Genomic DNA, 60,948 nt, shown 5'->3' on the forward strand with positions numbered 1-60,948 from the left:
TCTCCTGCACATCTCAGAGGACAACTCAAGAAGCTTCCAGTACATACTTCCATTCCCTAAAGAATGTCTCACCAGGGCTCGAATCTTCTAAACACCTTAAAGGACAACCTGAGAAGCTCCTAGTACATATTTTATTCCCCCCCCCCCCCAGAACAGGTCTTTCCAGGGTTTGAATCCTCTGAACATCTCAGAGGACAACATGAGAAGCTTCCAGTACGTACTTCCATTCCCTAAAGAATGTCTCACCAGGGCTCGAATCTTCCAAACACCCTAGAGGACAACCTGAGAAGCTCCTAGTACATATTATATCCCCCCCCCCCCCCGAACAGGACTTTCCAGGGTTTGAATCTTCTGAACATCTCAGAGGACAACTCAAGAAGCTTCCAGTACATATTATCCCCCCCCCCCAAACAGGTCTCTATAGAGCTGAAATCTTCCAAACACCTGAGAGTACATGCATCTATTCCCCCAGAACAGGTCTCTCTAGGGCTCCAATCTTCTGAACACCTCAGAGGACAACCTAAGAAGCTCCCAGTACATACCTCAATGCCCTAGAACAGGTCTCTCCAGGGTCTGAATCTCCTGCACATCTCAGAGGACAACTCAAGAAGCTTCCAGTACATACTTCCATTCCTTAAAGAATGTCTCACCAGGGCTCGAATCTTCTAAACACCTTAGAGGACAACCTGAGAAGCTCCTAGTACATATTTTATCCCCCCCCCCCCCCCAGAACAGGTCTTTCCAGGGTTTGAATCTTCTGAACATCTCAGAGGACAACATGAGAAGCTTCCAGTACGTACTTCCATTCCCTAAAGAATGTCTCACCAGGGCTCGAATCTTCCAAACACCCTAAAGGACAACCTGAGAAGCTCCTAGTACATATTATATCCCCCCCCCCCCCCGAACAGGACTCTCCAGGGTTTGAATCTTCTGAACATCTCAGAGGAAAACTCAAGAAGCTTCCAGTACATACTTCCATTCCCTAAAGAATGTCTCACCGGGGCTCAAATCTTCTAAACACCCTAGAGGACAACCTGAGAAGCTCTTAGTACATATTATATCCCCCCCCCCCCCCCCAGAACACGACTCTCCAGGGTTTGAATCTTCTGAACATCTCAGAGGATAACCTGAGAAGCTTCCAGTACATATTATCCCCCCCCCCCAAACAGGTCTCTATAGAGCTGAAATCTTCCAAACACCTGAGAGTACATGCATCTATTCCCCCAGAACAGGTCTCTCTAGGGCTCCAATCTTCTGAACACCTCAGAGGACAACCTAAGAAGCTCCCAGTACATACCTCAATGCCCTAGAACAGGTCTCTCCAGGGTCTGAATCTCCTGCACATCTCAGAGGACAACATGAGAAGCTTCCAGTACATACTTCCATTCCTTAAAGAATGTCTCACCAGGGCTCGAATCTTCTAAACACCCTAGAGGACAACCTGAGAAGCTCCTAGTATATATTATATCCCCGCTCCCAGAACACGACTCTCCTGGGTTTGAATCTTCTGAACATCTCAAATTTCAATCCGTATACGGTTTGAAAAATGGTGTCCGGTTGCATCTGTTTTTTAAGAAAACAACTTATATGTTTTTAACTTTTCACTCCATTTTGAATAAAGTTTCACTTGTTTGATTGAAATTCCAAGAAAAAAAAACTGTGCAAAGTCAGAAACCGTATGGTGCAAACCAGATGGAACCGTACGCACATAAGTATGTGTACTGTTCCCATTGACTCCCATATAAAAAAAATTAAAAAAACGTATACGATTTAATAGGGTTTTTCACCCAGACCAAAAAACATGGTAGACTACGGTTTTGGGTACGGGCAAAATGGACTAAACCGGATGATGCTTTGACATCCGTATGGATTTTAACTTGAACCCGTATACGGGAACTGTATAGCATGCACCCTTAGAACAGGTCTCCCCAGGGCTCGAATCTTCTAAACAACCCAGAGGACAACATAGAAACTCACAGTACATATTCCATTCTCTAGAACAGGTCTCTCTAGGGCAGTGGTCTCCAACCTGCGGACCTCCAGATATTGCAAAACTACAACTCCCAGCACGCCCGGACAGCCACCGGCTGTCCGGGCATGCTGGGAGTTGCAGTTTTGCAAAATCTGGAGGTCTGCAGGTTGAAGACCACTGCTCTAGGGCTTAAAGGGGTTATCTAGGAATTTTTATATATATATATATATATATATATATATATTTATCACCTGGCCCCAGAAAGTTAAACAGATTTGTAAATTACTTCTATTAAAAAATCTTAATCCTTTCAGTACTTATGAGAAGCTAAAGTAGAGTTGTTCTTTTCTGTCTAAGTGCTCTCTGATGACACCTGCCTCGGGAACTGTCCAGAGTAGAAGCAAATCCCCATAGCAAACCTCTTCCACTCTATGCAGTTCCCGAGACAAGCAGAGATATCAGCAGAGAGCACTGTTGCCAGACAGAAAAGAACAACTCAACTTCAGCAGCTGATAATTATTGCAAGGTTTAAGATTTTTTAATAGAAGTAATTTACAAATTATTTTAACTTTCTGGATCCAGGTGATATATATACATATATATATATATATATATATATATATATATATAAAAGTTTTTTCCTGGAATACCCCTTTAAATCTTCTGAACACCTCAGAGGACAATGCAAGAAGCTTCCAGTACATACTTCCATGCCCTAAAACAGGTCTCTCCAGGGCTCGAATCTTCTGAACACCTTAGAACAGTGTTTCTCAAGCGCGGTCCTCAAGTCCCCCCAACAGGTCATGTTTTCCGGATTTACTTGGTCCAGGTAATATAACTGGTGATGCCGGATTCACTGACCGTAATTATATCCCCTGAGGAAGACTAAGGAAATCCAGAAAACATGACCTGTTGGGGGGACTTGAGGACTGCGCTTGAGAAACACTGTCTAAGGCCGCATTCACATCTCGTTTTTGCAATACGGGTCCTGTATCCCGTTTCTGTACAAAAAACGTATGTCTCCAAACCGAACCGAAACGTATGAAACCGTATATGGTTTGAAAACGGATGTCCATTTGCATATGTTTTAATACGTTTTCCTTGAAAAAAACGGATACGGTTTTATGTTTGTCAACATTTTAAATAAAGTTTTTTTTTTTTTATTGAATTTCCCCAAAAAATTCCAAAAAATAAAAATGAAAAACAGCATTGTGGAAACTGGATGTAACTGTACACACATACGGTTCATTACGGTTACCTTAGAACGCCATTTTAAAATAACCGTATACAGGCTGGATACGGTTTTTGACCGGGACACAAAACCGTAGTAGACTACAGTTTGATGTTTAACTTTCTGGAGCCAGTTGATATGAAAAAAATGTATTGTTTTTCACTGTAATACCCCTTTAAGGACCTTCAGACACCAGGGTAAAGGGTGCAGCTGCTACTTCTGCACCCCTATAGCTAATAGATGATGTTGTTTCTAAGTCATTTGAAGCTGCTATTTGCAATAATGAGCAGTAGGGGGCAGCAGAGCTCCATCATCTATCTCTGTAGATCACATTACCGATCCCTAATGCTATTATAATAAACCCCCATGTCGTCTTCCCTCTTAAGCAGAAAATACACATACTTTATATTTTGCTTCAAATGAAATGAGTTTTGGCTCAGGACTCCAGAGGCCCCGGTGAAAGTTACTTCTGTATTCTATTTTTCAGGATTCTTAAGGCCCCGGACTTCACGTCTCTGATGATTTCATCTACCTGATCATGTATAATAGATTGTATTTAGTAATAGGATTTGTTATCTCTCCATTCGCACAGCAAAATTACATTTTGCAGGTATTGTGGATCGTGTCAATCTTGCCTGCAGCGCCCCTGCAGGATAGGAAAGGCATAGCGAGTCCAATCATGTACTAGAACAGTGGTCTCCAAACTGTGAGTGTCCATATGTTGCAAAACTACAACTCCCAGCATGCCCGGACAGCCAACTGCCTGGCCTCGCACGCCGGTCCTGCCGTCCGGCCTAAATTTCTTTTCGGTCCCAGATCTCGGCGGTGTAGAATAGCACGGTAGGTCCGGCGATCTTCCTATACTCCTCCTCCCTGGATAACACATGCACTTCTAAACAGGGAGGGGGAGACCCCGGAGTAGCCTGCCGTGCTATTAGCCGCTCATCTATGCGCGCTCCCGACGGGAGCACAGATAGATGAGGTAAGGGTGGAAGTCGGACCACAGCAGGCATCAGTGATGTTGTGCCTGCTGGGAAAGTCTGTTTGATGAGTGAGCACAATACCAGGTAGGCAAAAAGTAATTTCTAAGTTAGTAAGAAAAAAAATGTAAAAGCATTGAGAGGGTTAGGGATAGATAGGCAATAGGTGGGGACAGAAAAAAATTAGACGGTGGGAGCTACACTTTAAAGGAAATCTGCAGCAAAAACAACTTATCCCACAGGATAGGGAATAAGTGTTTGATCGTTTGATACCAGGGTGGGGGTAGGGAGGATCATACTGGGGAGGGGGTAGTGGAGATCATACCGGGGAGGGGGTAGAGAAGATCATACTGGGGAGATCATACCGGGGAGGGGGTAGTGGAGATCATACCGGCGAGGGGGGAGAGGGGGGATCATACCGGGGAGGGGGTAGGGAGGATCATACTAGGAAAGGGGTAGGGGGGATCATACTGGGGAGAAGGTAGGGGGATTATACCAGGGAGGGAAAAGGGGGGATCATGATACCGTGGTCGGGGTAGGAGGATCATACTGGGAAGGGGGTAGGGAGGATCATACCAGCGAGGGGGTAGGGGAGATCATACTGGGGAGGGGGAGAGGGGATCATGCCGGGGAGATTATGCCGGGGAGGGAGTAGTGGAGATCATACTGGGGAGGGGGAGATCATGCCGGGGAGGGGGTAGAGGAGATCATACTGGGGAGGTTGTAGGGGAGATCATATTGGGGAGGGGGTAGGAAGGATCATACCGGGGAGATTATGCCAGGAAGGAGGTAGTGGAGATCATCCTGGGGGGGGGGATCATACCGGGGAGGGGGGTAGGGGGGATCATACTGGGGAGGGGGGTAGGGGGGATCATCCCGGGGAGGGGAGAGAGGGGGATCATACTACGGAGCAAACATGAAGCTGATGAATCATTGTGAACATGAAACAATCTCCCAATTATTTATGCAAATTGAACCATAGTTCATAAAAAAATGTGAACTTTGCAAAGCGAATGACAGGCGAAGGGCGCTTTGAATTGCGGAGCCTTTCGAGGCTGCGGGGGTTGGGGCTGTTTGATGCCTCCTTGAGGCTTTTCCCGCCTGTGACGCCGCCGTCATACTCCATGAATGAGATTTTACCTTTATATCTCAGATGAGAACATTAGACGTGACCTCCGAATCACCTACAATTACACGACTTTAATAAATATCACTGTCGGAAGGTTCTGACAAGTGTCTTCTGCTCCGGAGTCCCCGCTGAGCTGAGGGGGAGGGGGACATGAACCTGTCTCATCAGTCTCAGGCTTCTTATTACTAAATATTGGGATAACTGTCTGAATAGTCGCCCCTGTGAAATATAGAGATTTAAAGGGCTTTGCTGCTTTTTAGTTACAATGAAAACAACCAAAACAAGGGTGCGGGGCGACCAAAGGTGCCTCTGCTCAGTATGATGTATGTCATTGACCTTGTAATGTTCACTCTTAACCCCTTCCAGACATAACACCTTTTTGGCGACAGCTCTCTGGGTCAGTATAATGATAGTGTTCCCAAACTTACTGTATATAGTTGTTGATATATTTTACTATTAAGGGTAGGGTCACACACGCCGTATTTTCCTGCGTATTTGCTGCTGCATATTTTCTACCCATTAAAGTCAATGTGTGGCAAAATAGGCAGCTGATTTTGCTACACGTTGACTTCAATAGGTAGGAAAATATGCAGCAAAATACGGCATGTGTGACCCTACTCTGAGGTCATGTTCACATGTCAGAATTTCCGTGCCAGATTCCGCATTGGAACTCTGCATGTAGATTTTGCTGCAGCAGAGTCCCGTTGAAGTCAGTGGGATTCTGCTGCGCTGTGTACATGGCAGAATTTCTGTGTCACATGGTTCTGGCACAGAAATTCTGTTTTCTGTGTCCACAGAAACAATGAACATGTTCATTCTTTCTGCGGACACCACACGCAATGCATGGCTGTCCTAGATATGTCCTATTTAATGCGGGGAAACTGCCGCTTATCTAATGTGGGGAAACTGCTGCCTATGTAATGTTAGGAAACTGCTGCCTATCTAATGTGGGGAAACTGCCGCCTATCTAATGTGGGGAAACTGCCGCCTATCTAATGTGGGGAAACTGCCGCCTATCTAATGTGGGGAAACTGCCGCCTATCTAATGTGGGGAAACTGCCGCCTATCTAATATGGGGGAAACTGCCGCCCTATCTAATGTGGGGAAACTGCCGCCTATCTAATATGGGGAAACTGCCGCCTATCTAATGTGGGGAAACTGCCGCCTATCTAATATGGGGAAACTGCCGCCTATCTAATATGGGGGAAACTGCCGCCCTATCTAATGTGGGGAAACTGCCGCCTATCTAATGTGGGGAAACTGCCGCCTATCTAATGTGGGGAAACTGCCACCTATCTAATGTGGGGAAACTGCCGCCTATCTAATGTGGGGAAACTGCTGCCTATCTAATGTGGGGAAACTGACGCCTATCTAATATGGGGAAACTGCCGCCTATCTAATGTGGGGAAACTGCCGCCTATCTAATGTGGGGAAACTGCCGCCTATCTAATATGGGGGAACTGCCGCCCTATCTAATGTGGGGAAACTGCCGCCTATCTAATGTGGGGAAACTGCTGCCTATCTAATGTGGGGAAACTGCCACCTATCTAATGTGGGGAAACTGACGCCTATCTAATGTGGGGAAACTGCTGCCTATCTAATGTGGGGAAACTGACGCCTATCTAATGTGGGGAAACTGCTGCCTATCTAATGTGGGGGGGGGGGCTGCCACCTATCTAATGTGGGGACCTGCTGCCTATCTAATGTGGGGAAACTGCTGCCTATCTAATGTGGGGGCTGCCGCCTATCTAATGAGGGGGAACAGACGCCTATCTAATGTGGGGAAACTGCTTCCTATCTAATGGGGGAGGGGCTGCCGCCTATCTAATGTGGGGGACCTGCTGCCTTTCTAATGGGGGGGGACTGCCACCTATCTAATGTGGTGGAACTACCGCCTACTACGTTCCTGCCCAGCTAATATGGGTACTAACTGCCAAGCTAATATGGGGGATATTTACATAGGTTATATAGGGGTTTTCATACAGTGGACGGCTATTTGGTGGATTTACCTACAGGGTCAACTCTCTCCGGAGGGGCCTTACGTACTCTGGTTACCTATTATTACGGTTTGGGGTAATTAAAGGTCTTGGAAAAATGAGGAGCCTGAAATATTTTTTCCGACAGGTTCTGTAGAGAGGAGTCGTAGCCAGAAGAAATCATCATGACGCAAGAAAAAGGAAAGTTACCGGTTCCAGTCAGAGAAGACGTCACCTGATGTAACTATAAGTAATCCCATTTATGGTCTATTGTGGTAATGATGGGGGTTGTTGTCAGTCACCTGATATAACTGTATGTAATCTCCTATATGGTCTGTAGTGTAATGATGGGGGTTGTTGTCAGTCACCTGATATAACTGTATGTAATCTCTTATATGGTCTATAGTGGTAATGATGGGGGTTGTTGTCTGATATAACTGTATGTAATCTCCTATATGGTCTGTAGTGGTAATGATGGGGGTTGTTGTCTGATGTAACTATAAGTAATCCCATTTATGGTCTATTGTGATAATGATGGGGGTTGTTGTCAGTCACCTGATATAACTGTATGTAATCTCTTATATGGTCTGTAGTGGTAATGATGGGGGTTGTTGGTCTCCTGATATAACTGTATGTAATCTCTTATATGGTCTGTAGTGTTAACAATGGGGGTTGTTGTCAGTCACCTGATATAACTGTATGTAATCTCTTATATGGTCTGTAGTGGTAATGATGGGGGTTGTTGTCTGATATAACTGTATGTAATCTCCTATATGGTCTGTAATGGTAATGATGGGGGTTGTTGTCTGATATAACTGTATGTAATCTGGTCTGTATGGTTCTAACTTTTAAATTTTTTTGACTTTTTTTAAAATCTTTTTGTATTCTACAGCAAAATTAGGGACAGGCCTTATATCTGTAAGCCATGACGGGGGCTTCATACACAGCGCCGCCGCATGTTTCTCCATCACAACTGAACGTAGAAAAGAAGGAAGACAATGAAGATGCATGAGTGTGATCTGCACCTGTCACATCACATCAGGGGCCCGAAACACAATGTGACTGATAGAATGAAGAGTAAAGGGGGAGGGGGGGTCCCATGTGCCAGACGGAGGGGCGCGAATGCTGAGCGCGGGTCAGGATGGAATAGAATAATAGAATAAACACATGGAGGGGAAGTTATCAAAATCTGTGTAAGGTAGAGCTGTATATACCCCTTATTGCGGCTATCCCCCATGTTGCTACGCTCAATTTACTAAGCGTGCGCCCCCTTAGAGATCACCTCATCTCTTCTATGTTGCGTGCTAAAGAGGAACACACGTTTACAATTCTCTGATTCTTTCTGGCACTTAGGCACTTGTCCTCCGCGGTGGTGTATATTTGCGCTAGAAAAGGGCTTTTGCGCATTTTTTTGTGTGGTAAAAATCAAAAGGACGCAGTTAATAAATCCAAGTCTACAGGAGGAATTGCTCTACGGTGAACATGAACGTAGACATCGCTATGAAGAATTCTATCAAACTCGGCGCACGAAAAAAGCTCAAGGAGATGCATTGCAAAACATTGTGCGCACAAATGTACTCCGAAAAAAACTCCATATCCTATGATAAATCTCCCCCATGCTGCCTAACAGTGGACCGGCCCATTGCGCACAGCAGAGTCTATAGAGCAGTGTTTCCATAGCAGGGTCCCTCCAGACTGTGGCTGTCTGTGCATGCTGGGAGTTGTAGTTTTGCAACAACCGGAGACACTGCTATAGAGGTATATAGAACTATATAGCCATCTGGTTCTCAGAGATTTTACAACTAACAGGTTGTAATGGGCAACTTTTCCTCTGGACAGGTTTTGATGAATCTCCCCCACAGGTGTGAACACCGCCTTATTCCCTGGGTGTCTTGTCACCATTGTTGTGATGTCCGTCTCTTGGTTTATTCTTATACTCTTGTGGAATCGGCCTAAAGCTGCTTCTGTATTATAGGACTCCAGGTCACGTGACCGGGTACAGCGCCATTAGCCCTAATGTTGGCATCGTATATAGGAGTTCTGTAGTGAAACATATCCTACTGAAAGGATAGAAAATATAGTTCGGGGGTGGGGGTCCGACCACTAGGACCCCCCGCGCGCGTAGTGTTGCTCGCGAATATTCGCAATGCAAATTTTTTTTTGCAAATTCTTTTTTTTTTTTTTTTCCCAGTACCCATCACAGTGATCATCCCTTTCTGCTTCCAGCTTGTGTGGTGTAAAGAGGACTCTAATACTACTGTGCGAGACTGGTGTGCGAATTTTCGCTTATGCTAATTTTGTATATGCTAATTTTCGCATACGCGTATTTTCGCATATGCAAAAATTAAGAGAATATTACGAATATGCGAATATTCGCGAATATATGACGAATATTTGTACATATATTCGCGAATTCGAATATGGCCTATGTGTTGAGCGGCATAGGCCAAATTCGAATTCGCGATATTTCGCGTATATACGGACAAATATTCGTCATATATTCGCAAAATTCGCATATTCGTAATATTCGCGTTATATGTTCGCATATGCCGGGGAAGAAAAAAAATCTACGTATGCGAAAATTTATATATGCGAAAATTAGCATATGCGAAAATTCGCGCACCAGTCTCACACAGTAGTATTAGAGCCTTCTTTACACCACACAAGCTGGAAGCAGAGAGGGATGATCACTGTGATGTGTACTGTGAAAAAAAAAAATACATTAAAAAAATACAAATATTCGTAATTACGAATATATAGTGCTATATTCGCGAATATTCGCTAATTCGGGAATATGTGATATTTGCGAATAAAATTCGCATTGCGAATATTCGCGAGCAACACTACGCGCGCGATCTCCTGAAGGAGCCCCGGCAGTCTACTGGAAGGGGGTGTGCCGACCCCACACAGAGCGGCAGCCGACACACCCTCTCCATGTATCCGATAGATATACATGGAGGGGGCGTTTTGGCTGTGGCTTCCTGTGAGGGTCGGTGAACCCCCTTCTAGCAAAATGCCGGGGCCCCGGAGATCGCGGGGGGTCCCAGCAGTTAGACCCCCTGCGATCTATAACTTATCCCCTATCCTTTGGCTAGGGGATAAGTTAGGTTTCACTATACTACTCCTTTAAAGGGTTACTCCCAGGGCTCAAGTCCTGCAGGAACTCATCCCATTATCAGGAGTCCAGGAGACCAGCCCTTAAAGGGGTACTCCGCCCCTAGACATCTTATCCCCTATTCAAAGTATAGGGGATAAGATATCAGATCGGGGGGATCCCCGCAATCTCGGCTGTGGCACCCCAGACATCCGGAGCACGGAGCGAGGATGACTGGTGATGCGGGGCAAAGGCTTGTGATGTCACGGTCATGGCCCCTCAATGCAAGTCTATGGGAGGGGGCGTCACGCCCCCTCCCATAGACTTGCATTGAGGGGTCATGACCGTGACGTCACGAGCCTCCGGTGCTGCACCCAATGCTCTAAACGAATGCCGGGTGCAGCAGGGAGAACATGGGAGTCCCCAGCATCGGGACCCCCGGGATCAGACATCTTATCCCCTATGCTTTGGATAGGGTATAAGATGTCTAGTACCCCTTTAACTGGAAATTTTGGGTGAGTTCCCAGACTTTTTTTTCCAGGACTTGACCCCTGGTTACTCCGCTCCCCAGCGTCCGGAACATTGAGTTCTGAACACTGTGTGCAGGCTTCCGCATTCACGCCCGCCCCCTCATGACATCACACCCTGTCATGTGACGTCACGTCCCGCCCCCTCAATGCAAGTCTATGGGAGGGGGTGTGACGGCCGTTGCGCCCCCTTCCCATAGACTTTCATTGAGGGGGCATGGCCGTGACGTCACTAGGGGGCGGGCGTGAACACGGAAGCCCGCACACAGCATTCGGAACTCAATGCTCCGGACGCTGGGGAGCGGAGTAACCATTAACCCATTGATGTACAAAGTACTGCGCCCATTGTCAGTAAACCAAAGACTCTAAGGCAGTGGTCTCAAACTGTGGCCCTCCAGATGTTGCAAAACTTCAACTCCCAGCATGCCCGGACAGCCAACGGCTGTCCGGGCATGCTAGGAGTTGAAGTTTTGCAACATCTGGAGGGCCACAGTTTGAGACCACTGCTTTAGATCAGTGGTCTCCAAACTGTGGACCTCCAAGATGTTGCTGTTGGCTGTCCGAGCATGCTGGGAATTGTAGTTTTGCAACATCTGGAGGGCCACATTTTGAGACCACTGCTCTGAGAGGATCTAGTTAATGTGGCCCCATCTCCCCTCTATGCAGCTTTTCTATATCCGCTTTCAGATGACTCACATCCCCCTGCGGCTCTGCATGTGTAACCCCCTTTGAGACAGAGGATCGGGGCTTGGGTATAAACCAATATAGCAAAAATAACACACAAACAAACCAAGAAAATGCGTCTGTAAATGCCATTAGCTTTGACTCCACTTGGCCGCGCATCAAGAACTGGTGACAGAAATCTAATGGGAATTTCCGGATACAGAGGTGAAGCTCCACAGGACCAAAAATAGATACAAGTTATGAACGCAACGATGCAACTCCGTCCTCAGGCGAAACACTGTCACCGGGTCCGATCATGGAGTCTAATCCTCATCATCAGCAAACCTGGAGTAACCCTGAAGGAAAGAAAGGATCGGGGGGAAAAAGACATAAACAATATAAATACATAAAGTATAACGTAAAGTTATAAAGCGCAGGAAAAGATTATTTTTCTCAATTATTTTTGCAATTTTTGGAACATGGAAAATTTTATTTGTCCCAATTCTTTTTGCTATTTTTGCAACATGGAAAAAATAATTTTTTACAAATATTTTTGCAATTTTTGGAACATGGAAAATTTTATTTTTCCCAATTATTTTTGGAACATGGAAAATATTGTTTTTCCCAATTATCTTAGCAATTTTTGTAAAATGGAAAAAATTAGTGTTCAATTTTTGTACCTTGGAAAATATTATTTTTCAGAATTATTTTGGCAATTTTTGCAACATGGAAAATATTATTTTTCACAATAATTTTGGCAATTTTGGTAACATGGAAAATATTATTATTCGCAATTATTTTTGCAATTTTTGGAATATGGAAAAATATAATTTTTTACGATTATTTTTACATTTTTGTAGCATGGAAAATATTATTTTTCACAATTATTTTTGCAATTTTTGAACATGGAACATATTATTTTTTTACGATTATTTTGTAAATTTTTGGAACATGCTAAATATTATTTTTCACAATTATTTTGGCAATTTTTGGAATATGGAAAATCTTATTTCTCATGATTATTTTTGCAATTTTGTAATTATTCACAATGATTTTGGCAATATTAATGAAAATACTATTTTCCACAATTATTTTGACAATTTCATAACATTAAAATCACAGGTCACAACTGTTTGCAACTTTGTTCCTTTGGCAACATACAGAGCTGTAGGAGGGCTCATTTTTTTTTTGCTGGATACTATCTACTTGGTGGCATACTTTAAAGGGTACTCCAAAAATCATACTGATAAGTAAATTTAAATTGTGAGCCCCAATTGGGACAGAAAACCAATTTAAGTGTACAGTGTACACCGCTGTGCAAAGGTTAACAAGTGCTGACAAGATGGGACCAGAGCTGTTTGCTAGTAGTACACACATAGTTTCTTCCTCCCTTACTTCTCTGGCCTTACTTCTCCCTTACTTCTTCTTCCTCCCTTACTTCACAACACATACGCCTCCCTGCTATGCCATGACATAGTGCTGGAGAAAGTGCATTACATAGGCTGGCACTGTGGACTGATGATGAAAGGGAAGGAACAGCACAGCAAAGAAATGGATACACAAGCTGAGATGCTATTCCTCATTCTTTTGGTAGAGTCTGGGGTCCGGAATTTCCACAGAGGAATGTCCGCTGCACAAAATTCTATAGTGTGAATGGTGCAGCAGAATCCCATTGAGAACAAGCAGTATTGTATAGCAGAATTCCACTTAAAATCTGCAGTATGAATGGGCCCTATAAAATACAGAAACAAATGCAGTTGCAGATTTAAGTGGAGTCGAATAAGATCAGATGCCACCATTGAGGGCACAACAACCTATGTGCAGGGAGTTTACTTAAGAAACCTTTGTGATGTGTGTAGCCATGCAGCTTTAACTGTGACTGTAAGTTCACAAAGAGACTAGAGTTCACAGAAGGGCCCTTGCACAGCTGGTTCCTCACCTCTGACCAAGAGTTTCTTCTTCTTGGAGCTGGAAACAGGACACTTGATGAACGATGCCCTCACAGCACGGACTGTAGACAACCCTTGGGCGGAATCCTTCCAAACTTCGCACAGTGCTATAACTTATATCTGTCATTGTTTTCCAACCTGGGGCTCTATAGATTTGGAAAAGCTACAACTCTCATCATGTCGTGACAACCTGCAGTTCTATACACCTGTGCACCCCAATCCAAGTCTCTCCTGGTGTTCCAAAACTACATCTCCTATCATTCCCTGATAGTCTGTGATTCTATACTCTGGCATTCCCCAACCTATGGCTGTCCAGCTGTTCCACAACTACAACTCTCATCATACCCTGACAGCCTGTGGTTCTATACCCCAGTGTTCCCTATATCTCAAAGCTCTCTTGGTTTTCCAAAACTACAATTCCAATCATACCCTGATAGTCTGTGGTTTTATACACCAGTGTTCCCCAACCTATGGTTCTCCAGCTAAACTACAACTACAAAACTACAACTCTCATCATGGCCTGACAGCCTGGTGATCTATACGCCTTCAGCTGTCAGGGCATGATGGGAGTTGGATCCATACACAGAAAGCCACAGATTGGGGAACACTGTTGTATGCAAACTAGTATATCGGTTTATGAGAGTGTTTCTCGACCAGTGTGCCTCCAGCTGTTGCAAAACTACAACTTCCAGCATGCCTGGACAGCCAACGGCTGTCCAGGCATGCTGGAAGTTATAGTTTTGCAACAGCTGGAGGCACACTGGTTGAGAAACACTGTTTGTGGGGTTCTGTTCAGTACAAGTTACTACAGATGCTCCCCGCTATTTAAAGGGACAGTGACCAAACAAGTGCAGATCATTCTCATCTTCATTATGGTAGGATGACTTTGTAGATCCGCACAGACACAGGGAACAGAAGGGGGAAACCATCTGGTCGAAAGCAAAAAAATACATCTGCCGTCTAAGGGACAAATATCTATAAATATCAGCGCGGAGAAGAAGTGTCTGGATTGACTGGTAGACTCCAAATGTTTCATCCCTTCCCTGTCAGTGAGCACAAGTGAGGTCTTGCGTAGTGTTGAGCGGCATAGGCCATATTCGAATTCGCAAATATTCGCGAATATATGGGCGAATATTCGTCATATATTCGCGAATATTTGCATATTCGTAATATGCTCGTTTTATTTTCGCATAAGCGAAAATTCGCGAATGCGAAAATTAACAAATGCGAAAATTTGCATATACAAAATTAGCATATGCGAAAATTCGCACACCAGTCTCACACAGTAGTATTAGAGCCTTCTTTACACCACACAAGCTGGAAGCAGAGAGGGGTGATCACTGTGATGTGTACTGTGAAAAAAAACAAAAAATGAATATTCGTAATTACGAATATATAGTGCTATATTCGCGAATATTCACGAATTTGCGATATTCGCGAATAAAATTCGCATTGCGAATATTCGCGAGCAACACTAGTCTTGCGTAGAAGCGACATTTAAAGCGACACTCTCCCTTTTTTCCCCATATAATGAAAAGTTCTCCACCTTCCTTATAGATGTTGATTCCTTAAAGGGATTTTTTTTTTTTTAAATCAACTGGTGCCAGAAAGTTAAACAGATTTGTAAATTACTTCTATTAAAAAATCTTAATCCTTCCAGTACTTATCAGCTGCTGTGTGCTCCACAGGAAGTTGTGTAGTTCTTTCCAGTCTGACCACAGTGCTCTCTGCTGACACCTCTGTCCGTGTCAGGAACTGTCCAGAGCAGGAGAGGTTTGCTATGGGGATTTGCTCCTGCTCTGGACAGTTCCTGACACAGACGGAGGTGGCAGCAGAGAGAACTGTGGTCAGGCTGGAAAGAACTACACAACTTCCTCTGTATACAGCTATACAGCAGCTGATAAGTACTGGAAGGATTAAGAATTTTGATTAGAAGTAATTTACAAATCTGTTTAACTTTCTGGCACCACTTAATAAAAAATATTTAAAAAATCACTGGAGTACCCCTTTAACACAATTGTTCTGGCCTCAGCATGTTTTTGTGTAACTCACCCATGACAGGAAGTTATGTAGTCCTCTCATTGTCAGTGTGGCATTACCTCGGCATCTCGACGGCTCTTCCCTCTCTCCTGACAGGAAGTTGCATAGTCCTCTCATTGTCAGTGTGTCGTTGTCTCGGCAGATCCCCAGCTCCTTCCCCTCTTCTGACTGAAAGTTGTGTAGTCCTCTAATTGTCAGTGTGATGTTGTCTCAGCAGATTCCCAGCTCCTTTCTCTTTTCCAAGACAATGCATCATCTTCTGCTGTCTCAGGGGGCGTGGTTGTATCTTGTCTCTGGGTTCAAGCCCCACCCTCTGGATGATGTCATCACCTCTGACCAGCTCCTACAGCTTCAACAACATCTCCCTGTCTTATACAATATATATATTTTATGGGACATTTAGGCTGTGTTCACACATTGCAGTTCTTAACACATTTTGCCACTTTTTTCTGAATCAGTTGGAAAATAGCGCTATTTTACACACATTGTTAGTGCGGTTCGCAAAATCACAGTAAAATAGCGCCATCTTTTTGTGCAATTTTAGATTTTTTTTTTAAATACGGTAAACTCTTAAAGGTAGCATAAACATAGAAATGAATGGTAAAATAATCAAATCAGCATCCATGACCTGAGCTGCTGAGATAAATGGTATTAATCTATGCCCTGTTATACTGATGTAAGTGGTAATAATCCTTATCTTAAAGTACTGTGGTAAATGATAATTAAAGAGGTACTCCGCTGCTCAGTCTTTGGAAAAAACTGTTCACAACGCTGGAGCCGGCACCGGGAGCTCATGACGTCATAGCCCCACCCCCTCATGATTTCACGCCCCGTCCCCTCAATGCAAGTCTATGGGAGGGTGTGTGACAGCTGTCACGCCCCCTCCCATAGACTTGCATTGAGGGGACGGTGTGTGACGTCATGCGGGGGTGGGGCTATGACGTCACAAGCTCCCTGCGCTGGCTCCAGCGTTCAGAACAGTTTGTAAAGGTAAGTGGCAGTACACAGTGCCCTAACATACTGAGGTAAATGAAAAAAAGCAGAGCTCTAATATTCTGAGGTAAATGATAATAATTCATGTCCTGATATACTGAAGCTTATGGTAATAATTCATGCCCTGGGACACTTAGGTAAGTGGTAATAATCCATACTATCATTTATACAGAGGTAACTAATACAATACAGAGGTAAATAATAATAATAATTAGTGCTCTGAGACACTGAGGTAAAGGGTAACGTATAATGTACTAATATACTGAGGTATATGGTAATAATCCATGCCCTGGAATACTAACATTAGTGATAATAATTCTTACTATCAGTTATATGTAATTGACAGTAATCAGTATCTTAAAATATAGAAGAAACTTATAATAAACAGTGCTCTGATATAATGAGGTAAATGATAATTTATGTCATTATATACTGAGGTAAATGATAATAATTCACACCCTGGGATATACTAAGATACGTGATAATAATCCATACTATAATTTATAGGTAAATGACAGTAATCAGTGCCCTAAAATGCAGAGGTAAATGATAATAGGCAGTGTACTAAGATACTGGTACTAATTAATTAGTAGTATAGTGAAGTAAATGGTAACAATTTATGCAGTGGTATATTGCAGTATATGGTAATAATCCACGTAAAGTACTTAGATATGTGATAATAATCCTTGCTACAATTTATAGGTGTCAGTAATCAGGGCTGTAAAATACAGAGGTAAATGATAATAAGCAGTGCTCTGAGATACTGAGGTAAATGTTAACAATTCACGTAGCGGTAAACTGAGGTACATTATAATAATCCATGCCCTTGGATACTTAGAGAAGTGATAATAATCCATATTATCCTTTATAGTGTCAGTAATCAGTGCCCTAAAATACAGAGGTAAATGATAATAAGCAGTGCTTTGACATACTAATTTCAAGTGGTAATAAACCATGCCCTGAGAAACTGAGGTAATAATTTGTGCCTTATTGTACTGAGCTAAATGGATACAATCATGACCCGAGATACTGAGGTAAATGGTGATAAATCCTATCCTGTGATACTAACATAAAGAGAAGAAATCTATGCCTCCACATAAAGAGGCAAATTATAGTAACCTGTGCTGTTATACTGATATAACTGATAATAATCCATGCCCTGAGATACTGAGGTAAATTGTAAAAAATGTCTTGATATTACAATATAACTAGCAATCAGATATGATATAACTAGCAATAATAGATGTCCTGAGTTAATAATGTAAGTACAGTGATCCCTTAACTTACAATGGCCTCAACATACAATAGTTTCAGCTTACAGTGGTCTTTTCTGGACCATTATAACTTGAAACCAGACTCAACATACAATGTACAGACAGTCCAGATCTGTGATACCTGTCAACAGCTGGAAGAACCGACCAATCAGAATGGCCATTCACTACTAAAACCCCTGTATTACTGAAGTGTATGCACTGACTGCTGTCTGGTAGCGCCCCCTACAGTACAGGGGGGTATTACATGTTCTGTACTACTCTTTACCTGTATTACTGAAGTGTATGCACTGACTGTTGTCTGGTAGCGCCCCCTACAGTACAGGGAGGTATTACATGTTCTGTACTCTTTACCTGTATTACTGAAGTGCATGTACTGACTGGTGTCTGGTAGCGCCCCCTACAGTACAGGGAGGTATTACATGTTCTGTACTCTTTACCTGTATTACTGAAGTGTATGCGCTGACTGGTGTCTGGTAGCACCCCCTACAGTACAGGGAGGTATTACATGTTCTGCACTCTTTACCTGTATTACTGAAGTGTAAGCACTGACTGGTGTCTGGTAGTTCCCCCTACAGTACAGGGAGGTATTACATGTTCTGTACTCTTTACCTGTATTACTGAAGTGTATGCACTGACTGGTGTCTGGTAGCGCCCCCTACAGTACAGGGAGGTATTACATGTTCTGTACTCTTTACCTGTACCAGGGTTAGCTGCTCCTTTGGACACCAGGTGAGGGCGGCTCCATGTTACTTTTTTAGGACATTGCGTGTACTGTACAGGACCCCGAAGAAGCTCCTGTCCTCTACATAGACAGTGATTACAGCTCCCAGCAGATCTTTCTTACTTTTATATGTAAGGATTTGCTTTATCTATATTAGTTATCTACTTATTTTTCTTTAATCCTCACTTTTTCCTATTTTTGGATGACATTTTGGGGCTTCAGAACCAATTCCCAGGTTTCCATAGAGTTATGGTCTCAACATACAATGGTCTCAACATACAATGGTCGTCCTGGAACCGATTAATATTGTAACTTGAGGGATCACTGTAGTAATAATCCATGCTGTGTTATGCTGAGGTAAGTGACAATCAGCCTCATCCTGAGAAACCATAATCAGAGATAAAGAACCTCATGCACTGTTGTGTTCCCATTTTTTTGGTGGTCGGGGGAAATACATTCCACTCTATTTATTCACGGCATGCGCCACAGTTTAGCTATTTTTCCAAATCTGTCAGTTTCTGCTTACTTTCCAAAATGTGGGTGTGTTTAACTCTTTTTTTTTCCTTTTTCATCATTTTTGGCGTCTTTTCAGGCTGTGATTTTTCCCTTTGGACAGGGAGGTCAAAAACTTTGGCGCATTTTGGCTTATTTACAATGTACCCATTTTGTGTTTTATTTCACATTTCCTAAAATATCAATACATTTCTAGACGCGTAACTCCTCCCCCAGCGCCATCACCTGGCGCCTACCATATGCATCATGCATTGGAAAGGAGATTTCTTTTAATGGCTAATAAACCCCAGATCTATTTGGTACATGCCAGAAAGCATTGCACTTAAAGTACAGATAGAAACATTCATATCAATGGGAGGAAATATAAGAAAGAGAGAGAGAAAAAAAAAATAACGTAATTGTGTCAGAATTTCTGTCTGCGGCTCAGTCTCAGCCCATGTGATCATAGGCGAATATACGTAACGAATCGTTCCATCACCACAAGGCTCCTTTCCCATCGATTGTGTGGCGTAAGGATATGTACAGCACAGTGTCCAGGGCCGGTCATAATAAAGTCCATAGTTTGCTTTGTGGCAAAAGAAGAAGGAATTTGTGTGGCTTGTGCTTCATCGTGAGCCGGGACCTCTTAAAGGGCCGGCTGCATGTCTTTCATCGGTGACGTCTTTTAGAGGGTCGTATAAATGTAAACAAATATAATGACAATCAGGTTGAGGATGGTCCCTATGATCCCCAGCATAGCCAGAATCGTCTCCTCTTTGCTCTCCTTTTCTTGGCTTCCTCTGTCATCTTCATTGCCGCCAGTGATTACCATCTTGGTCATGTATTCCAGTATGCTTCTTCCCTGTTTTACCTGAAACAGTAAGAATAGGGCATGTTAGTAGTTATCCACTGTAAAAAAAAACATTCATACCACCAAACTATCTGCGACATATAGGGACGGGGTTCAGATGATACTCCCCATTTTTTCAGAGAAGTGGGATCGCCACATAGATACTTCCCACAAAGCTTCACCTGTATCTACATCCTAAGGACGCACATACAGTTGAGTAAAATCTTCATTGTTGGAATTGGAGGTTGCAGGTGCCAGGGTTGGCCAGAAGAGGTCAGGCTTGGCATACATAGCTGGATGGTGGCATGGGAACAGGGAAAAATGAGTATTTTTTTTTCTTGGGAAAGGGAACTTTTGTGGTGGAACTTTGTTTTTTGGAAGGCTAAATATGTGGAATTATTGTTTTTTGGAGACATTATTTGTAGAAGGGTATGCAAAGTATCAAAATATAAGGGAAATACAGTGCCCATATAATAGTACTATACAGTGCTAATCTTTGGTTGGTTCTTGGTGAGGTTCCAAGACGATTTTCTATTTTTTCCTGGGTTCCAACTCAATTTTGTTTAACATTTTGTGCTGATTTTATGTTAGATCAGGTTATAATCCATTCACATCCAGAACAGTATTATAGCGTCTGACTTCAGTTATCCTGTTCATTCTCTGTATTCCTGGATATTCTCGCCGTTATAGTTTCTAGTTATCCTGTCTTGTTTATATTATCATTCTTACCGTTTATCTCGTCTTGGTTCTGAGGCTGTTATCTGTACGCTATATATATATACCTGCTGCTATCATTCCTTGATATCTGTTTACTACTTTGCATTATTCAGTATTCTGGTTTCCTGACTTGTGTCTCCGACTTTATACAGTTCCTTTTTTATTGTTTTGACCATGACTCCCCTGCACATTAGTTAGCGTACGGACTGTCGCCCAGTTGCAAAGTCACCGTTTTAAGGTGAATATGCAAATAGGCAAAGAAAGAGGTTCAGGGTCAGCTTAGGGCTCACTCCTCTCTGTCCTACGTGATGTCCATATGTGACAAGTATTCACAATCCTGCTGGTTCCCTGTCTTTAGCCTGCACAGTTGTACGGTTTTAGTTCAGTACAAGCCCTACAGCAGTGTTTTCCAACCAGCGTGCCTCCAGCTGTTGCAAAACTACAACTCCCAGCATGCCCGGACAGCCTTCGGCTGTCCAGGCATGCTGGGAGTTGAAGTTTTGCAACAGCTGGAGGCACCCTGGTTGGAATACACTGGCCTCCAGGATCCTGGCTCTTACATCTCCCTATACCTGTGTTATGATCTCACAATCCTCAGTTCTCCGCTCTATTGATCTGATGATTGAATTGTCCCTGTACATTGTATCCCTGGGTTTCCACATTTCCTCAGATCTGGGGCTTCCTGGGAGTTTCAGATGTAATTTCTCCGTTGTGGCTCCTAACATTTCACTGGAATCTTTCTTGAGTTGCCCAGAAGCGAAAAACAACAAACAGAAGCTCCTGCTACAAATCTCAGCTGTCACTTGTGTTACTTATCATATCGGAGAATTAGAGTGTGAATTGTGTTATTCAGAGCGTCCAGCGATTGTGCCGCAGCCTCTGCTATTCATTGACAAGTAATAAACGTGAAGGCACCGAGAACTACACATTTATCTGTCTATTGATATCTATCTATCTATCTCATATCTATCTAATATCGATCTATCTCATATCTCTCATATCTATCTATCTCACATCTATCTATCTCATATCTATCTATCTCATATCTCTCATATCTATCTATCTCATATCTATCTATCTATCTATCTCATATCTATCTCACATCTATCTATCTCATATCTATCTTTCTCATATCTATCTATCTATCTCATATCTATCTCATATCTATCTATCTATCTATCTATCTCATATCTATCTCATATCTATCTATCTCATATCTATCTATCTCATATCTATCTATCTCATATCTATCTTCCTCTTATCTATCTATCTCATATCTATCTCACATCTATCTATCTCATATCTATCTTCCTCTTATCTATCTATCTCATATCTATCTCATATCTATCTATCTCATATCTATCTTATATCTATCTATCTCATATCTATCTCTCTATCTCATATCTATCTCATATCAATCTATCTCATATCTATCTATCTCATATCTATCTATCTCATAACTATCTGTCTACCTATCTATCTCATATCTATCTATCTATCTATCTCATATCTATCTATCTATCTCATATCTATCTATCTATCTCATATCTACCTATCTATCTCATATTTATCTCACATCTATCTATCTATCTATCTCATATCTATCTATCTATCTATCTATCTATCTATCTATCTATCTATCTCATATTTATCTCACATCTACCTATCTATCTATCTATCTATCTCATATCTATCTATCTATTTATCTACCTAACTATTTAATTATCTTTCTTTCTTTCTATCTTTCTTTTATTCTATCTATTTTTCTTTCTTTTATTTTATCCATCTATGTCATATCTATTTATCTATCTCATATCTATCTATCTATCTATCTATCTATCTAGGAAGGATGCTGCAGCACACGGAAAGTTCAAAAGTATAAACAGTGGTTTATTCCATGATAATACAAGTTAGCAACGTTTCTGCTGCCAATGCTACCTTTGTCAAGCCCGCTTGACAAAGGCTGCATTGGCAGCAGAAACGTTGCTAACTTGTATTATGATGGAATAAACCACTGTTTATACTTTTGAACTTTCCGTGTGCTGCGGCATCCTTCCTAGATGTCTGAATTGCCTTGACCGGGGCTCCACTCGCTGCTTGCACCGCTATCATACTATTGTGGGACGTGCTGCTCTACCTTCTCTTGTGCTATATCTATCTATCTCTATCTATCTATCTATCTATCTATCTAGAAATCAAGGAAAACAGCACAAGTTTTTGGACTTGCAATCATGGAGAATATGTCTACAAGAGGTAACATTACAGTGAATGTCTTTTCTGATACTGAGACGAATGTGTCCCGGATTCTCGGGAGTTTTTCGGATGACGCAACTTTCCTACATACACCATCCAGTACTGATACACAAAGAAATTATGAATTTGCTACGAAAAAGCTGATGACTTTACATTTACACCTTACCATGATGGTGGAGAATTATAAAGCTCAGAGGATCCCCAGAGGGATGAGGTCCCACCCTAAGGACAATGCCTATGTTAATGATGCAGAATATTACATTCAATTTGAAGCTATTTCTAATAAGTTTGCACTGGATCAGGTTTTTCTACAAATGGAGTTTTTGCAACAGGATTTGGTTAAAGGGGTACACCGATGGAAAACTTTTTTTTAAATTAACTGGTGCCAGAAAGTTAAACATATTTGTAAATTACTTCTATTAAAAAAAATCTTAATCCTTTCAGTATTTATTAGCTGCTGTATAATACAGAGGAAATTCTTTTTCTTTTTGAATTTCTTTTTTGTCTTGTCCACAGTGCTCTCTGCTGACACCTCTCTCCGTATCAAGAACTGTCCAGAGCAGCATAGGTTTTCTATGGGTATTTTCTCCTGCTCTGGACAGTTCCTGATACGGGCATCAGGTGTCAGCAGAGAGCACTGTGGTCAGACTGAAAAGAAATGTAAAAAGAAAAGAATTTCTTCTGTAGCATACAGCTGCTAAAAAGTACTGGAAGTGTAAAGATTTTTTAATAGAAGCAATTTACAAATCTGTTTAACTTTCTGGCACCAGTTGATTAAAAAAAAAAAAAAAGATTTCCACCGGAGTACCCCTTTACGGTTAAAAAAAATTGGTTGCTGAATCTACTTTAAGGGACATTTTACCAGAGAGGGACTCAGAGAGTTTCCTTACTAAACAAAAATATTTATTATTATAATCTAAATTCCGAAGTGAGTTGGAGGAGGTTAAAAAGAGGAAAGGGCACAGGGACGTACAAGACTATTCCACAGGGAAAGTGTATAATCGGGGTGCTGTCTCTACTAACTGGAGACGGAATAGACTTGGAAAAGGTTCTCTAGAAGAATTAACATCTACTGGGGGGGGGGGGACCCCTAGAGGAGCAACAGAGAAATTCTGATAATACACAGGCCCTGGCTTTTTTAGGGTTCTGAGAACCACAAGGAGACACTACAGGCGGAGCGGCAGGAAACATAGCAGAAGGCACAAATCGCGGAGCCGCAAGAACACCAGGACCCCACAGAACAAGGGACTGCAAGGGAAGTTAAAAACACTATTGTAAATATTTCATCTAAAGAACTTTCCATTGATCAAGTGAACTTGCTTAATAAAGGACTCAGTTTTTGTCCGAGTGGATACATGAACTTTTTTAAACTTGATTTGGACTTTTCTCAGTTTATAAGAAAACTTAAATTGAAAGTTTGGTTTGCTTCTAAAAATGTGCCGATTGTTGCTCAATATGTAACATCTCTCTCCTTCTAGTGTGAGAACTATCATGAAATTGCAGCATTTTGGACTTTACGCCAAATATTGAGACTCATGCCATTGACACTTATGCAGATTGTGTAAAAGAGAGTTTAAGAAATTAAGAAACAACAATGTGAGATTGAAATATCCTAACATGACCCGTAGGGAGATGGATTCTCTGATGTCCCTTGTCCAGGATCGCGACCACATCATGAAGGCAGCCGACAAAGGGTGGCACGGTCATTGTCTTGGACAGGTGACAATATATCAGAGAAGCAGAGAGACAGCTCAGTGATAAGTCAGTTTACGAATGTTTGCCAGGGGATCCAAGGTTTGCTATTGAGAGTAAAATCCAAAGGGTGATTGAGATGGGTCTTAATGCAGGATTGATTGATGAGGAGGTTAAAAAAATTCCTTACTGTACTATTTCCAGTGACACCACTTCTTTATCTTTTACCAAAGATTCATAAAGACCTGGTGAATCCGCCAGGCCATCCAATAGTATCAAGTAGGAACTCTGTTACCTAAAGAATCTCTGTGTTTTTGGATAAGGTACTCAGACCTTTTGCAGTAAACACAAGATCCTACATAAAAGATACATCTGATTTTTTGAACAAAATCGCTAGAGTATGTGTACCAGAAGGGGCGATCATAGCCTATTTTGATGTGGTCAGCCTCTACACCTCTATTCAGCACGATGGGGTTGTGGAGGCAGTGACCAGATGTTTGGAACAGGCCAATTTTTCACTTGAGGAAATAAACTTCATTGTGTCCTTGTTGAGGATAGTGCTGGAGAACAATATTTTTTTATTTATTGCTAAGTTTTTTCTTCAAAGGTGGGGTGCCGCAATGGGGAACAATGTCGCACCAACTTATGTGATTATATTCAAGGTGAATTTAAAAGAACTGTAAGTCTATGTATCCCACCACTCCAGTAAAATTCAGGAGTGGTGGAGGCACATAGACAACATTTTTTTTAATGTGGACTGGGGAAGTGACTGATCTATTGCTTTTTAGGAGTACCTTAACAGCAGAGACCCCAATATCCATTTTACACTGACCCATTCCACACAGTTGGTGAGCTTCTTGGACGTGCTTGTGACAGTACAGAATGTATCCCACCACTCCAGGAAAATTCAGGAGCGGTGGAGGTACGTAGACGACATTTTTTTTATTTGGACTGGTGAAGTGACTGATCCATTATTTTTTAGGAATAACTTTACAGCAGAGACCCCAATATCCCTTTTACACTGACCCATTCCACACAGTTGGTGAGCTTCTTGGACATACTTGTGACAGTACAGATCTATTTATTAAAGAAACTGACTGCCATACTGTTAAAGTTTGATGGCTGTCACCCCAGACCAATGGTGAACTCCTTGCCATACAGTCAGATGCTGAGGGCAAGGAGGATCACTAACACCACTGAGAAACTGGATAGGGCTCTTGACAAAATGGTGATGAATTTTACAGACAGAAGATACCCAAAGAAATTGATAGAGAGACAGAGGGCAAGAGTGAGCACAGAAGATAGAGGACCGATGGTGGAACATAGGAAACAACAGGAAGGCTTACGTATCTCTTTCGTTACTACCTATTATGATCTTTCTCCTGATAATGGTGGGACAGTACACAGATTTTGGCACACTCGGGGGGGGGGGGGGGGTGGGGGGGGATATATAATGTCTTATAGGCGTCCAACTAACTGAAAGTCAAGTTAGTAAAAGTGGCCATCTCTTTGAAAAGTGGGAATACTCAACGCTACCTAACAGTGTCTAAAAAAAAAGATAGCTACCCTTGCAGATCGTGCATGAACTGGGGGCTGATGTGTAAAGGGAGTGAATTTACATATCAGTCCACAGGGGAGATCTATCCCATAAAACATTATCTGACATGCAAGTTCTTCATTCGTAATCTATGCATTGTGGTGCCCATGTGGTCTGCTTTATGTAGGGGAGACCACATGGGACCTAAAAACTAGGCTAAATCAGCATAGATACACAATTTGTAAAAAGAAAATGGACCTCCCAGTATCCAAACATTTCACTGAAATGGGTCACAATGAGAAAGAACTCAGATTTATGGTGGCTGATCATATCCCGCAAATGAAACATGGTGGTGACAGACAGGGTAGTGTTAAAAGGTGTGAGTTGAAATGGATTTTCAATTTGAACACGTTAAAACCTTTCGGTTTAAATGTTGAATTCAAGACCCAACATAGGGTAATAGGAAATTAAATATCTTCTGATACAGCCTGAACTTGGTACACAAAAGTGTCATTATATTTAGTACAAATGCTGATTGATTGTTGCTAAACGTACATAACAAATGCACCAGAACTAATTGTTTTTTCTTTATCTTTTTTCTTGCAGTCACAATGTGGGAGAGGATTGTCACTCACCGGATTCATATGTAATTTTGTTTTATTTATCAATAAAACAGTTTTGCTTTAATTTCCTTATTGTTCTATGGGAGTAGGTAGAATCTAGTATATTCAACTAGAGAAAAAAACAGACATGGTCGCACATCCACAACATTCACCTTGATTTAAAGCTTCTCAGGAACATTTATTAAGCTAACAGGTCGTTAGTGTACTTTATGATCATGAAGTGCAAGTCCACTAGCCACGTCACCACCACCTGTAAGTAGTGGGTCCCCAACATCCCTAGCATAAAATGGCGCAGCACTGAGAGGCGACCACCACCACCCCAACACCAATGCCCACAGGGGGAATGACCCACTGTCAGAGCAGCCACAATGCCACTCAAATCAGTCCCTGGGCCAAGCCACCCTACAGACACAGCGCCGGGGCAGCAATGGACGCCGCACAGCACCGCAACAGGGGGAAAAGATGTAAAAATCACCTAATGCTTCTCAGCAAAATGTATTAAACTAACAGGTTAGGGACCCGCTACTTACAGGTGGCCGTGATGTGGCTAGTGGACTTGCACTTCATGAACATAAAGTACACAAACGACCTATTAGTTTAATAAATGATCAAGGTGCCTTTCGTGGATGTGCGATCATGTCTGTCTGGTTTTTTTCTCTAGTAGAATCTAGTATATATTCCTTAATTTACCTCATTTTATTTTATGTTTTTTATCATATATTTTTATAATTTATTTATTTTATTTTTATAATTTAGTATTTTACATTTTTTATAATTTTATTATTTTTTTCATTCTATTTATTTTTCATTTCTTTCATTTTTTTTTTGTTTATGGCTAATAGTTTTATTTCCAATAGTTTCCTTTTCTTTATTCAATGGTAATTTTCAGGGTTTTTTTTAGTTTCTATTTGGACACGGATCATTTTTCACAATAGGTCCCTATGTGATGTATGGCGCGATATGCCTGATTCCGGGACCCATAAGGACACCGTATGCTGTTGGAAATTGGGGCGGACTGCATGTGGATTCTGTGAGGACCAATACATACTAACCTGACCTATGTCCAAGTTATCATTTTTCATTTGTTTTATTTCCTTTTTCTTTTGTTTCATTCTGTTTTTGCCCTTATTACAAATGACACTTCCGGCACCTGTGGTGCTTGTGCGGCTGCGCAGGTTAAACACAGCCCGTTTCTATTGTAATAGAGACGCTTACACCGCTGATATGATGCTCTTGGCGCCTGGTTCTCTGTGTGCCTGCGCGGAGGGGATGTAACATGTAACCATAACATTATAGATACCAGGTACTCCAATTAATCTGATTCAGGATTACGCACTCCCGGCGCGCGTGCGCTGTAGAATTTACCCACACTACTGTCCTCCATGGTATCGGTGAGTGATAACTCCCATACTGTCTGCATGGTACTGGTTTTAATTGTTTTTAAATCACTTTGCACATATGTTCTGAGAAGTAATCAGGACCTTATTAAGGTGTTTCGGGGTAATGAAGCAGAATATGGCTTTTTATAATTAAAGGGGTACTCCGCCCCTGGCATCTTATCCCCTATCCAAAGGATGGGGGATAAGATGTCAGATCGCCGCGGTCCCACTGCTGGGGACCCTGGGGATCGCTGCTGCGGCACCCCGCCATCATTACTGCACAGAGCAAGTTCGCTGTGTGCGGAATGACGGGCGATACAGGGGCCGAAGCAGCGTGACATCACGGCTCCGCCCCTCATGACATCACGGCCCGTCCCCTTAATGCAAGTCTATGGCAGGGGGCGTGACGACCGCCCCTCCCCCTCCCATAGACTTGTATTGACAGGGGCGGGCCGTGACATCACGAGGGGCAGAGCCGTGACGTAACGATGCTCCGGCCCCTGTATTGCCTGTCATTACGCACAGAGCGATCTCGCTCTGCACAGTAATGATAGCGGAGTGCTGCAGCAGCGATCCCCGGGGTCCCCAGCAGCGGGACCCTGGCGATCTGACATCTTATCCCCTATCCTTTGGATAGGGGATAAGATGTCTAGCGGCGGAGTACCCCTTTAATGTAATGAATAATAGTCACTTGTGTTTTACATTTATAAAACAATGTATATATATATATATATATATATATATATATATATATATGCTTTCTTTATGATTTGTTTGTGTGAATCTTGCTTTTTAAACACTATATTTGATAATTGCACATGTAATTGGTTTCCCTATTTAATGTTTGTGATACACCATTTGTACTGAGCTTGAGAAAGACCAGGAGAGCTGGTTTAAACGTTGATGTGTGACAAGCACTTTTTTTATGGAATACATGTTTCACGTCTTCACGGATTTGTGTCCTCCGGATTTATTCAATTTTTCTATCTATTCATCTATCTATCTAATTATTTATCTATCTCAAATCTGTCATCCACCATCCATATATCTACTATACCATATCTATCTTATATATTTCTTTTCATGCCCCTTTCTGCTCAGAATTAGAACAATGTGATATTCTCAGAACAATCTATTAATCTCTTAGATGTCTTCAAACATTTATCAAAAAGTTTCATGTGCCGAGGATTTTACAAGGCGCACTGTCTGCTGCGGCTGTCGCTCCATACAAATCTTATTCCATTAAGTTATCACTGTTCCCTAATGTTATGACTCCGGCTACAAACCTGTCTGATACTTTCCCGATGTCGCCGGTGACCTTGCCTCTTATGACTCATGGCTGGGGCTTTATAGAGAAGATAAAAACGTTTCTATATCTCTTCAAGGGTCACTGACTGTGCACAAAATATCACTTTGCAGAAAAGAAAAGAACCTTGCTCAACTTCTCTTCTAATCTATAATCTCCAGCGCTCTAATCATTTCTTTATACCTTTATAGATAATATATCTCTGAGAATTTGACCCTATTATATCTCACTGAAGCTACTGCAGGGATATTAATAAGATCTGCGAACCCAGAGGAAAGTTACTTCTACTGATACAATGGGGTTTGCATAGAATGTTCAAAAATAAGATAGATACATTACATTTATGTTGTGAATATTTACTCCCATTTTGTTTATGGAGAAGCAGAACAAAAACAATGATAAGTAACAGGAAAGAGGAGGTGGTTACTAGAAGAACAAGTGAAGAACATATAGAATACCAGAGGAAGAACTCATTGTTGTCTCTGTGATGAAATATTAAGAGCAGACAAAAAAGGAGAAGGTAGAAAAGAAGAGACAAGGTGAAGAAGAGGAGGAGGAGGAGGTGCAGGAGAAATAACAATATTAGGAAACATTATATAAAAGAAAGAGATGGACAAACAGGAAGAAGGACAGGAGCAGAACCAATATACAAAAGAGCAACATCAACTTGAAGAAAAAGAAGAGAAACAACAACATGGAGAAGTAACGTCCAGAGAAGGAAGCAGAAAAGGAAAAGTGGAAAGAAGAGGAAGAAGAAAGAGCAAGAAGAAGAAGAGAAAGAGGAAGATGAATAGAAAGAGCTAGAAGAAGAAGAGAAAGAAGAGCAATAAGAAGAGAAAGAAGAGCAATAAGAAGAAGAAGAGAAAGAAGAGCAATAAGAAGAAGAGAAAGAAGAAGAAGAGAAAGAAGAAGAAGAGCAAGAAGAAGAAGAAGAGCAAGAAGAAAAAGAAAGAGCAAAAAGAAGAAGAAGAATAAAAGAAAGAGCAAGAAGAGGAAAATCAAGAAGAGAAAGAGCAAGAAGAGGAAAGAAAACATCAACACCATGAATGAAAGATAGAATTTTAATAAGAAGAAAAAAAAAGGGTATAAGCAATATGAGAAAGATTGAACCAGAAGAACAAAGAACAACATGCAGAATACCAGAGGCAATGAATACATTATAACACTGAAAATATTGGAATGTAGTCAAAAAAAGCAGAAGGTAGAAAAGAAAAGAGGGAAAGATAAAGAAGGGGAGAAGGAGGAGGAGGTGCAGGAGGAAGAACAATATCAGGAAACATTTGAGAAAGAGATGGACAAACTAGAGCAGTGTTTTGCAAACAGTGTGTCTCCAGCTGTTGCAAAACTACAACTAACAGGCCTGGACAGCTGAAGACACACTGTTTGCGAAACACTGAACTGGAGGAAGAAGGACATCAGCAGAACCAACATACAAAAGAACAACATCAACTTGAAGGAAAAGAAGAGGAATAACAATGTGGAGAAATAAAGTCCAGAGAAGGAAGCAGAACAGGAAAAGCAGTCATCAGAAAAGGGTTATATAGGATGAAGAAAAAGAAGAAGTGGAAACACAAGAGAAAGAGGCACAAATAAAAGGCGTAAGAGAAGGAGGAAGATGAAAGAGGAAGATACAGATGTTTCTATCCTTGCAGATGACACCAAGCTTTGTTCAGTGTGGATAAATGTAAAGTGATGCATCTGGGTACAAAAAACTGCAGCATCGTATGTCTCGGGGGGGGGGGGGGGGGGGACTGGGAGAGTCACTAATAGAGAGGGATCTGGTGACTTTTACATCATAGACTATAGAACAGCACAATGTCAGGCAGCGGCTTCTAAGGCCAGCAGGATATTGTCATGTATCAGAAGAGGCATGGACTCGAGGGGCAGGGATATAATGGCACCCCTTTATAAAGCATTGGTTTGGCCTCACCTGAAATATGCTGTTCAGTATTGGGCACCAGTTCAGAATTACATTTGTTTAGTCTTGAGAAGAGACGTTTAAGGGGGATATGATCAACGTGTATAAGTATATAAATGGCCCATAAAAAAATATGGGGAAAAACTGTTCCAGGTAAAAGGGGGCACTCCCTCAGTCTGGAGAAAAAAAGGTTTAGTCTCAAAGGGCCACAAGACATCTTTACTGTAAGAACTGTGAATTTATGGAACTGGTCACAGCGGGAGCAGTTGAGGGTTTCAAAACAGGGTTAGATACATTCTTAGAACAAGATAACAACAATAAATATGTAGAAATATAGAATCACATGCCGTCTCTTTATCCACCCATACCCCTTCCTTTCACCTCCTTGGTTAAACCTGATGGACATGTGTATTCTGTCAACCGTACTAACTATGTAAGAACAACATCAGGACCACAAGTGAGAGATAGAAGAAAAACAATAGAAAAAACAATATGATAAAGAGTGAACCAGGAGAACAAGTATAAAAAAGGAAAAGAAGAAAACCAACAATAAGAAAAGGAAGAAAACAAAGGTTGACTCATGAAAAGAGAAGAATGAAGCGAAAAAGAAAAACAATAAGAGGGGAGGACAGGAAAAAGAACAATCATGAAAACATCCATTCAAAAAGGATGAAGACAACAAGACTAGGAGGTAAAAGAATAACAGCATGAAAGGTGGTGAGCAATGTTAGGAAGAATGAACCAGTGAGGAAGAAGAAACCGAACAAAACCAATAACCAGAGGAATAAACAGATGAACAATAGCAGAAAGCTGCATAAAAAGAAGAAAATGAGAGTTAAACTAAAGGATAAAAACGAACATCAACGCCAAAAGCCAAACACAGTAGAACATCAACATGAGCAAAATAAGGAGAAATCAGTAGAGGAAAGAAATAGGAGAAAGAAGGGAGTAGAGGAATTAAAACATCAACACAAGGATAAAAGATGAAAAATAACTGGAACAAGAGGAGAAAGCATACGGATGTGAAAAATGAAGAAAAAGCAAACAAGTAGAAGATTAACAGCAACATAAGGAAGCACAGAAAAAGGAGAAGAACAGCAAGAAGAAGGAGAGGAAAAGCAAGAAGAAGAGGAACAGCAATAAGAAGGAGAAGAACTGTCACGATGCCGGCTGGCAGGTAGTGGATCCTCTGTGCCAGAGAGGGATTGGCGTGGACCGTGCTAGTGGATCGGTTCTAAGTCACTACTGGTTTTCACCAGAGCCCGCCGCAAAGCGGGATGGTCTTGCTGCGGCGGTAGTGACCAGGTCGTATCCACTAGCAACGGCTCAACCTCTCTGACTGCTGAAGATAGGCGCGGTACAAGGGAGTAGACAGAAGCAAGGTCGGACGTAGCAGAAGGTCGGGGCAGGCAGCAAGGATCGTAGTCAGGGGCAACGGCAGGAGGTCTGGAACACAGGCTAGGAACACACAAGGAAACGCTTTCACTGGCACGATGGCAACAAGATCCGGCAAGGGAGTGCAGGGGAAGTGAGGTGATATAGGGAAGTGCACAGGTGAACACACTGATTGGAATCACTGCGCCAATCAGCGGCGCAGTGGCCCTTTAAATCGCAAAGACCCGGCGCGCGCGCGCCCTAGGGAGCGGGGCCGCGCGCGCCGGGACAGGACCGAGGGAGAGCGAGTCAGGTACGGGAGCCGGGGTGCGCATCGCGAGCGGGCGCTACCCGCATCGCGAATCGCATCCCGGCTGGAAGCGGAATCGCAGCGCCCCGGGTCAGTGGATCTGACCGGAGCGCTGCAGTGGAGAGAGTGTAGCGAGCGCTCCGGGGAGGAGCGGGGACCCGGAGCGCTCGGCGTAACAGTACCCCCCCCCTTGGGTCTCCCCCTCTTCTTAGAGCCTGAGAACCTGAGGAGCAGACTTTTGTCTAGGATGTTGTCCTCAGGTTCCCAGGATCTCTCTTCTGGACCACAACCCTCCCAATCCACTAAAAAAAAGGTTTTCCCTCTGACCTTTTTAGAAGCTAAGATCTCTTTGACGGAGAAGATGTCCGAGGAGCCGGAAACAGGAGTGGGAGGAACAGATTTGGGAGAAAAACGGTTGAGAATGAGTGGTTTAAGAAGAGAAACGTGAAAGGCATTAGGGATACGAAGAGAAGGAGGAAGAAGAAGTTTGTAAGAGACAGGATTAATCTGACACAAAATTTTGAAAGGACCAAGATAGCGTGGTCCCAACTTGTAGCTAGGGACACGGAAGCGGACATATTTAGCGGAGAGCCATACCTTGTCTCCAGGGGAAAAAATGGGAGGAGCTCTTCTTTTCTTATCCGCGAACTTCTTCATGCGTGATGAAGCCTGTAAGAGAGAATTTTGGGTCTCTCTCCATATGATGGAAAGGTCACGAGAAATTTCATCCACAGCGGGCAGACCAGAGGGCAAGGGGGTAGGGAGGGGGGGAAGAGGGTGACGGCCGTACACCACGAAAAATGGGGATTTGGAGGAAGATTCCGAGACTCTGAAGTTATACGAGAATTCGGCCCATGGAAGGAGATCTGCCCAGTCATCCTGGCGGGAGGAAACAAAATGTCGTAAATAATCACCCAAGACCTGGTTAATTCTTTCTACTTGTCCATTGGACTGGGGATGATATGCAGAAGAAAAATTTAATTTAATCTTGAGTTGTTTACAGAGAGCCCTCCAGAATTTAGACACGAATTGGACGCCTCTATCCGAGACGATCTGCGTAGGCAACCCGTGAAGACGAAAAATGTGTACAAAAAATTGTTTAGCCAACTGAGGCGCTGAAGGAAGACCAGGAAGAGGGATGAAATGTGCCATTTTGGAGAATCGATCAACGACCACCCAAATAACAGTGTTGCCACGGGAAGGGGGTAAATCAGTAATAAAATCCATACCAATCAGAGACCAAGGCTGTTCGGGGACAGGCAGGGGATGAAGAAAACCAGCGGGCTTCTGGCGAGGAGTCTTATCCCGGGCACAGATAGTGCAGGCTCGCACAAAGTCCACAACATCCGTCTCCAGAGTCGGCCACCAATAGAAGCGGGAGATGAGTTGCACAGATTTCTTGATGCCCACATGACCTGCGAGATGGGAGGAGTGACCCCATTTGAGGATTCCGAGGCGTTGGCGTGGAGAAACAAAGGTCTTTCCTGGAGGAGTTTGCCTGATGGAGGCTGGAGAAGTGGAGATCAGGCAGTCAGGTGGAATGATGTGTTGCGGAGAGAGTTCAACTTCTGAGGCATCCGAGGAACGAGAGAGAGCATCGGCCCTAATGTTCTTATCGGCAGGCCGAAAGTGAATCTCAAAATTAAATCGGGCAAAGAACAGAGACCACCGGGCCTGGCGAGGATTCAGCCGTTGGGCAGACTGGAGGTAGGAGAGGTTCTTGTGGTCGGTGTAAATAATAACTGGAAATCTTGATCCCTCCAGCAGATGCCTCCATTCCTCAAGTGCTAATTTGATGGCTAGAAGCTCTCGATCCCCAATGGAGTAGTTCCTCTCCGCCGGAGAGAAGGTCCTAGAAAAAAAACCACAAGTGACAGCATGCCCGGAAGAATTTTTTTGTAGAAGAACAGCTCCAGCTCCCACTGAGGAGGCATCAACCTCCAATAGGAAGGGTTTGGAAGGGTCAGGTCTGGAGAGCACGGGAGCCGAAGAAAAGGCAGACTTGAGTCGTTTAAAGGCGTCTTCCGCTTGAGGAGGCCAAGACTTGGGATCGGCATTTTTTTTGGTTAAAGCCACGATAGGAGCCACAACGGTAGAAAAATGTGGAATAAATTGCCTGTAATAATTGGCGAACCCCAAAAAGCGTTGGATAGCACGGAGTCCGGAGGGGCGTGGCCAATCTAAGACGGCAGAGAGTTTGTCTGGATCCATTTGTAGTCCCTGGCCAGAGACCAAGTATCCTAGAAAAGGAAGAGATTGGCATTCAAACAGACATTTCTCAATTTTGGCATAGAGTTGATTGTCACGAAGTCTCTGAAGAACCATACGGACATGCTGGCGGTGTTCTTCTAGATTGGCAGAAAAAATTAGGATATCGTCCAGATATACAACAACACAGGAGTATAACAGATCACGAAAAATTTCATTAACAAAGTCTTGGAAGACAGCAGGGGCGTTGCACAGGCCAAAGGGCATGACCAGATACTCAAAGTGTCCATCTCTGGTGTTAAATGCCGTTTTCCACTCATCCCCCTCTCTGATGCGGATGAGGTTATAGGCACCTCTTAAGTCCAGTTTAGTAAAGATGTGGGCACCTTGGAGGCGATCAAAGAGTTCAGAGATGAGGGGTAGGGGGTAGCGGTTCTTAACCGTGATTTTATTAAGACCGCGGTAGTCAATGCAAGGACGTAGGGAGCCATCTTTTTTGGACACAAAGAAAAATCCGGCTCCGGCAGGAGAGGAGGATTTACGGATAAAGCCCTTTTTTAAATTTTCCTGGACGTATTCAGACATGGCAAGAGTCTCTGGGGCAGAGAGAGGATAAATTCTGCCCCGGGGTGGAGTAGTGCCCGGGAGGAGGTCGATAGGACAATCATAAGGCCTGTGAGGAGGTAGAGTCTCAGCTTGTTTTTTGCAGAAAACATCCGCGAAGTCCATATAGGCCTTAGGGAGACCGGTTACTGGAGGAACCACAGAGTCACGGCAAGGGTTACTGGGAACCGGTTTTAGACAGTCCTTGGAACAAGAGGGCCCCCAACTCTTGATCTCCCCAGTGGACCAATCCAGGGTTGGGAAATGAAGTTGAAGCCAGGGAAGTCCAAGGAGAATTTCCGAGGTGCAATTGGGGGGGACCAAAAGTTCAATCCTCTCGTGATGAGATCCGATGCTCATTAGAAGGGGCTCTGTGCGGAAACGTATGGTACAGTCCAATCTTTCATTGTTTACACAATTGATGTAAAGGGGTCTGGCGAGACTGGTCACTGGGATGTTGAACCTGTTGACGAGAGAGGCCAAAATAAAATTTCCTGCAGATCCAGAGTCCAAGAAGGCCACAGTAGAGAAGGAGAAGGCAGAGGCAGACATCCGCACAGGCACAGTAAGACGTGGAGAAGCAGAGTAGACATCAAGGACTGTCTCGCCTTTGTGCGGAGTCAGCGTACGTCTTTCCAGGCGGGGAGGACGGATAGGACAATCCCTCAGGAAGTGTTCGGTACTAGCACAGTACAGGCAGAGGTTCTCCATGCGGCGTCGTGTCCTCTCTTGAGGTGTCAGGCGAGACCGGTCGACCTGCATAGCCTCCACGGCGGGAGGCACAGGAACGGATTGCAGGGGACCAGAGGAGAGAGGAGCCGAGGAGAAGAAACGCCTCGTGCGAACAGAGTCCATATCTTGGCGGAGCTCCTGACGCCTTTCGGAAAAACGCATGTCAATGCGAGTGGCTAGGTGAATGAGTTCATGTAGATTAGCAGGAATTTCTCGTGCGGCCAGAACATCTTTAATGTTGCTGGATAGGCCTTTTTTAAAGGTCGCCCAGAGGGCCTCATTATTCCAGGATAATTCTGAAGCAAGAGTACGGAATTGTACGGCATACTCGCCAACGGAAGAATTACCCTGGACCAGGTTCAACAGGGCAGTCTCAGCAGAAGAGGCTCGGGCAGGTTCCTCAAAGACACTTCGGATTTCCGAGAAGAAGGAGTGTACAGAGGCAGTGACGGGGTCATTGCGGTCCCAGAGCGGTGTGGCCCAAGACAGGGCTTTTCCAGACAGAAGGCTGACTACGAAAGCCACCTTAGACCTTTCAGTGGGAAACTGGTCCGACATCATCTCCAGATGCAGGGAACATTGGGAAAGAAAGCCACGGCAAAACTTAGAGTCCCCATCAAATTTATCCGGCAAGGATAGGCGTAGACCAGGAGCGGCCACTCGCTGCGGAGGAGGTGCAGGAGCTGGCGGAGGAGATGACTGCTGAAGCTGTGGTAGTAACTGCTGTAGCATAACGGTCAGTTGAGACAGCTGTTGGCCTTGTTGCGCTATCTGTTGTGACTGCTGGGCGACCACCGTGGTAAGGTCAGCGACAACTGGCAGAGGAACTTCAGCAGGATCCATGGCCGGATCTACTGTCACGATGCCGGCTGGCAGGTAGTGGATCCTCTGTGCCAGAGAGGGATTGGCGTGGACCGTGCTAGTGGATCGGTTCTAAGTCACTACTGGTTTTCACCAGAGCCCGCCGCAAAGCGGGATGGTCTTGCTGCGGCGGTAGTGACCAGGTCGTATCCACTAGCAATGGCTCACCTCTCTGGCTGCTGAAGATAGGCGCGGTACAAGGGAGTAGACAGAAGCAAGGTCGGACGTAGCAGAAGGTCGGGGCAGGCAGCAAGGATCGTAGTCAGGGGCAACGGCAGGAGGTCTGGAACACAGGCTAGGAACACACAAGGAAACGCTTTCACTGGCACGATGGCAACAAGATCCGGCAAGGGAGTGCAGGGGAAGTGAGGTGATATAGGGAAGTGCACAGGTGAACACACTGATTGGAATCACTGCGCCAATCAGCGGCGCAGTGGCCCTTTAAATCGCAAAGACCCGGCGCGCGCGCGCCCTAGGGAGCGGGGCCGCGCGCGCCGGGACAGGACCGAGGGAGAGCGAGTCAGGTACGGGAGCCGGGGTGCACATCGCGAGCGGGCGCTACCCGCATCGCGAATCGCATCCCGGCTGGAAGCGGAATCGCAGCGCCCCGGGTCAGTGGATCTGACCGGAGCGCTGCAGTGGAGAGAGTGTAGCGAGCGCTCCGGGGAGGAGCGGGGACCCGGAGCGCTCGGCGTAACAAGAACAGCAACAAGAAGGAGAGGAACAGCAACAAAAAGGAGAGAAACATCAATGATAAAGAGAAGAACAGCAACAAGAAGGAGAGAAAAAGCAACAAGAAGGAGAAGAACAGCAACAAGAAGGAGAGGAACAGCGACAAGAAGGAGAGGAACAGCAACAAGAAGGTTTGGAAGATAAGGAAACACAGAAGTAGGAGAAGAACAGCAACAAGAAGAAGAACAGCAACAAGATGGAGAGAAACAGCAACAAGAAGAAGAAGGACAGAAACAAGAAGGAAAAGAACAGCAACAAGAAGGAGAGGAACAGCAACAACAAGGAGAGGAACAGCAACAACAAGGAGAAAGAAAGCAACATAAGGAAACAAAAGAAGGAGAAGAACAGCAATAAGAAGGAGAGGAACAGCACGAAGTACACGAAGTACACGAAGTAGAAGGACAGCAACAAGAAGAACATCAACATAAGGAAACACAAAAGAAGGAGAGGAACTGCAAAAAGGAGAGGAACAGCAACAAAAAGAAGAATAGCAACAAGAAGAACAAGGACAGAAACCAGAAGAGGAACAACAACAAGAAGGATAACAACAGCAACAAAAAGGAGAAGAATAGCAACATAACAGGCTAATGTGCTCTGGACAAGTAGGGACACACCTAGTGGCAACTTTTTTAAACACAAAGAAAACATAGAAAAAGTAAGTTTTTTTTTATCAAAGTACATTAGAAAGATTTTTTTGTTTACCACAAGGAGTGCAATAGCAAAAAAATGTTTAATGAATGTGCCTATTTAAACTCCTTGTTACGCCGAGCGCTCCGTGTCCCCGCTCCTCCCCGGAGTGCTCGCAGCATCCTCTCATTCGCAGCGCCCCGGTCAGACCTGCTGACCGGGTGCGCTGCAATATCACTCCCAGTCGGGATGCGATTCGCGATGCGGGAGGCGCCCGCTCGCGATGCGCATCCCGGCTCCCGTACCTGACCCGTTCCCCGTCTGTCTTGTCCCGGCGCGCGCGGCCCCGCTCCTTAGGGCGCGCGCGCGCCGGGTCTCTGCAATTTATACCTCACTTCCCCTGCACTCCCTCGCCGGATCTTGTTGCCATTGTGCCAGTGAAAGCGTTCCCTTGTGTGTTCCTAGCCTGTGTTCCAGACCTCCTGCCGTTGCCCCTGACTACGATCCTTGCTGCCTGCCCCGACCTTCTGCTACGTCCGACCTTGCTTCTGTCTACTCCCTTGTACCGCGCCTATCTTCAGCAGTCAGAGAGGTTGAGCCGTTGCTGGTGGATACGACCTGGTTGCTACCGCCGCTGCAAGACCATCCTGCTTTGCGGCGGGCTCTGGTGAATACCAGTAGCAACTTAGAACCGGTCCACCAACACGGTCCACGCCAATCCCTCTCTGGCACAGAGGATCCACCTCCAGCCAGCCGAATCGTGACACTCCTTCACTGTATTTGCAGCAACCACTTCTGCAGGAAGGCTATTCCATGCATCCACTACTCTCTCAGTAAAGTAATACTTCCTGATATTACTGCAGAAACCTTTCCCCTCTAATTTAAAACTATGTTGTCTTGTTGTAGTTGTTCTTCTCTTATATATCTTCTCCTCCTTTACCATGTTGATTCCCTTTATGTATATAAAAGTGTCTATCATATCCCCTCTGTCTCTTCTTTCTTCTATACATGTTAAGGTCCTTTATCCTGCAATCCATGTACTAGTTTAGTATCTTCTCTGAACTCTCTAGAGCAGTGGTCTTCAACCTGCGGACCTCTAGATGTTGCAAAACTACATCTCCCAGCATGCCCGGACAGCCGTTGGCTGTCCGGGCATGCTGGGAGTTGTAGTCTTGCAACATCTGGAGGTCCGCAGGTTGAAGATCACTGCTGTAGAGTCTCTATATCCTTCTGGAGATACAGCCTCCAGTATAGTGTTGGGCTCGAATATTCGCATTTCAAATTTTTATCGCGAATACCGCAAATTCGCAAATATTGCGAATATATTCACTATATATTCAAAAATACGAATATTCACTTTTTTCCGTATATTCGTATGTTCCTTCTTTTAACTTGTAGGCCAATTGGAATGATGCAAATACACTTGTCAGAGGTTATCAACAACATCCCTAGCAACCAATAGGAAAGTTGCCCACCCCCTCACTGTTTTCTTCCTCGAATACGCGATATAAGCAGACAAGCGAATATTACAAATACGCGAAATTCGCGAATATAGGATGAATATTTGTCTATATATTCGCGAAATATCGCGAATTCGAATATGGTCAATACCGCTCATCACTACTCTAGTACTGTGCACAATACTCCAGCAGCATGAGCACTTCTCTCGTTACTGCTTATACCTCTCCCTATACACCCATGAGCACTTCTCTCTACTGCTTATACCTCTCCCTATACATCCATGAGCACTTCTCTCTACTGCTTATACCTCTCCCTATACATCCATGAGCACTTCTCTCTCTACTTCTTATACCTCTCCCTATACATCCATGAGCACTTCCCTCTACTGCTTATACCTCTCCCTATACATCCATGAGCACTTCTCTCTACTGCTTATACCTCTCCCTATACACCCATGAGCACTTCTCTCTACTGCTTATACCTCTCCCTATACATCCATGAGCACTTCTCTCTACTGCTTATACCTCTCCCTATACATCCATGAGCACTTCTCTCTCTACTTCTTATACCTCTCCCTATACATCCATGAGCACTTCCCTCTACTGCTTATACCTCTCCCTATACATCCATGAGCACTTCTCTCTTTCTACTGCTTATACCTCTCCCTATAGATCCATGAGCACTTCTCTCTTTCTACTGCTTATACCTCTCCCTATACATCCATGGGCACTTCTCTCTACTGCTTATACCTCTCCCTATACATCCATGAGCACTTCTCTCTCTACTTCTTATACCTTTCCCTATACATTTATGAGCACTTCCCTCTACTGCGTATACCTCTCCCTATACATCCATGAGCACTTCTCTCTTTCTACTGCTTATACCTCTCCCTATAGATCCATGAGCACTTCTCTCTTTCTACTGCTTATACCTCTCCCTATACATCCATGAGCACTTCTCTCTACTGCTTATACCTCTCCCTATACATCCATGAGCACTTCTCTCTCTACTTCTTATACCTCTCCCTATACATCCATGAGCACTTCCCTCTACTGCTTATACCTCTCCCTATACATCCATGAGCACTTCTCTCTACTGCTTATACCTCTCCCTATACACCCATGAGCACTTCTCTCTACTGCTTATACCTCTCCCTATACATCCATGAGCACTTCTCTCTACTGCTTATACCTCTCCCTATACATCCATGAGCACGTCTCTCTCTACTTCTTATACCTCTCCCTATACATCCATGAGCACTTCCCTCTACTGCTTATACCTCTCCCTATACATCCATGAGCACTTCTCTCTTTCTACTGCTTATACCTCTCCCTATAGATCCATGAGCACTTCTCTCTTTCTACTGCTTATACCTCTCCCTATAAATCCATGAGCACTTCTCTCTTTCTACTGCTTATATCTCTCCCTATACATCCATGAGCACTTCTCTCTTTCTACTGCTTATACCTCTCCCTATAGATCCATGAGCACTTCTCTCTTTCTACTGCTTATACCTCTCCCTATAAATCCATGAGCACTTCTCTCTTTCTACTGCTTATATCTCTCCCTATACCTCCAAGCACTCTGCTAGCGTTTCCTGCTGCTCTATTTCATTGTCTTCCTACCTTTAAGTCTTCTGAAATAATTTCTCCTAAATCCCTTTCCTCAGATACTGAGGTCAGGACTGTGTCACATATTGTATATTCTGCCCGAGGGTTTTTACGCCCCAGGTGCATTATCTTGCACTTATCCACTACTACAACTAACACCACAATTACTACTATTATTACTAAGGCTAAGTTCACAGTGCATATTTTGCCCCTGTCCTGGTATATATATATATATATATATATATATATATATATATATATATATTAGTGTTGAGCGCAAATATTTGAAATGCAAATTATTATCACGAATATTCGCACTTCGCAATTTAGTGAATATTTAGAATAAAGCGCTATATATTCGTAATGACGAACATTCGTTTTTTTTCTTCTTAGCACACATCACAACAATGATATGTGCAGTGTAAAAAAATAAAAAAGTGATCACCCCTCCCAGCTTCCAGCTTGCGGTGTCGGTGTGGAGCACGAGTATTTAGTATATGCAAATACGCGAAAATTCGCGAATATCGGCACTTCCAGAGGACACTGATCCCGCCCTTCTTTTAGCTTGTCAGCCAATGAGAATGATGCAAATACAGTTGTCAGAGGTTAGCAACATCCCTAGCAACCAATAGGAACGCTACCCATCCCTTCACTATATGAGATTCCTCCCATTAGCGTTTTTTTTTTTTTTTTGCAGTTTCATGAGGTTGTGAGAGGAGATAGAACACTGTCTGTGCTGCGCTTTTTTTCTTCAAAGCAAATAAAATTATATTCTGAACTGATAGTGTAATATAGGGTAGGTTATAGGGTAGGTCAGTTTAGCTGATGGGTTCTAGTATAGGGTATAGTGTTAGTTAGTTTAAAGATATGATCGAGCATGCGCACTATACGAATTTCATTACGATTTTCGAATGAAAAAAAGTGAACGAACATAGCGAATATGTGGATTTTGCGGACAAATATTCGTCCATGTATTTGCGTAATATCGCAATATATATATATAGTGGTCCCTCAACATACGATGGTAATCCGTTCCAAATGGACCATCGTTTGTTGAAACCATCGTATGTTGAGGGATCCGTGCAATGTAAAGTATAGGACAGTGGTCTACAACATGCGGACCTCCAGATGTTGCAAAACTACAACACCCAGCATGCCCGGACAGCCGTTGGCTGTCCGGGCATGCTGGGAGTTGTAGTTTTGCAACATCTGGAGGTCCGCAGGTTGAAGACCACTAGTACTGGAGGTTATACTCACGTGTCCCCGCCGCTCCGGACCGTCACCACTCGTCACCGCTGCCCTGGATGTCGCCCTCCATCGCTGTTGCCGCGTCCCCGATGCTCCGGCAAGGCCTCTGCTTCCCCGGAATCCTCGCTCTCCGTCGCCGCCATCACGTCGCTACGCACGCCGCTCCTATTGGATGACGGGACGGCGTGTGCAGCGACGTGATGATGATGGAGAGCGCCGACGGTGCAGGGGATCCCGAAGAGGACGCGCCGGAGCCCCGAGGACAGGTAAGTGATCGTCAGCGGACCACACGGGGCACCGTATACGGCTATCTGGTGGCAGCTGAAGCAGTCTGAGCTGCCGGATAGCCGTTTATGCGATGGCCCCGACATACAAAAGCATCGTATGTTGAAATGATCGTATGTCGGGGCCATCGTAGGTCGGGGGGTCACTGTATACTGTATCATTGTATGGTTTAATGTAATACAACAGGAACCTGTAAAAACGTATCAGTTAAATGGTTGCTCTCCATTTATGTCCATTTATGTCTGGAGCTTCCTGAGGCAGAAATGCAGGGACGTCCTCCCTCTCCTCCTCCGGTGCCCCCTACAGATCGGTCGTGTGGCTGTCGTCAGAACCATTACTTTAGAGGGAGCTCCGCAGGATGGCAGGGAGGAGCACTACAGATCTGCATGACCCGGCATAGGGAAACCCTGATGATGTAACTGGAGAATAACCATATGAGGATAGTCCCGTCAGGGCCACCACCAGGGGAGTACAGTCATTGTTCAGCATAACTTGCTGCCCACTCCCACTGCGCCTCCTTACCAGCAGCACTTGCATAGAAGCTGTAAACGCTGTTTTAACGTCGATCTCTGCCTCCTGTACTTACATTACGCAAATGTCTATGTAATATACAATCAGGGGCGCAGCCTTATACTACAGGCCATATGATGATATCATTTCATCACACAGCCTGCCAGAGAAGTCCCGAAAAGTGAGTGGGTCACTACCTACTGGGGAATTACCCACCGGGGGCACTACCTACTGGGGAATTACCCACCTGAAGACACTACCTACTGAGGGCATTACCCACCGGGGGCACTACCTACTAGGGAATTACCCACCTGGGGGCACTACCTACTGAGGGCATTACCCACCGGGGGCACTACCTACTAGGGAATTACCCACCGAGGGCACTACCTACTGGGGCATTACCCACTTGGGGGCACTACCTACTAGGGAATTACCCACCGGGGGCACTACCTACTGGGGCATTACCCACTTGGGGGCACTACCTACTAGGGAATTACCCACCGGGGGCACTACCTACTGGGGCATTACCCACTTGGGGGCACTACCTACTAGGGAATTACCCATCTGGGGGCACTACCTACTGGGGGCATTACCCACCTGAAGACACTACCTACTGGGAGGATAACCCACCTGGGGGCACTACCTACTGGAAGCATTAATTACCTATCAGGGGCTTCTACCTTATAGGGGGGATTCCCTACCTACCTACTAGGGGCATTACCTGATAGGGGAGGGGAAATTACCTACCTACTGAGGGCTTCTACCAAATGGAAGGGAATTTCCTACTCCCCACCACCCAATATTCCTAACCATTTTTCCCAAACACACTCACCTACTCCCTCATACTATGCGGGACACCAAGGGGGGGGGGGCATTATCTGTACCATTATTTGCACTCTATTTAGATATATTAATGACTGTATAAATGCATGTGAAAGTATAAGTATCTGTATGTATCTGTATATGTTTGAGTATCTGTCTGTATGTCTATATGTCTTTATGTATGAGGGTATACTGTTTACATGTGTATGTATGACTATACAACTGCAAGTTATAGTATTTGTCTGTAAATGTGTGAATGTATGAATGTACAGTGACCCCCCGACCTACGATGGCCCCGACATACGATCATTTCAACATACGATCACTCTCAGAGGCCATCACATGTTGAAGGCAGCATCAACATACGATGCTTTTGTATGTTGGGGCCATCGCATAAACGGCTATCCGGCAGCGCAGACTGCTTCAGCTGCCACCGCATAGCCGTTTACGGTGCCCTGTGTGGTCCGCTGACGATCACTTACCTGTCCTCGGGGCTCCGGCGCGTCCTCTTTGAGCTCCGCTGCATCGCCAGCGCTCTCCATCGTCGTCATCACGTTGCTGCGCACGCCGTCCCATCATCCAATAGGAGCGGTGTGCGAAGCGACGTGATGGCGGCGACGAAGAGCGAGGATGCCGGGGAAGCAGAGGCCTTGCCGGAGCGTCGGGGACACCTTGGGGACGCGGCGACAGCGATGGAGGGCGACATCCAGGGCAGCGGTGACGAGCGGTGACGGTCCGGAGCGGCGGGGACACGTGAGTATAACCTCCAATACCAGTGGTCTTCAACCCGCGGACCTCCAGATGTTGCAAAACTACAACTCCCAGCATGCTGGGTGTTGACCCCCCCCCCGACCTACGATGGCCCCGACATACGATCATTTCAACATACGATGCTTTTGTATGTCGGGGCCATCGCATAAACGGCTATCCGGCAGCGCAGACTGCTTCAGCTGCCACCGGATAGCCGTTTATGGTGCCCCATGTGGTCCGCTGACGACCACTTACCTGTCCTCGGGGCTCCAGCGCGTCCTCTTCGGGATCCCCTGCATCGTCGGCGCTCTCCTTCGTCGCCATCACGTCGCTGCACACGCCGTCCCGTCATCCAATAGGAGCGGCATGCGTAGTGACGTGATACTCTCTTATCTGAATATGTATGAATGTCTGTAAACAAATGTGTAATAGTATGAGTATCTGCATACATGTGTGTGTGTATGAGTGTCCATGTACTACATAAGTGTTTGTATTCCTGTTTATGTGTGTACGTATGAGTGGATGTATATATAAATGTGTGAGCATCTTTCTTTAGGTATCTTTGCATGTGTATCAGTGTTTATATTGCATAAGTATATATATATATATATATATGAATTTTATACATAATAAATACATATACAGTGATCCCTCAACTTACAATGGCCTCAACATACAATAGTTTAAACATACAATGGTCTTTTTTGGACTATTGTAACTTAAAACCAGACTCAACATACAATACTATGGAATCTGTGAAACGTGTCAATGACCGGAAGAACCGACCAATCAGAATGGACAGTTCACTGGTAAAACCCCCGTATTCCTAAAGTGTATGCACTGACTGGTGTCTGGTAGCGCCCCCTACAGTACAGGGAGGTATTACATGTTCTGTACTACTGTATTACTGAAGTGCATGCACTGACTGGTGTCTGGTAGCGCCCCCTACAGTACAGGGAGGTATTACATGTTCTGTACTCTTTACCTGTATCACTGAAGTGCATGCACTGACTGGTGTCTGGTAGCGCCCCCTACAGTACAGGGAGGTATTACATGTTACCTGTATTACTGAAGTGCATGCAGTGACTTGTGTCTGGTAGCGCCTCCTACAGTACAGGGAGGTATTACATGCTCTGTACTCTTTACCTGTATTACTGAAGTGCATGCACTGACTGGTGTCTGGTAGCGCCCCTTACAGTACGGGGAGGTATTACATGCTCTGTACTCTTTACCTGTGCCAGAATTAGCATCCCATTTGGACACCAGGTGGGGGCGGCTCCATTTAACTTTTTTTTAGGACATTGCGTGTTCTGTGCAGGACCCTGAAGAAGCTCCTTTCCTCAACATAGACCAGTGTTTCCCAAAGAGGGTGCCTCCAGCTGTTAGCAAAACTACAACTCCCAGCAGCCGAAGGCTGTCCGGGCATGCTGGGAGTTGTAGTTTTGCAACAGCTGGAGGCACCCTGTTTGGCAAACACTGAAATAGACAGTGATTTACAGCTCACAGCAGATCTTTCTTACTTTTATATATAAGGACTTCCTTTATCTGTATTAGTTATCTACTTATTTTTCTTTAATCCTCACTTTTTCCTATTTTCGGATGACATTTTGGGGTTTCAGAACCAATTCCCAGGTTTCCATAGATTTATGGTCTCAACATACAATGGATTCAACATACAATGGTCGTCCTGGAACCAATTAATATTGTAACTTGAGGGACCACTGTATATGACTGCACAAATCCCTTGATATGTTGTATATGTGTCTATTTAGTATAGCACTGCTGGCACTATTGCTTAGTCTTTATGTGCATGTATGTTTGTGTATGGCTGTATGTAAAAATACATCTGATACAGTATAAGCATCTATCTGAGTAAGTGTATTCCTACCATGTGATTAATGTATAAGGGCCTGTATGTATATGTTAATGTCTTAGTATCCTTACTGTCTATATATGTCTATATACTGTCTATATGCATGTGCATGCATCACTGCTTATCTGCATGAATGTACATATGTATGAATACTTATAAGCCTGTGTATGTATGTGCAAAGACATGACTGTATACGTTCTGTATAAATGCCTGTGTATTATAGATTCATGTGATGACTGTAACATTTACATATAGTGTATGTGTGTGCGTATCCATAAGTGTATGAGCATCTATTTGCATGTTATAATAAGAATTACTATTGTTATTTGTAAAGAATTGTGTCACATTGTGGACAAGGACTGAATATGAATATGACTCTACTTAAAATATCTGGAACTTTACAAAATACAGATCCAGGGAGAGAAACAGGTATGAAACACTGATCTAGAGAACCAGATATGAAACGTTGATCTAAAGAACCAGGTATGAAACGCTGATCTAGAGAACCAGATATGAAACGCTGATCTAGAGAACCAGGTATGAAACGCTGATCTAGAGAACCAGGTATGAAATGCTGATCTAAAGAACCAGGTATGAAACTCTGATGTAGAGAACCAGGTATGAAACGCTGATCTAGAGAACCAGGTATGAAATGCTGATCTAGAGAACCAGGTATGAAACGCTGAGATTGTAACCAGGTATGAAACTCTGATGTAGAGAACCAGGTATGAAACTCTGATGTAGAGAACCAGGTATGAAACGCTGATCTAGAGAACCAGGTATGAAACGCTGATCTAGAGAACCAGGTATGAAACGCTGATCTAGAGAACCAGGTATGAAACGCTGATCTAGAGAACCAGGTATGAAACGCTGATCTAGAGAACCAGGTATGAAACGCTGATCTAGAGAACCAGGTATAAAACTCTGATCTAGAGAACGAGGTATTAAACGCTGATCTAGAGAACCAGGTATTAAAAGCTGATCTAGAGAACCAGGTATGAAACGCTGAACTAGAAAACCAGATATGAAACGCTGAAATTGTAACCAGGTATGAAACTCTGATCTAGAGAACCAGGTATGAAACGCTGATCTAGAGAACCAGGTATGAAACGCTGAGATTGTAACCAGGTATGAAACGCTGATCTAGAGAACCAGGTATGAAATGCTGATCTAGAGAACCATAAATGAAACACTGATCTAGATAACCAGGTATGAAACTTTGATCTAGAGAACAGGTATGAAACGCTGTTCTAGTGAACCAGGTATGAAACGCTGATCTAGAGAACCAGGTATGAAACACTGATCTAGAGAACCAGGTATGAAACGCTGATCTAAATAACCAGGTATGAAATGCTGATCTAGAGAACCAGGTATGAAATGCTGATCTAGAGAACCAGGTAGGAAATGCTGAGATTGTAACCAGGTATGAAATGCTGATCTAGAGAACCATAAATGAAACGCTGATGTAGATAACCATAAATGAAACGCTGATCTAAATAAGCAGGTATGAAATGCTGATCTAAACAACCAGGTATGAAACGCTGATCTAGAGAACCAGGTATGAAACGCTGATCTAGAGAACCAGGTATGAAACGCTGATGTAGATAACCAGGTATGAAATGCTGATCTAGAGAACCAGGTATGAAACGCTGTTCTAGTGAACCATGTATGAAATGCTGATCTAGAGAACCAGGTATGAAACGCTGATCTAGAGAACCAGGTATGAAACGCTGTTCTAGTGAACCAGGTATGAAATGCTGATCTAGAGAACCAGGTATGAAACGCTGATCTAGAGAACCAGGTATGAAATGCTGATCTAGAGAACCAGGTATGAAATGCTGATCTAGAGAACCAGGTATGAAATGCTGTTCTAGAGAACCAGGTTTGAAATGCTGATCTAGGGAACCAGGTATGAAATGCTGATCTAGTGAACCAGGTAGGAAACGCTGATCTAGAGAAACAGATATGAAATGCTGATCTAGAGAACCAGGTATGAAACGCTGATCTAGTGAACCAGGTATGAAATGCTGATCTAGAGAACCAGGTATGAAATGCTGATCTAGTGAACCAGGTAGGAAACGCTGATCTAGAGAAACAGATATGAAATGCTGATCTAGAGAACCAGGTATGAAACGCTGATCTAGTGAACCAGGTATGAAACGCTGATCTAGAGAACCAGGTATGAAACGCTGATCTAGTGAACCAGGTATGAAATGCTGAGATTGTAACCAGGTATGAAACACTGATCTAGAGATCCAGAATCCTCTTCCTGTCAGCAATTGTTTTGTGCTGATACCTGAAGTCTATATGGAGGGCAAGGGTTAATTCTGCGAGGAGCCTTAAAACGGTAAGAAAGAAAAAAACTGGAAATAATTTGATACATTAAATTTGCAGCTGATACATATGAGGGACATTGAATCACTTCTGCCACATTGGCACTTTTGCTGGGTCTCACATCTTTTACACTGTTGCTAGGCGACTGAAAATCTGGGTACCAGTCTGATGTCTTCCGATATCTGTCTTGGGAAATCACTAAACTGCTACTTACTAATCAGACTACATCCGAGCGATGGCTGATACAGAGTCAGGGAAGATTCCTGGGGAGATCCTACCGGGGATCATGGGGGGAGCCCACCAGGGATTATGGAGAGATCCTACTGGGGATCATGGGGAAATCCTACCGGGTATCATGGGGAGATCTTGTCGGGAACCATGGGGAGATCATACCAGGTATCATGGGAGATCATATGGGGGGATCATGGGGAGATCCTATCGAGTATCATGGGGAGATCCTATTGGGTATCATGGGGAGATCATATCGGCGATGATGGGGAAAGCTCACCGTGGATCATGGAGAGATCCTACCAGGGATCATGGGGAGATCCTACTGGGTATCATGGGGAGATCATATCGGGGATGATGGGGAGAGCTCACCGTGGATCATGGGGAGATCCTACTGGGGATCACGGGGAGATCCTATTGGGAACCATCGGGAGATCATACCAGGGATCATGGGGAGATCCTTCAGGGGATCATGGGGAGATTCTACCAGGGATCATGGGGAGATCCTATTGGGAACCATCGGGAGATCATACCAGGGATCATGGGGAGATCCTTCAGGGGATCATGGGGAGATTCTACCGGGGATCATGGGGAGATCCTACCGGGGATCATGGGGAGATCCTATCGGGATCATGGGGAGATCATATCAAGGATCATGGGAAGATCATATCAGGGATCATGGGGAGATCCTACCTGGGATCATGGGGAGATTCGACCAGGGATCATGGGGAGATCAAATCGGGGATCATGAGGAGATCATATCGGGGGTCATGGGGAGATCATATCAGGGATCATGGGGAGAACATACCAGGGATCATGGGGAGATCATATCAGGGATCATGAGGGGATCATATCAGGGATCATGGGGAGATCCTACCAGGGATCATGGGGAGATCCTACCAGGGATCATGGGGAGATCCTACCAGGTATCATGGGGAGATCATACAGGGGATCATGGTCACATTCCTGCAGAAATTTTATTTACTTTTACATTTTATTGTTTGTTTTTTTATTTGCTTTCTCTATAGGAAAAATAAAACAGAATTTCATAATAACACAAAACTAACAATAATAATAAGAAACATTGTTGCAAAATAAAGTTGGAGGAGTTACTGTGAAGTTAACTGGATGATGACCATTGTGAAGGCAACGTGAGCGATGAGACCTGATGGAGAGATAGAACTTTAATATGTGGATTTTTTCAAGGGGCGGGGGAGGGGGGGGGGGGGCGGAAAGCAACAATAAAAAAAAAAATTAAAAAAATCAACAATAATAATAATAATAGTCTCTAAAGTTCTAAAAATAATAACTATTAGTATTGCTCTAAAAATTCCAACAAAATTCCATAAATATAGGTGGGTAGCAACAACAACAAAAAAATTCTAAATAAATACATAATAATAATAATAATGTCCCCCCGCCCCAAACAATGTAAGTGGGTATAACAGAAAAAAAAACTTATAACATTTTTTAAATATAATAATAATAAATGGGGCAAGAAATAAATAAGTAAAAATTCCAAATAAATATAGGTGGGTAGCAATAAAAACTAATTAAAAAATAATAAAAATAATTCCCCAAAAATAATTATGGGTTGCGGTAAAAAAATAAAGTATAAATACATTTAAAAAAAATGTAATGTATTATTATTTCTAAGGTTTACAATGTTTTATTTATTTTTATGTATAGTTTATTTTATATTTCTTTTATTAATATTCAAAATTGCATTCCCTTTATGGCTTAAAGGGGTACTCTTTGTTCCGAACGCTGACTGGTGGTGGCAATAGGTAGTGACATCACGGCCTCGTGGCGTCACGCCACGCCCCCTCAATGCAAGTCTATGGGAGGGGGCGTGGTGTTCGCCACGCCCCCTCCCATAGACTTACATTGAGAGGGTGTGGCGTGATGTCACAAGGGGGCGAGGCCGTGACATCACAACCCCCGTTGCTCGCACTGCGGGACCCCCTCGATCAGACATCTTATCCCCTATTCTTTGGATAGGGGATAAGATGTCTAGGGGAGGAGTACCCCCTTTAAAAAAAAATTTTTACAAATTTTGAAATGTTATCCGGAATTTAATATTGCTGTTTTTTGAAGCTAAAACTAGTTTTTTTAATTCACTTTGGCAGCCAATGGTATCCGCCTATTGATGTAACGTAAAGAAAAGGAGACTCGGGGACTCACCATGATGCAGCAAACTTCTCTTTATTCCAAGAGGTACAGCTGGGTACACATCAAAGTAAAGGAGCCCCCCCTTTCTTCGATGTGCACCCAGATGCTGCAGCACGGTGAGTCGCGGGGGTCTCCTTTACGTTACATTTCTATGGACTAGTTTCACTCTGAGCCCCACCTGAGACTGCTACTGTGGACTCCGGTCAGTACAAGTCGTTCACTCAGCTCGTTGCTCACTATCTACACGGTAGTGCCAGATACATTATAGTCTTTTTCGTTATCATTTCGTATCCGCCCATTGTCATCTCAACCCAAACATCCCCTGGCTGTTACCATGCCCACGCAAAACTAAATTCGACCGCTTTTTAGGCTTTGTTCACACGTCACATTTTTTCATGGTAACGTTATGGTTTTTTTTTACTGCGATTTGTCAAAATCATGGTAAACCGAGCTATTCTTGCAACAATTTCTTTATCCAAAATGTAGTCTTTATGCCATCATTCTAAGCAACACTCATTGTTATAGTAGACTTGTAACTACAGTATTATACAACAATGGATCATATAAAGTCCGCACCGAGAGGAGATCTTCAGGACATGTCCCTACATTCAATTGCAAGGTTGATGATGATGATAATGATGATGAAGTTGATGATGATGACAGTGATGATGATAATGATAAAGTTGATGATGATGAATTTGATGATGATGATGATGATGAAGTTGATAATGATGATAGTGATGATGATGAAGTTGAGAGGAGATCATCAGGACATGTCCCTATATTCAATTGCAGGTTAATGATGATGATGAAGTTGATGAAGATTATGATGATAATGAAGTTGATGATGATAAAGATGATAATAAAGTTGATGATTAAGTTGATGATGATGATGATGATAATAAAGTTGATGGTGATAAAGTTGATGATGATGATGAAGTTGATGATGATGAAGTTGATGATGATGAAGTTGATGACGTTTATGATGATGATGAAGTTGGTGAAGATGATGGTGAAGTTGATGATGATGAAGTTGGTGGTGATGATGATGACATTGATGATGATGATGATGAAGTTGGTGATGATGATGATGATGAAGTTGATGATGATGATGAAGTTGATGATGATGAAGTTGATGATGATGATGATAACGAAGTTGATGGTGATAAAGTTGATGATGATGATGAAGTTGATGATGATGAAGTTGATGATGATGAAGTTGAGGGGGGTTGTTGATGATGATGTTTATGATGATGATGAAGTTGATGATGATGAAGTTGGTGGTGATGATGATAACGTTTATGATGATGATGAAGTCGGTGATGATGATGATGAAGTTGATGATGATGATGATGAAGTTGATGATGATGACGTTGATGATGATGACGTTGATGATGAGGATGAAGTTGATGATGATGATAATTCTCAGACCATATCTGGAACCTACATCCCTCCACCCCCCTCATAGGGTCACCAGTGTTACCTGCTATGTCTAGAGCAGTGGTCTCAAACTGTGGCCCTCCAGATATTGCAAAATTTCAACTCCCAGCATTCCCTGCTGGGAGTTGAAGTTTTGCAACACCTGGAGGGCCACAGTTTGAGACCACTGCTCTGGAGACTTCCTAAGTGAGATGTCTTCTGGATTCTGAACACTGAAGATCCTCTCTAGAAGTTCTCCCCCTTGAGTTGACCAAACCATGTGTTGGCTGTCGCTATAATACATAATAATTGGTCCTTACCCTGCCCAGCATCAAGATGTGGGGCGCAGCACTGAGCATACTGCCAGCAGCGGGGCGCCCATGTTTGTCCAAGAAGACATAATATCAGGAGATGTCATGATTGTCCTTCTCATTGAGTCTCAGCTTTCTTGGAAGTCCAGAGGACAAAGCCAAAGAGAGTTTCCCATTATCTGCGTTCCGGCTCTTCCAAGGCGTCTCCAAGAAGACGTCCAAGATCCCGAGATGTCACATTGCGAGTCCTAGCAAGTAACTAGTGGAAAATGTTGAGGGGACCTGCTTAGTGACCCAGACCTCTCCTCCTCCCTCCACTGGAACTTTGACTTCTTCTGGATCCACACTTCATTCTGGATCAGCTTGACTGCTTTGGAAATAGGGAGGAAAAGAAAAACAAAAATTCTATTAAGAACTGAACCAAGGAGCCTGATAGGTCCTCAGCCTGGGGCGACCTCCTTCTAGGCTGGGATCTGTAGACTGGGGTCCGTCAATGAGAAGAGAAGCTCAGAAGATGTATGCCGTACTGAGGATTTAAGAAGCAATAGTCAATGGCAATAGTCTGCGCCTCTCCTTCTCTCCCTCCCTCCCCTCACTGGGAATCCCAGTACACCCCCCTCCTGTTCCACTAACCCTTTCACTGTTGCAGCACATGCTTGTTGTGTTACTATTCCGATACATTGTATCAAGGATTCTTATTCCATCTATGATATCAAGAAATAAAATAATGTGTCTCATGTTGCACATACAATTCTTGAATTCCTCCATATAAAACATAAATAGGACTGTGCTTCTAATATATATATATATATATATATACATATATATATATATATATATATATATATATATACATACATACAGTGGTCCCTCAACATACGATGGTAATCCGTTCCAAATGGACCATCGTTTGTTGAAACCATCGTATGTTGAGGGATCCATGCAATGTAAAGTATAGGACAGTGGTCTACAACCTGCAGACCTCCAGATGCTGCAAAACTACAACACCCAGCATGCCCGGACAGCCAACGGCTGTCCGGGCATGCTGGGAGTTGTAGTTTTGCAACATCTGGAGGTCCGCAGGTTGAAGACCACTGGTATTGGAGGTTATACTCGCGTGTCCCTGTCGCTCCGGACCGTCACCGCTGCCCTGGATGTCGCCTTCCATCACTGTCGCCGCGCCCCCGGGGTGTCCTCAACGCTCCGGCAAGGCCTCTGCTTCCCCCAGCATCCTCGCTCTCCGTCACCGCCATCACGTCGCTATGTACGCCGCTCCTATTGGATGACGGGACGGCGTGTGCAGCGACGTGATGACAACGATGGAGATCGCCGACAATGCAGGGGATCCCGAAGAGGACGATCCGGAGCCCCGAGGACAGGTAAGTGATCGTCACCGGAGCTCACGGGGCACCGTAAACGGCTATCCGGTGGCAGCTGAAGCAGTCTGGGCTGCCGGATAGCCGTTTATGCGATGGCCCCAACATACAAAAGCATCGTATGCTGATGCTGCCTTCAACATGTGATGGCCTCTGAGAGTGATCGTATGCTGAAATGATCGTATGTCGGGGCCATCGTAGGGTTACTGTATATGGATTCAATAGGTGTCACCGCTCTAGATCAGAAAAGCTATGGGGGTCCTACCAAGCAGCAAGTTTTAGGGTCACCTATCAGAATAGAATCTACACATAAGGTACAGAGAATAATACATGGGGATTTGTTCCTACTCTAGAAAGTTCCTGACATGGACATAGGTAGCAGCAGAGAGCACCGTGGTCAAACTGGACAGAATTACACAACTGTGCTTCAATTATACATATGTGGATTTGATAGGTGTCAACGCTTTAGATCTGAAAAGCTATAGGGGTCCTACCAAGCAGTAAGTCTTGGAGTCACCTTTCAGAATAGAATCTACATATAATGGACAGAAAATGAAACATGGGGATTTGCTCCTACTCTAGACCATTCCTGACTTGAACAGAGGTAGCAGCAGAGAGCACTATGGTCAGACTGGAACTACACAACGGTGTTTCAATTGTGTAGTTCTTTCCAGTCTGACCACAGTGCTCTCTGCTGATACCTCTGTGTCTGTCAGGAACTGTCCAGAGTAGGAGCAAATACCCATAGCAAACCTTCTGCTCTGGACAGTTCCTGACACGACGGACAGAGGTGGCAGCAGAGAGCACGGTGGTCAGGCTGGAAAGAACTACACACCTTCCTCTGGAGCATAGAGCAGCTGATTAGTCCTGGAAGGATTAAGATTTTTATATAGGAGAAATTTACAAATCTGCTTACCTTTTTGGCACCAGTTGATTTGAATTTTTTTTTATTTCCACCGGATTATCACTTTAAACTAAACACAGCTTCAAATCCTGCTTATGAAAACTGTGCAGGATACTGACCCTTAAGGATAGCATTGAAATGACAGGATCTGCCCCTTTACTTAAAGAGGGATTCCACCACCCTGAGAGTATGTTCACAGGATAGTAAAATGTGCGGAATGTCCGCCCGGGAAATATAGGTGAACATTCCACACTCTTGAACGTTACGGCGGGCGCTAGGACCGTTTGGAAATGCCCTGTCTCATAGACGGCAATGCATTTCCAAGCAAAATCCGCAGAAAAATAGACATGTCTATGCTTTTTGCGGATGCTGGAATTTGGATTTCCGCTGCAGAAACATGCACCACAGAAATTTCATCATGTGCGCAGTGCAGCAGAGTCCAATTGAAATAAATGGGACTCTGCTGCAGTGGAACGTTTGTGCAGAATATTCCGGCAGAATACTGTACGGACATTCCGCCGTGTGAACATAACCAAAGACTTTGTTGACTTTATTGCATAAACCCTCTGGCAACTTTATGTAAATGTAGCACTTTATTGTTCTTTATTTTTATTTTTTGGTATTCACACGTGGACCTCTGCTGGTATTTAGGTGAGAACGTGATCCGTTCAGCATCCGGAGAGCCGTCATTCTTCGACTTTTAAGAAAACCACTTTCTTTCCTGAGTTTTCCCCGGAGTGAATATAACAAGACAATTTATGGCTCTGAACGTATTAATCAAACAGCGCCAAAGAGCAATTAAGTCTCGTCAATAGTAACACGCGGCGTCGGCGGCGTCTCTGTCACAAACCGTGTGGATGAGTGAAGGATTTTCTGTCCGTAACTGATTATTCATATCGGTCCTCAATGTCTGTTTACTGGATGTCACAGAGTCTACACTACGCTCTACAGATGTAGCACAGCTCGCAACACCAAGTGGCTTCATGACTAAATTGAACCATTAGTGGAGCTACCTGGGGCTCACATGATATTCCTACATGGGTTTCCTCCTATAGCTTAACTAAATATCCAAGAAAAAAGAAAAGTGTGGCACTCACCAATCTGCAGTATTCAGGTAACACAAGGCAACGGGACAGAGCAAGGGGGGCCGTCGTAAGGCAATGGTCGTTTCGTGTCGAAAAGATTCTTCAGGACAAAGCATTGTACAACAAAGTAAATTAAATATAGCTTCCCTCTGTGTCCCTCTGTGTCAGTGTGTGAATGGAGATTCCAATCAAATTAGTCAATGTGAACGTACCCTTTGGTGTATGGTAGGGAGTGAGCCTCTCTTATACATATCTAGGTGTTACTAGAGACAGAATTCCCCTAACAACAGACAGCAGAGATCATATAGCAGGGAAGGGAGACCCTTAGTGGCCAAGACTTAAGAGCAGTTTTTCCTGGGGTAAGGAGTCCTTTTTGGTTAATAACAAAAATTGGGAATCTGCAAAACTAAAACTCTCAGCATGCCCGGACAGCCTTCTTGGATGCTTGGATCATGCTTGGAGTTGTAGTTTTGCAACAGCCGGAGGCACACTGTTTGGAAAACGCTGCTTTATGTGATACCCAATATTTGTCATTAACCACATTACCAACAAAATCCCCAATTTGGGTTATTAACCAAAAAGGACTCCTTACCCCAGGAAAAACTGCTCTTAAGTCTTGGCCACTAAGGGTCTCCCTTCCCTGCTATATGATCTCTGCTGTCTGTTGTTAGGGGAATTCTGTCTCTAGTAACACCTAGATATGTATAGAAGAGGCTCACTCCCTACCAAACACAAAAGGGTACGTTCACATTGACTAATTTGATCGAAATCTCCGTTCACAGAATCCCCCGAGCGGAGATTCCATCGGGAGACCATGCGGCCCTGCGCCGTCACCATTGATGGCAATGAGGTGTAATTGCAGCGGCGGAATGCCACAGTGTGAACGTGTCCGAGGAAGACCCATTCACAGTGCGTAATGTTCACAGCGCAAATTTCCGACGCGCAATTCCAAGCTAGGAAATTGCGCTCAAATTGCTCAGTGTGAACATACCCTAAGACCGAGCTAGCCAAACCGACACCTATACCCTAAGTATCCTGAAAAAATATAAATCCAAACACCATATTATTATAGTAACAACTACTTCAGAACCAAGTACAGAAAGTGAGAGTAAGACTTACCACAAGCTATAGACAACAGGATTCCCAATATATTTGTGAATCACTTAATTAACCGAAAATGACCCCATAAAAAAACTGCTCAAAAGTCTTGGCTAGGAGTCTCCCTTTCCTGCTATATGATTCCCTGTTATATTGCCTGTTGTTAGGGTAATTCTGTCTCTAGTAACAACTAGATCAGAATAAATGTCAGGAAGTGGGGGTAAGGATTACCTTCATATATAGAAAGGAGAAAGGAAAAGAGCCTGAGAATGCCTGAATATGCTGTGGCTCAAAGGTAAATCAAGGTTTTCCTCTCATCTCTCACAATGTATAAAGCTAAGGGCAGCTGTTCATTGTGTAAATACAAGTGTACCTACTGATATATGTCCATAGAGCTGAATTGTAATTCCCTCCCTTGTGATCATCATCATCATCATCGCTCAGTGGTTAGTTAGTGGTTTAGGGATTCTAAGTACAATTCCCACCAAGAACAACATCTGCATTGAGTTTGTATGTTCTCCCCATGTTTGTGTGAGTTTCCTGGTAGGCGAATTTAGATTGTGAGTCCCAATAGGGACCAATTTGAGTGTACAGCGTTGCGGAATCCGTGTGCGTTATATAAATAAAGAATTATTATCATTACAAGCAGAAGTCAAGTACTTAGTATAACCCTTTCCATGCTGTGCTGCGGCTGTTTCTTTCATTTCTGCCCGCATAACATCCTGGAAAACCAGTGCCTTAGTCCCTTTATGTGTTATCTATAGAACAACGCTATATCAAACCTCAGGCCAACACAGTGCCATCCTGTTCTGCGCCCTTTCCCCAGCATTATCTTATAGCATAGCAAAGAGGACTATGTGCTCTGTTCTGATTGGCCAGATAAGTAAGTGGAGGAAGGACCTCAGTGTGTACTACTGGAAAACAGTCCCGCTCTGGTCCCGCCCCCTGAACTGGAGAGAATAATAGATAGATTTGCACCATGGAGGTGGCTCATTAAAAGCCGTGAGAGATCATTCACACATATAAGCCATAGGCAGGAATGGCGCCGTTTCTGAAAAAAAAATAAAAAACTATATTTATCTAATCTTGAACCTGTATCCAGTATCCATAGGTTTATGTGATGTATCGTCCATATAGGTTTCGAAGTGTAACCAAGCATGAATTCCTCCATCCTGTCTATGCAGAAGTGTCTTGTTATCACCACTTGAGGGCATTTACCTCTGTGCCGTAGCCGCAGCCCCTCCGGCCTTAGCCGGGACGCTCGGAGTGATTGACATTCATAAGTAAGAATCGGAAAATGTTCATCTTAAACATTTTCCATTATCTTTTTGGCACATTACTCGGCAGCGCGGACTTTGTGAGTCACATATTCTACCTGAATATACATGGAATATTTATGAGCTGCCTGTTTTATTAGCTGAACCCTCAAGTTGACCATGTTTGATCGGGTCAACGTCCTCCTCGGTAAGGTAAAGGGGATTGCAAATGAAAATAACACCGTGAGTCTCGGCTCAGTGTCTCTCCGGTGTTACAGGTCTCAACTTACACACCGTACAGATGTAGCAGAGCTAAAATTGTTGCTTGGTGGTACCTATCATGATGCATTGCCTGTGATTCTCTAGAGCAGTGGTCACCAACCTACAGACCTCCAGATGTTGCAAAACTACAACTCCCAGCATGCCCGGACAGCCGTTGGCTGTCCGGGCATGCTGGGAGTTGTAGTTTTGCAACATCTGGAGGTCTGTAGGTTGGTGATCACTGTTCTAGAGGATTGAATGTAAGACATCTTGGAGATCTTTTTAGGGTACGTTCAGACAAGCAGATCCACAGCGTATTTTTCGCTGCGGATACGCTGCCGAAGGACCACTATAGGGTGCCTTTAGATGTGCCTGCTCCCAGCGGCAATACGCTGCTACGAGCAGACACACTGCGATGTGCGAGTTGCCAAGCGCAGTATAATCGCACATCGTGGCAGCGCTCGGCCTAGCTCAGGGAGCAGGGGGAGTGGCCACGATGTGTGCGAGTACACCGCGCATGCACAGCGACTCACACATCGCAGCAGTGTGTCTGCTCGTAGCGGGGTATTGCCGCTCCGAACAGGCACATCTAACGGCACCCTGTAGCGGTCCTTCGGCGGCGGATCCGCAGCATAAAATACGATGTGGATCCGCTCGTCAGAACGTATCCTTACTTTGATCAAATGACAAGCCTTATTTACTAATTCAGCTCTGCTACATCCAGGGATGGTGCAAGGATTTTTGCCACCCTAGGCAAAAGCTAATTTTGCTGCTGCCTTGACTCCTCCCATTGACACGCCCCACCTTACTACTGGGGTGACACACAGTAACAAACCTCCTCCTCATGTAATCACCTTACTACTGTGTTGACACACAGTAACAAACCTCCTCCTCATGTAATCACCTTACTACTGGGGTGACACACTGTAACAAACCTCCTCCTCATGTAATCACCTTACTACTGGGATCACACACTGATAACACACTGTAACAAACCTCCTCCTCATGTAATCTCCTTACTACTGGGGTGAGACACTGTAACAAATAGTGTTGTTCACGAATATTCGCAATTCGAATATTATTCGCGAATATCGCATATTCGCGAATTCGCGAATTTCGCGAATATAGCGCTATATATTCGTAATTACGAATATTCGTTTTTTTTTTTCTTCACAGTACACA

The 60,948-nt window shown here is 43.9% G+C and overlaps 1 protein-coding gene across 1 annotated transcript; it reads right to left on the reverse strand.

The window, feature by feature from the left end:
• Positions 1–19,180: 19,180 nt before the first annotated feature.
• On the reverse strand, positions 19,181–54,319 carry TUNAR (TCL1 upstream neural differentiation-associated RNA). Its single transcript, XM_056545933.1, has 2 exons — positions 53,796–54,319; positions 19,181–19,912 (listed from the first exon to the last, which is right to left on the reverse strand). The coding sequence occupies exons 1-2, from the start codon at positions 53,832–53,834 to the stop codon at positions 19,727–19,729; spliced, it is 225 nt and encodes a 74-aa protein (XP_056401908.1). The 5' UTR covers positions 53,835–54,319; the 3' UTR covers positions 19,181–19,726.
• Between the last annotated feature and the right edge of the window lie 6,629 nt (positions 54,320–60,948).

Source organism: Hyla sarda, chromosome 11, assembly GCF_029499605.1.
Source record: "Hyla sarda isolate aHylSar1 chromosome 11, aHylSar1.hap1, whole genome shotgun sequence".
Classification (NCBI taxonomy): domain Eukaryota; kingdom Metazoa; phylum Chordata; class Amphibia; order Anura; family Hylidae; genus Hyla; species Hyla sarda.

Bases quoted from the DNA above. Each gene is read 5' to 3' on its own strand.
- TUNAR (XM_056545933.1), bottom strand. From the start codon at position 53,834: ATGCTCAGTGCTGCGCCCCACATCTTGATGCTGGGCAGG. The intron at 19,913-53,795 runs GTAAGGACCAAT...TTACTGTTTCAG, and splicing joins ACATCTTGATGCTGGGCAGG to GTAAAACAGGGAAGAAGCAT.